A 72,089-nucleotide genomic window follows, 5' to 3' on the forward strand; every position below is an offset into this window, starting at 1 on the left:
AGCACTATGAAATGATACCTGCTGAGGTCAAACCTAGAAGTTAATTAAGAAATGAAAGATCTGGGTAGCCTTGCCTAAAGGTTCAAGGGATTTGTTCAGTCAACGTTGCTAATGGCCCCAAATACACAAGAGCTGATAGCTGTTAATTGAAAATGCTCTCAGAGGCCAAGCCAGGGGAATGACAGTCTTGCCTTCAACAATTCTTTCCCCCATGCCAAGTTCAGTGAGAAGTGGGTCTGAGCTGCAGGGTTTGGCTTGGGGCCTGGATCTAATATGACACATAACAAGCAGGTAGGCCAAAAGATTTGTTAGGCAGCACAAACAGAGGCGTGTGCCGTGCACAGCTCTCAGGCATCTCACTTTCACTGGAGGTGCTCTAGCACTCAGGCCATTGCCACCCACCAGCTCCCCGGTGCAAGCAGTGTTGGTAGAAGTACAAGAGAAAAGACAAAGTCATCCCCTCAAACCTCAGGAGGACCCCTCAAAAGCAGGAGACAGTGTTCTGGATTGTCACTGCATGTCACAAAATCATAGCGTGGGAGGGGTTGAAAGTGACCTGTGGAGATCACTGAGTCCAATCCCCCTGCCAAAGCAGGATCATCTAGGGCAGGCTACACAGGAACACATCCAGATGGGTTTTGAAAGTCTCCAGAGGATACTCCACTACCTCTTTGGGCAGCCTGATCCAGTGTTCTGGCACCCTCACAGGAAAGAAGTTTTTCCTCATGTTGAGGTGGAACTCATGCCTCAAGGGAATAGGCATAAGTCGTTTATCCAGCCCCAGGGGATTTCGAACCTTCTTGCAACAACTACATTCTAATCAGGAACTACTGCTTTTGTTGGTGAAGACTTGTTTCAGGAGTAATTTTCATTACTTTGAAATGAGGTGATAAACCCTGTTGTGTGGAGCCCACAGGAGATCCTTCCTTACTAGGAAGTTTGGCCTTAAAACTCAGGCTCTGAAGACTGTGGTGATAAGCCAGCTTGTCACCAGCTGGAAGGCATGTCTCTGATTTTGCTTTCTGTTAATGACACTGGACATAGGATCAGACAACTGAAAAACAACTAAAATATAGAAGAGAGTATCTTCCCATATGGCTTTTGTTCCATATAATTTAAAAGACAACAACTAATCAGTAAAAGCAGGCACTACTCATAATGTTGCAAAATTCTGCACAACTTTTGGGTAGAAGACAACTGCAGGATGTTGAATTACTTAGTAAGTGACACTTTTAAAAGATCTAAAGGGACTGCCACTAATGGCAGATGCAAAGAAAACACTACAAGGGTTTGCAGAATTTACCATGCTAACCACCATGCCCTGCCACAAACCCATTGTCTGCTCTGGTGCAGAAACACTGTTCCTGGTGGTGCTGCACAGAATTGTTTACTGTCTGTATTGAAACACAGAATCACAGAAGCATTCAGGTTGGAAAAGACCCTAAGGATCACCAAGTCCAAACGAGAACCCTAATCTAAGGTTCAGCTCTAAACCATATGCCCAAGCACCACATCCAAACCACTTCTAAACACTGGCTCCACCACCTCCCTGGGCAGCACATTCCAATGCCTGACCACTCTTGCTGGGAAAAAAATTTTCCTAATGTCCAGTCTAAACCTACTCAGTTATAGCTTGAGGCCATTCCCTCTTGTTCTATCACTAATTACCTGTGAGAAGAGACCAGCACCAGCCTGTCCACAAGGTCCTTTCAGGTAGTTGTAGGGAGCAATGAGGTCTCCCCTCAGCCTCCTCTTTTTCAAACTAACCAGCCCCAGCTCCTTCAGTTGCTCTTCCTAAGATTTATTCTCCAGGCCCTTCACAGCTTCCTTGCCCTCCTCTGCACTCCTTTACACTTGTGTTGTGTTGAGGAAGTGTGCTTGATCCCACTCAGACCTATCTTGCAGTACCCCTGTTTAGAAGCAGTGCCATTCTTGGTCTAAGATCTTTGGTACAAGCACCATGACCTAATGGTTCAGAGGAGGAGCATATATCTCAGACTTGAGGTTGAGTTTCTCAGGAGCCACCAAGACACCTCTTCACACCTAGATACACGTACTGATTAAAATAAGGTAACTTGCATAGCTGATGGGGAAGGTGAATAATTTTAAAAGAAAATAAAGATTGATTTAGGCAATAATTAGAGTTTCTTAAAATACACGTGAAACTTTCTGTGCTAATAGAATCACAGAACACACTGGGTTGGAAGGGACCTCTAGAGGTCATCTAGTCCAACCACCCTGCTGTAAGCAAGGAGATCTCCAACTAGATCAGGTTTCTCAGAGCCCCATCGAGCCTGACCTTGCATACCTCCAGGGATGGGGCCTCCACCACTTCTCACAGTATGGCAAGGACTGGTAAGACCTGAGGTTACTTGCAATCTTGGCACCATCCTGACGTGCAGTTTGTGAACATATCCTTGGGGACTGATAAATATCTGGAGAAGAGCATGTTCAGTAGAGTTGCTTTCTTAGCTTACCCTTTAATGCTTTCCGAGATAATCATCAGGGAAAGAAGAGCAGAAAAGCCTTTTTCCCACCCAATACAATATCCCAAGCCTTGTAAAGCACCTCTGTTCTCCCAAACTTGGCCTCTGGCCAAGACAGGGAGGGTTGGAGGAGAGTATCCAGCTGATGATGAGACATACCCAGCAGAGCCCTATCCCTTCCTCACCTGAGCCTGACAGAACAGCCACCTGGGTCTCCATCACCCATATCCTTGCTCAGGAGCCTCCATACAGTAAAAAAACACATCAAAGTTACTGGTTTCCTGCTTTGACAGAAGTGGCACCTGGTGAAGCGTTTCGTGGCTGTTTTGTGCACACTCCCAATAGAAATTTTTGGGCAGTCGATGTCCGAGAAGAAGAGGGACAGCTGGAAAGCTGGCAGTGGCCTGACCAGCATTTTGTGGTGGGGGCCATGGCCTCAAGCCTGAGCTGTGGCCCTGGGTGGACATGGCCTGCAGAGCCAGAATTCAAACATTAAAGTTGCCATCTAGTGGTAGGCTTTTGGGAGCAGCCATTGAATCACAGAACTGTTTGAACTGGAATAGATCTTTAAGATCAGCAAGTCCAACCATTTTCTAGAATTCTACCAGGTCTGGTGTTAAACCACGGTCCTGAGCACCACCTCCTGAGCTCTCACAGTCTTTAGGTGAAGCAGTTGTGACTTCTGAAGCAGATATATATCTTTAAGTGCATCCTACCAATTCCTGGGAACTGAAGGAGACCCATCCAACCTCCTGGCTCAGCTGTAGCTGGCAAAGAAACTGGGATTGCTTGTCCATGCTGACCAGTCTGTCAGCACATTGCAGACTTGGTGCATTGCATGGTCTGCAGAACAAAGCGTTTCTGGAAAGGAGGCAAAGGAACTTTCTATGTATTTGCCTACCCACAACGGTGCCAAGTCTGCTGCAAAAAAATCCTTAGGTAGAGCAACTAAAAGAGGTAGAAAGTGAGGCAATGCATCATGCCAGGCACTTTCAAAAGCTTAACTGTGGCAGGAAATGACACGTTAATGTGTTTTCTTACCAAAATATTGTGCTACCTCTGCATTTTTAATGCTGATACTTTATTTACCAATTTATTATTTTCCTTACTTAAGAAAATGAGAATAAGTGATGCAGCTATTAGCACTGTCCTGAGCAGCCAAACTGAAGGCAAACATCAGCTCAGTGTAGGATCCCTAAGTAAAATTTGTAACTAAGGAGTAAAACATGAGAGGAGAGAGGAGTTTTTAAGTTACTGTTATTTGGATACATGAATGCTTTCAGCAGGAGCTGCAAAATTAAAATATAAGGGACATATTATACCCCCCATCCCTGGAGGTGTTTATATCCTGTACCTTTATATATACATATATATCCAATATATAAAAAATACATATATATGAAAAAGTATTTTTACTTTTCTATCTGATATCTCCATCCCCAGAGAGAGTGAAAAGCCACATAGATGTGGTGCTGAAGGACATGGTTTAGTGATGACTTGGAAGTGCTGGGTTAATGGTTGGACCTGATGATCTGGAGTACTGTGTCCAGTCCTGGAGCCCCTATTACAAGACAGGGACATGCTGGAACGTGTCCAGAGAAGGACCACAGGGGTGATCAGAGGGTCGGAGCATCTCCCATGAGGACAGGCTGAGAGAGTTAGGATTGTTCAGTTTGGAGAAGAGAAGGCTCCAAGAAAGACCTTATTGTGGCCTTCCAGTGTCTGAAGGGGGCCTACAAGAAAGCTGATGAGGGACTTTTTAGGGTGTCAGGTAGTGATAGAACTAGGGGGAATGGATCCAAGCTAGAGGAGGGGAGATTTAGATTAGATGTTAGGAAGAAGTTCTTCCCCATGAGGGTTGTGAGACACTGGAACAGGTTGCCCAGGGAAGTGGTAGAAGCCCCATCCCTGGAAGATTTTTAGGCCAGGCTGGAAGGGGCTCTGGACAACCCCATCTAGTGGAGGATGCCCCTGCCCATGGCAGGGGTGTTGAAACTAGATGATCCTTGGGGTCCCTTCCAATCCTGACAATTCCATGATTCTATGAACTTTCCAATCCTGACAATTCTATGTTTTGATGAACTTTCCAACCCTGATAATTCTATGATCCTATTAACTTTCCCAGCATATTTGTGCATAGAAACTCCTTCCTTGACAATTCTGTGATTCTGTAATCTTAAAGGTCTTTTTCCACCACAACAATTCTGTGATTTGAGTTTTCTTTAGGGATAGCTGACTCTTCCTGCCCATGTATCTGCAGAAGTGGCAAAAGGAGGACTTCTAATCTCAGTGTGTTGCCTGCTGCTGATGGGTCAGTGGTTAAAGCTCTGGGCTGGCTCCCTTGGTCATCACAATGTAATAGAGATGGTTCTGTGTAGTACTAAGTTCTGGTTGGCTTAATGCACTCCCCCACCCCAACAACAACCACCAAACAACAACAACAACAAAAACAACCACAAGAAAAAAACATCCAAAATGTCACTGTGATTAAAGAATGAGGCAACAAAATACTATTGTCTCTCTCTATGTTCTTCTCTTCTGCCTCACACAGTGATAATTCTTAGGGGATTTTCTCCTTTCATTAAGTATTTATTTCCCCTTTGACTGACACACTTGCATTGAGTTTGTGTGGTACTACCTTGGTTCAGACCAAAGCTTCCAGGAGCCAGTACATCTGCAGAAGTACATATTCTCCTCAATAGTCCCTACCAGCTTCCTCTACGTAGTGCATGTTGCTTCTATGGGACTCTGTGTGCCTATAGGATCTATGTGGAGACTTCCACTGGCTTCAGCAGTCATTTATTTCCATGAGAAGGAATGAGGCAAGGCAGCAGGAGTATGGGTAGTCACAGAAGAATGGTAGGGGTTGGAAGGGACCTGTGGAGATCATCAGTCCAACCCCCTGCCAAAGCAGGGTCACCTAGGGATCCACACAGGAACACGTCCAGGCAGGTTTTGAAAGTCTCCAGAAGAGACACCAGAACCTCTCTGGACAGCCTGCTCCAGTGCTCCAGTACCCTCACAGGAAAGTTTTTCCTCGTGGACAGGAACTTCCCGTGTTCAAGTTTGTGTCTGTTGCCCCTCATCCTGTCACAAGGCACCACTGAAAAGAAATTGAATCCTTCCTGACACTCACCCTTAAGGTCTTTGTAAACCCTGATCAGATGCCCTCTCAGCCCCAGGTTTCTCAGCCTTTCCTCATAAGAGAGATGATCATCCTTGTAGCCTTTCACTAGGCTCTCACCAGCAGTTCCCTGTCTTTTGAAATGGGAATGTTTTCTGAACAGAAGAGGTTGAAGAACCATCATGAAGAAGCCAGGAAAAAAAAAAACAACATGGCTATGGCTGGGGAAGGGACTGGACAGGGGGGAAAGGGAAGGCTGAGAAGGCTGTGGGCAGAATGATCTACTTGGGTGCTCAGATTGTAACTGAGGAGCTGCAGGCGTTCAGTTCTTCCACACATAACACTTCTATTAACAGAACCCCAGGTGGGATTAGCAATTTTTGCAGCATAATCACATTGTTGACTCATATTTAATTTAGGAACCACTAAACACAGAGATTATTTTCTTGTATTGAGGCTGAGCTGATTATTTCCCATTTGTTTTTATGCATTTGATACCTCCTTCTGCAGGGCAGCTCTTCATTAGTGAACTTCATCTTGCTGATCTGCACCTATGCCTCCAATCCATCATTTTGCATTCTGATCCTGCCTGCCAGGCTGAGCAAATTTTCTAAGTGTGCTCTATATTTATCCTCTCAATCACTAATAAAAATATTGACTTGCAATCACTTCTGAAGAACTCTGCACATTTGCTCAGAACACCCTCTTGAAATTTACTTCCTGTTTGACACTGAGTCATTGGCAGTGACACTCTGAGGGGCTTTTCATTTATTTGTAAACACACTGATAATCACCATTTTGCATAAATCTCTGCATTTTGCTAGCTTCTATGTACAAATTCTGGTTCCTAGTGTCAAAAGTCTTTGTAAATATAACTGTCTGCTGTTGCTTCCTGTCATCATTATTTATAATGCAGATATTTTTGTCTTGCTACAAGACTCTGTTGGTGTGGCTTTGTCAGAAATGAGCACTTTTCACTTTCTCCTTCAAATGTATTAATTCCATTAAACAAGAATTATGTCTTCTTCTTTCATGAAGGAACAGATGAGGAACAAGCCACTCAATTTATGTTGAGAGGCCAGTGGAAAACAAAAAACAAACCCAAAACAGCTCCATACCTTTACATGTGACTTTGTGTGCAGTATCAGCACAACAAAAATATTTGCTGATGATGGAGATGCTCCTTATTATATCACATAGGACAGAAACGATGCAAGCATTTATTAAGCCTCAAATAGATTTCCTGGTGAAAAGTGGGGGGGAGAAAAAGAAAAGGACTTAATAACCACAACTGTCAGTTTTACTGCTAGCATATAATTGGATTATAAGAAGATGATTTCAAAATGTCTAAAGCATAACTGCTTCCTGACCTGTTTCTAATTCAGAAGCTACGATTCATCTGATATTTTTAAGTGTAAAAACCTTTTCTGGGGCCTGTGTTCTCCAGAGTTGTTGTGAGAGGATATTCCTTCCTGGCCTCTGGATTTTGCAGTTTGCAAAGGAAAAGGACTCCAACCAACCAACCAACCAAAACCCACATGGTTAAAAAAGGTTCATTTTTTTCTCCCTTCATGTAACCTCACATGTAGCCTCATGTAACTCTTACATGTAGTCTCATCCTACATGTAGTCTCATCCAGACTGTTTATGGCATAGGTTGGAGGATTTTAGCGATGCTACTGATCTGGAATGTAGCATCCGCATGCCAGCCCTCTCAGACATCTGCTTGGGAAAAGGCTAGGGAAAAAGTTGTCCATAGCTCCACAATGGAACCAAAGAAATTAGACAACAATCTCTTTCCATAAAAACCTGTGTTAAAGGAATGCAATCAAGGTGTCAGTCTGGAAAACAGCTTGAGGGCCAGGGCCAGCAACATGTGCTATGAGCAGGATGGATTTGGGTCTGACTTTGACACTAAACAGCCCTGCTGGTTTTGGGAGGTAGGGATTGTGGGGAGGATGGGGGTGTGGGGGGGTGTGGATGGTCACATGGCTCTTTCTCTTCTTTTTAAGCTTCCTGCTGCTTTTTCTGACAAAGGCATCCCACTAAGAGCAGGAGTAAATGTCATTTTGTAGGTGTCTGTAAGACAATAAAAGTGGCCCCAATGCAATACCCAACGAAATGCGTAACTGCAGACAGAGATGAATCATGCCAGCACCGAGTCATCTCTCACATATAGCCAGTGTAGGTGTTACTATGACTAGAGCAGGCTTCAAAAGAATAAATCACACAAAAGCTGGGCTAGCAACATCTTCCCTTAGCAGTCATTTAAGCAATCCTGCTCAGACCATCTCACTGTTCCATGAAGGAGATTTGGCTGCAAGCTCCTCCCAACTCCATGTTAATTCCCAAGGATAACATGAGCATCGATTAGGCAGAAGCAGGACTCAGAAGATGAAATATTGCCCTTGATGGGAAGTCAAGAGAGCATGTTTTTTTCCCTTGTTTTTTCCTGCCTTCGCCAGCACACATTGCCCTACCCACTAGGTGTCCCTGCCAGCCAGGGAAACAGCAAGTTGCAGCCAGGGCTGCATTTGCTTCCTAAGCTGTAAACATCAAAACCAACCGAAGAAACATGTCTGAAATAACAACTTTTGTTTTGTTTTGTTTTTTAAAGCTTCCTTTTTTTTTTTTTTTTTAAGTAGCTCCACATTTTTGCACGTTGTGCAAAATGGAAAAGGCAGTTTTCTGTTGTGAGGTGTACAGAGAAGGTTTTGAACCAAAAGGGAATTATTCCCCTTCTGGACAGTGGGCTGTTCTGCCAGCTCCATCCCTCCAGCCACATCTGAATTCTGTAGGAGCCAGACAAATTGCCTTGTAATCCTGTACCTCGACTTGATCATCTTTAAAAAAAAAGATGCTATTCTAATTTGCCTGCTCCACCACAGAGTGGTGAGGTTAAATAATGAGTGACCATGTTCCTTTTGCTTCCCAATTAAAAACAAACAAACAAATCAGATTACTAACAATGTGTGGATGTTCAAGACTCACCAGAAAATGCCTGGTTTGTGGGTAAATAGGTTGAAGTGCATCCAGGTTTTTATAACCTCAACATGGACTGAGCATAACACACATGTCCAGTGGTTGTCTCTGCAAGAAAGGGACCTTTTTGGCCTGGTAAGATTTGCTACAGTAATCCCTGGAGAGTTTTCAGAGGTCAGCAGAGACTCATGGAGGAAAGTGAAGACATCAAAGGGAAGTATACACTTGCAGATGTGGCAGCTTCTGCCAGCCCAAGAATGAGGGAAAGGAAACAAGAGGTAAAAACCTGAAGATATGTTGGGAATTTGTTGTTTTAAAAAATGTTTTGTCCCTTTGTATTACTGACTTGGGGGAGAGGGGAAAAAAAAACCCAAACCACAAAAACATAAAAGAAAGAAGTCTATTTGCCATGTATACTGAAAAAAATACATCACACATTTTTGTATTTCTCTTTCTTGATCTGTTTAAGAAAAGCAACAGCATTTTCCTGTCCCTAGCTGATGCTTCATTCTGAACAGCCTGAGATGCTCAGAAAAGAGAAGGGAAAACACACAGCGAACCTGAATTTTCTGAGGTCATCACACATGATGATTCCTGTACCCAAAGTCTGATCTGAAGACTCTGTATTTGGGAGCCATCAATGGAGATCGTGTCCTATTGTGTTGTGTGCTGTACAAACACACAGTGAGAGACAATCTCTGTCACAAAGGACTTACTCTCAGGGTGGAAAACTGGGGAGGGGTTAGAAATTATTTGACTTGCTCAGGGTTGCACAGCTTGGTGGTGACAGCAGAAGACAGGTATTCTGATTTCCAGGCTGTCAATCTGATTTTTCTCACAGATGACCACCTTTTGCTGTTCCAGTGCTGATAAGGTAAAATTTTGAAGATTTAAGACTAAGTATATTTATCTCAGGTTAATCACCTAGACAACTCAGAAAGCAGAAGCAAGCTTCATTTTCTAGTGGGTTTTATAATCTGCTAGTTCATTCATAGAATCATAGAATTGTCAGGGTTGGAAGGGATCTCAAGGATCATCCAGTTCCAACCCCCCTGCCATGGGCAGGGACACCTCACACTAGATCAGGTTGCTCACAGCCACATCCAGCCTGGCCTTAAGAAGCCCCAGGGATGAGGCTTCTACCACCTCCCTGGGCAACCTGTTCCAGTGTCTCACCACCCTCATGGTTAAGAGCTTCTTCCTAACATCCAATCTGAATATACCTACTTCTAGTTTTGCTCCATTCCCCCTAGTCCTATCATTACCCAACATCCTAAAAAGTCTCTCCCCAGCTTTCTTGTAGCCCCTTTCAGATACTGGAAGGCCACAATAAGGTCTCCTCAGAGCCTTCTCTCCTCCAGACTGAACAGCCCCAACTCAGCCCGTTCTCACAGGAGAGGTGCTCCAGTCCTCTGATCATCCTCATGGCCCTTCAAATGCCTTTTTCTAGCACATAAAAAATACATTCAATTTGGTCTTGTAGCTTTTCCTTTAACTCAGGCATTGTGTGCCCACAGGCCCAGGTAGTTATGGGGAGGATCTGCAGGAAAAGTAGAGTCTCTCTACTAATTTTAATTTCTCCTCCCTGGGATCCTGCCATTATGGAAGCAAGGATTTGATAAGAGACCATAACCAAGGAATAGGCTGGGAACTGTTTTTTCCCTTCCCAAGCAAGAGCTAATAGCCTCCTGCTCAAGACTGAAAGGTGTTGTAAAGGATATATCCTGAAAATTAAATAACACTCTGCATCCACAGCCCTGAAGCTTGTGTTATAACCCTACAACACAGCTGTCAGCAAGCAAAAACCAATCCAGTCTGCTTATAGGGGCTTGCAGGATTCAAGTTTCAACTTGTACCTTTATCATGGGTATGGGTCAGGAAAGAGTTTGGTTAGTCCAGCAAGGTTGTATTTTTCCAAGTTGGTTCATTTGTATCTAGGGTTATTTTTTGTGAATAAATGTTAGTGTTTTGTGGAAGCATGTAAAAAGCATAGGTTGAAAATGCTGTTGAAATTGATCTTCAGTCAGAAAAAGAGACCTCTAAAAGACAAAACAATTCACAGACAGCTCCTACAATCCTAAAAAAGCCCTCAAAACAAAAGCCCTGAAAATACTTAATTTTCATTTTATTGTTTCTATTCTTGCCTAGATTGCTTTGCTTCTGATAGATTTTGATAGCTTTTTCACAGGCTTCTTGATTTCCTACATGGAAAAATCCTCTTCCTCCTAGATAGTCCTTTCCTAGAAGAAAAACATGGTTTTGGTAATGTCTTTATTTGCATTGTTTCAAAACCTATTTTCCTTGAAAGGAAATGTTTATGAGGTTTGGCTTTTCTCCCTGCATTTCCTGGGCAGAGTTGCTGGAGCTTTGCTCTGCCTGCCTAAGCCCAACATGAACTTCATCTCATTAGTGTTATTTTATTGAGCTCAACAGATTTTCTGGGGTTTTGAGCTCATTTACAGCTCTGCAGAGAGGGTGTGGAACCCTTTATATTCCATTTGGGCAATAGTTAACAAAAACTTCTGCCTGACTTTGCGAAGTTATAAATAATTACACAAAAGGCACAAAGCTTGGGAGAAAGAAGCCAAGTTTTTAAGGCCTAGAAACTGAGGGAATTAGGAATTTTTCCATTTGCTTGGAGAAGTTTTTGTTCAAACATTTGAAAGTTCAGATTCATCTGAACATACTGAATGAATGGAAAAGTTACAAAGTTATGAACAACGTGATACACTTCACAAGGGCTACTGAGGAAGGCAGAAAGAAGAAAAAGTACTGGGATCAGTGCTGTTTAACATCTTTGTTGGCAGTATGGAGAGTGGGATTGAGGCAGCCTCAGCAAGTTTGCTGACAACACCAAGCTGTGTGGTGCAGTTGACACAGTGCAGGGAAGGGACCTCATCCAGAGGGACCTAGACAGGCTGGAGAGGCAGACCCATGACAAAAAGTTCAACAAGACCAAGTGCAAGGTTGGGCACCAGCGTAGGGGCAATCCCAAGCAAAAATATAGGCTGGGTGACAGCAGCCCTTCAGAGAAATCTTCAGGGGTGCTGGTTGATGAGATGCTTGATGTGAGCCAGCAATGTGTGCTGGCAGCCCAAAAAGCCAGCTGTATCCTGGGCTGCATCAAAAGATGTGTGGCCAGGAGCCCCCTCTGCTCTGTTCTTGTGAGACCTCATCCAGAGTATTGTGTCCAGCTCTGGAGCCTCCAACACAAGAAGGACATGCAGCTGTTGGAGAGCATCCAGAGGAGGGCCACGAACATGCTCCAAGGGCTGCAGCACCTCTCCTCTGAGGACAGGCTGAGACGGTTGGGTCTGTTCAGCCTGGAGAAGAGAAGGCTCCAAGGAGATCTTATAGCAGCCTTCCAGTACCTGAGGGATCCTACAGGAAAGCTGGTGAGGAACTTTTTATATGAGCATGTAGCAACAGGACGAGGGGCAATGGTTTTAAACTAGAGCAGGGCAGATTTAGACTGGACATTAGGGAGAAGTTCTTTATTATGAGGGTGGTGAGACACTGGAGACCTGGAACAGGTGGTCCAGAGAAGTTGTGAACACCCCATGCAGGCTTGATGTGGCTCTGAGCAATCTGATCTACATGGGAATTTGAACTAGATGATCTTTAAGGTCCCTTACAACTCAGGCCATTCTATGGTTCTACATGATTCTGTGACCAGATTCACTACCAATCCATTTTGCAGAAAAGTGTAAACCAAGGAAGGCCAAGAAGGAACAGAGCAACCTTGTAAACCCCTTTAGAGGAGACAAATTCATGGTGAGGGTGAAGGGGAAGTAGTGTCTGTGGACACAGCTCCCAAGGCAGAACTGAGCAGAGAGCACAACCAGATGAACACAGAATCTGCCTCAATGCACACAGACAAAGAAGAAACCCTCATAGATCCTGCAGGCTGCAAGGGTTTTTTTTCCAAAGTGATGCAGTGGTCAAGGGGAAAGAATTGAAGGCCTAGAAAACTCTGAAAGTGCAAGGCAGCAGTTTTGATGTCTTAAATCTGCAGTTAATAGAAGGTTGAGATACGCTGCTTATACTCTAAGATGGAATTAAAAATGAAACATTAGAAATAGAGGAAATGGTCTCGAATTGTGCCAGAGGAGGTCTGAGTTGTATATTAGGACACATTTCTTTACTGAAAGAGTGGTCAGGCATTGGAACAGGCTGCCCAGAGAGGTGGTGGAGTCCCCATCCCTTGAGGTGTTCAAAAACGTGTGGACATGGCACTTCAGGACATGGTTTAGTGGCCAGGGAGGTGGATCTTAGAGGTGTTTTCCAACAAAACAATTCTATGATTCTATGATTAAAGGCTGACTCTTGGTTATTTTCAATAAATAAAAGTATGGAATTCTTAGTTATGGAGCATCTGCCTTTAAATTGCAACAAGGATCGTGACACAGGATAAAGCTATGTCATTGTTCAGTCCATGACAGCTCTAGGAAGTACTGGAATCTAATTGTTTCCTGTGGAGTAATTTATTAACATTTAAACCAGGTAAATAAGAATGCCATTTTGTCATTAATAAGGACAAACTCTCAGAAACCCAATACAAAAGGAAGTTGTGTGTGCAGAGCAACTACTGACTGCAAATGGACTTATTGAACCTGGGCCCAGATCTTGTGAACGATTGGGCAATCTCAAATGCAGAGCAAGACTGTGATAACAGCTGACAGAAAGTGTTAAGGTGGTAGAATAAAGGAAAGGGACATTGGAATAAAAGGGAGGGATTTGGCAAGGAGAAAGGTTCTGTGGCATTTGGCAGCTGCACCAAGGGATCTCTTGGGCTTTCTAGGAAAAAAAGCTAAATCTGCAGGTTATGAATGGCACTATGAAGCCATATGTTCTCATTTCTACTCCCCTTGCAAAAGACATCCTCCCTAAAGTCTTGATCAAGGAATGGGTTGTAAATCACAGAAGAGGCAGGATGTGAAATGCATTTTCATTAGCTTACACTAGGCTAAACCCATAACTGGTTAAAAAGTGGTTTGAGATGGTCTGTTAGTTTCTGCTTTACTGTTCATCACTCTCACAGGTTACTAACAGAGCAGAAGACAGTAGGATGTCCAGTTGTCTATTAATAATTGATTTAATATAACACATGAAATTTGTGTAATCTGCTTCCTTGCTCCTGTGTTTAATACAACCCATGAATCATTGGTGACCAGTAAGGAGGCAGATTAACCACATTATATTAACTCCTTTTCTAACTCCAGCTGCTGACTTGCATTTAAGAAAGCTAAATGACTGCAAAATACTTTGTGGTTATTAGAGGCATGCTGTGGAAAAGGGAGATAGTTAGTGAGTGGAGTAAGACAATATTAGCTTTCAGCTAAGAGCTTTTAACTCTGCCTTCTTCTGCTATTTCCAGTAAAATCATAGAATGGTCTGGGTTGGAAGGGACCACCAAAGGTCATCTAGTCCAACCCCCCCCTGCAGTAAGCAGAGGCATCCTCAAATAGATCAGGTTGCCCAAAGCCCTGTTGAGTCTCACTTTGAATATCTCCAGGGATGGTGCCCCAACCACCTCTGAGGGCAACCTGTTCCAGTAGTCCCAAGCCTGCCCAGCATTACATACTAAGATGATGGTTGCCAAAGACAGACCTCTCTCTTTTTGGTCCAGTGTATTTTCTCTCCCAGACCTCTCTCTTTTTGGCCCAGTGTATTTTTTCTCCCAGACCTAAGGAAATGTTTAACTTGCGAGCAGAAGCTGCTTTTATTCTCCACATATTGCTAATACCATGATACTACTAGTATTACTAGTACCATGATACCCACCCCACAATCACCAAAGATTTCCTATTTTCAGTACTTTTTTCAAGGTGAGAGGCTGCTACTCTTCTTCTTTTACTAATAAGGAAATAAAACACAAGAGTCTGTTGAGAATGTGGCTTGGCTAGGGCTTTTAATTGTCCTATTTCAGGCACTATCTGCTTTTGAACATATGTGTGTTTTTCACCAGTGCCAAGGTTTTCACTCAGTGAGTGTCACTTTCTTTGTTAGCTCCAAATGTGCAGAGGTTGAAAGGGCATCTTTACTAGTGAAAAATCTTTCAAGGACTTTTATAAATCATTCAGACTTCTGGTTGAAAATGTTTCCTTTCACACGCTTCTTAGTGCCAAATCCAGGCCCATCTGGAATCATTATTAATTCTGTTGAATTGTTTAATTCCAAGTGGTGTTTTTTTTTCCTCTAAAGAAAGACTTGATTCAGTATTTTATAACCATAATTGGAATAGCACACTCAGACTCAACAGCTCATTTTTTTCATCCTGGGAAACGGCAAGTAACATACCTTGTACTCAATTGGTTACATTAATAGAGCAATGCTGACAAATCTCTTACCATATAGCTACTACCAAGTTTAATTCCTCTAATACATTTATTTTACATACTCAAAGAAATTAGAATACCCTTGGGAAGCTTAAGAAAGGTTCTTAAGCAGTTTGGAGGACTTTTCTACGCATGCTTCGCTGAGCACATCAGCCCTCAGAGAATCAGAAGAAAGCCACTGTCACTGTCACACAGGAACACATCCAGGCAGGTTTTGAATATCTGGCAAGAGGAACACTCCACAACCCTCCTGGGCAGCCTGTTCCAGTGTTCTGTCACCCTCACAGTGGAAAAATCGTTTCTCCTGTTTCCATGCAACTTCCTGTGCCTCATCTTCCACCCATTGCCCCTTGTCCTGTCATTGGGCATCAGCAAGCAGAGCCTGGCTCCATCCTCTTGGCACTCACCCTTTACGTATTTATAAACACGAATGAGGTCACCTCTCAGTCTCCTCTCATAAGGAGCCCCAGCTCCCTCAGTCTCTCCTCATAAGGCAGATGTTCCACCCCCTTCATCATTTTTGTGGCTCTGTGCTGGCCTCTTTCAAAGCAGTTTCCTGAGGTCCTTCTTGAAGTGAGAGGCCCAGAACTGGAAACAATATCCCAGATGCACTCTCACCAGGGCAGAGTAGAGGGGAAGGAGAACCTCTCTCAACCTCCTCACCAAAGCCCTTCTAATCCACCCCAGAATGGCATTGGCCTTCTTGGCCACAAGAGCACATTGCTGGCTCATGGTCAACCTTCTATCCACTAGGACCCCCAGGTCCTTTTCCCCTTCACTGTTCTCCAGCAGGTCAGTCCCCAACCTATCCTGGTCCATGGGGTTGTTCTTTCCTAGGTGCAAGACTCCACACTTGCCCCTGTTGAATTTCATTCAATTTCTCACTGCCCAACTCTCCAGCAAAGCATACTCTTCCATACACAAACTCCCATCAAAACAGTTGTTTCTGGTTCATCATCAGGAAGAAACTATTAAATTGTTTGCAAGCAACCTCCCATTCACATTGCAAAAAAAGAAAAAAGTAGAAGCTTGTGAACAATTTGCATTTTTTTGTGTAAATCTGCTTACTTAGCTTATTCTTGCATCAAACATCACCTTCGAATTTGTGAATCACCTTTTGGATTTGTATGCACATGTTTAAGGGAGGGGAACCACGAACTCTTGCTCTCATTGATAACAATGGCACAATCCCCACTGACTCAGACTCAGGTCAGCTTGGAAGTTTCTCTGCATCCTTCTCCATAGGCAAGTGATATGGGAGGCACCAAGGCTGTTATGTTTGGTTCTTCAACAGTTGCCTTGAAAAGCAGTCACATGTCCTCATACATAGTCTTCATTTAAGCAGCGGAGGAAGACAGACTATAAAACTACTTTCAAAGTAGTTAAAGAAGACTCCACACATGGATTGGATAGAAATACAGAATATATTGGAATGGAGGTTGCAGCCGGGTAGGGATTGGTCTCTTCTCCCAGGCAACCAGCAACAGAACAAGAGGACACAGTCTCAAGTTGTGCAGGGGGAAGTTTAGGCTGGACGTTAGAAAGAAGTTCTTCACAGAAAGAGAGATTGGCCATTGGAATGGGCTGCCCAGGGAGTGGTGGGGTTGATATTCCCCTGAATGAGGCACTTAGTGCCATGGTCCAGTTGATTAGATAGGGTTAGGTGATCAGTTGGACTTGATGAGGTCTCTTCCAACCTGATTGATTCTGTGATTAAATGAAAGTGCCATTCATAACTACACTGCTACAGCACAAAGCATCTAAAATACGCAAAAGCCATAGCCTGGGCTTAATACAGAAGCCCATTAAGCCAAAACTGTCCCCAGCCTCCACCAACCAGGCCAAAATCCCAGGCCTGAATTCCCCCCAGAGTATGCACTTCCCCCCATTACTGAACCCTCTGTGATGCAGCAAAAATTCAGCTTGCCAGCTCCAGGCCTCTGCCAAGGCGGCTCTTGGCCTCACTCCCCTGCAAAGATGAGGGATCAGCATCAGGAGGGGGAGAGAAGGGAAAGAGGAAGAAGGAAAATGGAAAAAAGAGGAAAGAGAGCCACCTGAGACTGACTCTGCAGCCAGTTTTATATTGGAGACATAGGGCATTTTGGCAATGAAATACCATAATTTCCTGTGTCCACCCATTTGGCTGGACTCTCTGGACCTCCTGGAGGTCTCAAATATGTATTTTTTTATAAAGCCACCCTGTCTCAAACCAGGACATACCTACATGAGGCTCCACCAGCCTACTTGGTGCAATAAGGCAGGCTGGAAACACAGAGCCAGCATGTGTGGCTGGCCGGTGAAGGATACAGGTCACATCCACCACAACTTATAGAAGGCTTTTGTCCCCAGAAACAGGTCTTTGATGTTCAGCTACAGAGATCTGTAGGTATGGAACCTGAGAGTTTTTGCAGCGATGCAATTATAAATTCATAGCCAGACTGTCAGGATACAAAATTAGTCTCAGCACTCATTTCTTTGGCAAAACTCCCATTCTTTGGATGGCTTTCTAGTGGAATTTGCTGTGACATGAAAGATACCCAAAATATAGATAAAAAGGGTACTCTTCCAAGTGCAAAATTCATTGTGAGTGTTCACCATAAACTCAGAATAAGCTGGAAGGGAGCTTTCATGTCTCTGGTCCATACACCCACTCAAAACAGGGGGAGCTTTGAAGTGAGAAGAGGTTACTCAGGGCCTTATCCAGGTAGGTTTTGAATATATTCAAGCATGGAGAGTCTACAGCCTCTCTGAGCACCTCTTCTAGTGCTTGACCATCTTCACTGTGAAGCTCTTCTCCTTATATCTAATTGGGATAGATCTTGCTGCAGCTGGTATTCACTGACCCTTACCTTTTTGATCTGTATCCCAAAAAAAAAATGGCTCCATTGCCTCTACAACCACTTATTAAGTAGTTAACCCCTTAGCTACTTCTTCTCCAGGAAGGGCTAGCTTTCTGTCCTTATACATCATATGGTTCAGTTCCCTGAGCCTCCTGGTGACTGTTGCTTAACTTGCTCCAGTATAGAATCATAGAATCATAGCAAAGCTTGAGTTGGAAGGAACCTTAAAGACCATCTAATCCAACCCTGCTGCAACGGGCAGGGTCAGCCTTTACTAGATCAAGTTGCTCAAAGCCTCATCCAGCCTAGCCTTGAACACTTCAAAAGAGGAGGCATCTACTTCTCTAGGCAACCTGTTCCAGTGTCTCACTACCTTCACAGTGAAAATGTCCATGTCTTGTAGCGGAGAAGCCCAAACTAGCTACAGCCCTGCAGACACGGTTTTAGCAGATCTGTGCTGAGTCGTGGAGGAGTAATCACCTCCCTTGAGCTTCTGGCTGCGCTCTTGCTAATGAAGCCAGTAGGTTGTTGGCCTTCTTGGCCATGAGGCTACACTGTGGACTCCCATTCAACTTATTGTCTGCCAGGATCCCTGCGACTTCCCTTCAAAATTGCTTTCTAGCCAGCAGGACACAGCCTGTGCTGTTACAGGGCCTTATTCCTAGTTCACAAGATGGGAAAGTGCAATTCTCAGCTGAAGAGAAACAGACATGAGAACAGATTTGGCATTAGCAAATATGCTGCATCTTAAATTGATTCTAGCTTGCTGGACACAATTACTGCTATCATAGAGTGCACTGGGTTGGAAAGGACCTTTAAAGGTTGTATAGCCCAACCTTGCTGCTGTAAGCAGGGGAATCCCCAACTAGATCAGGTTGCTCAGAGCCCTGTCAAGACTGAACTCCCAAGGATGGGGCCTCCACCATCTTCCTGGGCAACACATTCCAGTGTCTCACCACCCTCATAGTAAAGAACTTCTCCCTAATGTCCAGTCTAAATCTGCTCTAGTTTAAAACCATTGCCCCTCGTCCTGTTGCTACATGCCCTTACAAAGTGTCCCTCCCCAGCTTTCTTGTAGGTCCTTCAGGTACTGGAAGGCTGCTATAAAGTCTCCTTGGAGCCTTCTCTTCTCCAGGCTGGACAGACCCAACTGTCTCAGCCTGTCCTCATAGGAGAGGTGGTGCAGCCCTCTGATCATCTTTGAGGCTCTCCTCTGGACATTCTGCAACAGATGCACGTCCCTCTTGTGTTGGGGGCTCCAGAGCTGGACACAACATTCCAGGTGAGGTCTCACCGGAGCAGAGCGGCAAAATCACCTCGCTCAATCATAAGCAATCCCTTTCACACCTCCTGCACCCCAGCTAGCAAAGCTAAAGGAGGACACATATCCTTGAAGGAATCAGTATGCATATGTGCACACACACACCCCCTGCCCTGTAGACACATGGCCATTTTATTCCTCATCTCCATAACATGATTTGCTCATAGCAAGCTGAATGCAGTCGTTCCACTTTATCCTTCCAACGCACTGAATAGAACTAGCCTCCATGTTTTATTACCATGGGTGCAGAAAAACTAGGCTGCAAGTCACATTGATCGGCAGGTCAACAAGGCCAAGAATGCTGCATGCATTATGGAACTTGCAGAAGCACTGCCAAACAGTGATCACAGCGCTGCCAAGTGTCACAGCAGAGAGGTCCAAGAAAGACTCAAGAGGGCATTAAATAAAGGACAGGGCATGCTGCATTTCACAATGCAGCTAAAAAGAAGATTTTACACTTTAGCACCTCTTTGCCAAAGATTTGCTTTGCACAAATGAACAACGTCCAGGTCCCAAGCACCTGTATGTGGTACTTTTCCATGTGGCAGAGGAGCTTTTTCATCCCTAATAGTGTACTGCGCTGGTTATTATGGAGTAGATTTTTTTTTTTTTGTTTCACAGAATTACAGAAAAGTCTGGGCTGGAAGGGACCTCCAAAGGTCATCCAGTCCAACCCCGCTCTGCAGTAAGCAGGGGATTTTGTTTCTGTACACCGGGGCTGCATTCTTACAAGGAAGTGATTATACTGGCCTAACTGGGGATGCTGGTGACAAGATAATTTACAACGCTCTGTTGCATAATCATTGAGCCAAGGTCAGCATAGGCAGGGCAGCTGTAAATAAAACACCCATCACAAAAGAGTTCACTCTCAGTGAGAACAGACAGACAATGAGGAAGACAGACTACATATGAGGAAGAAATTCTTTACTGGGGGTGATGAGGCACTAGAACATGATGCCCAAACAAATTGTGGATTCCCTATCAACGGCAGTGTTCAGGGCTTTGAACAACCTGGTCTAGGGGAAGGTGACCCTGCCCATTGCAGGAGGGTTGGAACTGGATGATCTTTAAGGTCCCTCCAGCTGAAATCATTCTATGATTCTGTTGTTATTTATGTTAAACATTAGCTTACCCTGTGAACCACCAGAAATCAATAGAGATTGCACTATGTAAGACTGACAGAATCTGATACCAAGTATAAACTCAGATTGGCACTCAGCTGGATATTTCTGTCTGCTCTTTTGGGTTTTATTTTGTTTTTCCACATTCCTCCTTCCCAATGTCTGCAGCCAAGAAAATACAGAACCTTCCCTCTTATAGAAGGCATTTCAATGGCTGCTCTTCCTCTTTTTCTTTAATCCAAGAAGTATGAATATTTCTCATTAAAGGAAAGGAATATTTGACAAAACTTGGCAGATTTTGAGTGCATTTCTAAACCTGGAGCCCATCCTTTGTGATGAAATGGAAGCAACAATTTGTGGCTTTTAAATGTGAAGTGATTTATTTCCTCTTGAACAAATAAAAGTGTAGCCGAAATCACTGGAGAAAGCATTAAGGGAAGCAATTTGGGCTTAAAGAAAAGGAGATACAAGATCTGCACTTCTGGGGGAAGAAGTGGATAGAAACAACAAAACATATTTTCCAATTTGTAGTTCCTTTCCTTAAATTTTCCCAGAAGCAGAACAGGCTGTAGTTGGGTAGAGGAACTGAGAGTATCAAGATACTGGGAATGAGAAGAATGTCAGTATGATGTAAAAGGGACATGCTTCATCCTTTTCCCAGAATAACAGAATCAAGTCCAGCCTATGACCTAACACCACCACATCAGCTAAACCATGCCACCAAAGTGCCACATCCAATCTTTTCTTAAAGACCTCCAAGGATGGCAACTCCACCACCTCCCTGGGCAGTCCATCCTAGCGCCTAATCAGCCTTTCTGTGAGGAACTGCTTCCTAATATCTAACCTAAACCTCCCCTGGCACAGCTTCACTCTATGCCCTCTTGTCCTGTCACAAGTTGCCTGGGAGAAGAGCCTGACTGCCACCTGACTACAACTTCCTTTTATGTAGTTGTTGAGAGTGATAAGGTCCCCTCTAAGTCTCCTCTTCTCCAGGCTAAGCAACCCCAGCTTGCTCAGCCTCTCCTCATCAGACTTTCCCTCCTGCCCCCTCACCAGTCTGGTTGCTCTCCTCTGGACCTTCTGTGCCACCTGGGCACACTGCTGGCTCATGTTCAACCTGTACTGCCAGGTCCCTCTCAGCTGGGCTGCTCTCCAGCCACTCATCCCCCAGTGTGTAGTGCTGCATGAGACAGCTCAGAGTTAAATTATATCTCACTGTGCATGAAAACTGTGTCCTCAGAGCTGCTGGGTTTGTGTCTCTTTGCTGGTTTAGTCTCCTGCGTTGGACTCCTTCTTCTAAAATGCCACTGCCACGTGTTCCCCACAGCACAGCAATCTCCTTCCCCCAGCCCATCCAGAAAAGCACATTTTTCTGTTGGACCTTTGTTAGGACAGGGACGCTGGAGGACAGTGGGAGCAGCTCCCTGCTGACCTTGCAGGGAAGCAACTCAATCTTCAAACTTTTGAGTTAGCTCAATGCACTGAAGGATAGTAAACTTCAGTTAGGCAAACCTAAAAGCACGTATTTTTTTTTTTACGTAGAATCACAGAATGGTCTGGGTTGGAAGGGACCTCCAAAGGTCATCTAGTCCAACCCCTTCTGCAGTAAGCAGGGCATCCTCAACTAGATCAGGTTGCCCAGAGCCCTAGCATCCAATCTAAATCTACTCTTCTCTAGTTTGAAAACATTGCCCCTCATTCTATGACTACAGGCCTTTATAAACAGCCTCTCTTCATCTTGTAGGCTCTCTTCAGGTACTGGAACGTTGTTACTAGGACTCTCCAGAGCCTTCTGTTCCCCAGACTGAACAACTCCAGCTCAGCCTGTCCTCGTAGCAGAGGTGTTCCAACCCCCTGATCATTTTTGTGGTCCTCCTCTGGACCTGCTCCAGCAGGTCCATGTCCTTCCCATATTGAGGGCTCCAAAGCTGAACACAGTACTCCAGGTGAGGTCTCACCAGAGCAGAGCAAAGTGGCAGAATCACCTCTCAACCTGCTGGCCATGCTTCTTTTGATGCAGCCCAGGATGTGACTGGCCTTCTGAGCTGCAAGTGCACACTGTCTGCTTATGTCCAGCTGTCCCTCTCCCGCTTGTTACTGTGTTAGAATCATCCATGTGCCAAAAACTGCATTTTTGATCAAAAACATTGTTTTAATGGGAAATTCTGAAGCAGGCCTAATGAAAAGGAATAGCCCCCAAACATCCTGCTGGGATCTCAGTGTAAAATTCACCCTTCCCATACTGCCACAATACACACCAATGTTTTCCGCCAGTGAATGACTATTGTTCACTCTGCCTTTTTCAGAGCAGAGTGACAGATTGTGCTGGAATTAGATGGGAGGCATTGATACTTTGAAGCTCTGTAACTGTCTGTAACTTTGCAACACCAACCAGCTTTAACTCTCTGCTTCCCTCCAGTTTAGTAGGTACTTTTCTGTATGAATTAGGTGCTCCCAGATTTACTTTTTTTAACTTTTCACATCAGACACTGTCTGGCTGCTTGAAACTATGGGATACAGAGCAAGCTAACAAATTTTTTAAAAGGGAAAAAAAGGAGAAAAAAAGGGAGGGAGAGGGGGAAAAGGGAGGGAGAGGGGGAAAAGGGAGGGAGAGGGGGAAAAGGGAGGGAGAGGGGGAAAAGGGAGGGAGAGGGGGAAAAGGGAGGGAGGGGGGAAAAGGGAGGGAGGGGGGAAAAGGGAGGGAGAGGGGAAAAAGGGAGGGGGGGAAAGGGAGGGAGGGGGGGAAAAGGGAGGGGAGGGAAAAGGGAGGGAGGGGAAAAGGGAGGGAGGGGGAAAAAAGGGAGGGAGGGGGGAAAAGAGAGGGAGGGGGGAAAAAGGAGGGAGGGGGGAAAAAGGGACGGAGGGGGGAAAAAGGGACGGAGGGGGGAAAGGGGAGGGAAAGGGGGAAAAGGGAGGGAAAGGGGGAAAAGGGAGGGAAAGGGGGAAAAATTAAAAAATAAAAGAAAAAGATAAAAAAACCCAACCCCAAACCAACCAAACAAAAAAAGAGCTGTGTCGGGCTCTGCTGGTGTTTTCTGCTCATGCCCTAAAGCCATGGCAGGTTGAAAGTAAGGTACACAGCATCTCCCCCATCCTCCTTTGACAATGTCCTGGTTTCCATGGAAAAGGAAACCTGGAGCATACACTGAAAGCTAGGTCCCTGATAGAGATGAGGGGGGCAGCAGATCTGCAGACACGCGCTCAGCTGTAGAGACAGAGCTAGCAAGTCAGGAGCATTGCCTTCTTTCTGTAGATAAAGACAAGAAGATTTATTGTTTGGTGTAGTATTGCCTCTGGGGCTGGAATTGGGTTTCTCCCCAGACTGTTACTTCATTTCATGTTCCTTTCAAGCTTCTCTTCAGTGCAGAAAATTTTAGAAGGAAATGCCACTGGATTATACAGCTGCTGTCCGCCTGGGCTTTAAATGTGCCAATTTACATCAGTCTGTAGGCAGTGCTGAGAACAGGCTGGAAGTGACTGCAGCTTTCCTATGTTAGTAGTGGCATCTTACTTGCAAATCTGAAACAGTTGAAAGGAAAAGGTGCAGCAGAACTAGAGACAGCTAGGGCTGAGCTCCTCAGAAAAAAAAACCAGCATAAATTCTTTTCTTCTGAGAAAAGCATCAGTGAAACACAGTACTCTTGAGGTGGACAAGATAACCTTTGAGGGTTCTTTCCAACCCAATGCAGTCTGTGAATCTGTGATATCCTACAAGGCATCAGAACAAAGCTGCAGTAATTGACAGAAGAAAAATGAGGTTCCCAAAGTAAAAATGTCCCCATTTGTGTAACTGAGCAGGCTGAGAAGGAGAATAAGCCTGTCAACTAAACACAGTATCGGTTTACTATGAGAAAACAGATTCCTTTCCTTGTTTTACAGACACAAATAATTTGGACAAGAACCTGTGCAGAAATGCTGGTCAGAAGTGAAGCTCTGAAGATTTGCGGTTGCCTTTTCTGTAACTAGCATCACCACATAGCATCACTACAAAACCTTCTAATGGTACCTTTACAGTGCACAAGCAGGATTTCATCTTGTAGAGAGACTGCTGTCTTGCTGTTCAGTATTTGGGTTATGTAAGGACTTTGTACCTTGGCAAACTCAGAAGAAGAGGAGGCAATGTGAACAGCCTGAAAATTGGCTGTCTGCCTTGCCTCTTGTTAAATCAGTTCTGGTGTTAAGAGCTGTCTCTTGGGAACCAGACAGAGATGTTGGGCTAGGATTCCTAGCAAGGAGCTTGCCTTGCATTTTGGCTGCACATCCTCATTTTGGGACTGGTATATATGTGTGTGAATAAAGCAATTCAGATTTAGACTCAGACTTCTTTTATGCCCAAGAGGAAGACATAAGCATTTGTTAGTGACGTAGAGTACACAGATGTTAGAAAACAAGTCAACACCTCTTCAATTTACTCTAATTTACCTTTCTTTGTATGAGAGACTTTTAAAGGATAGGGTACAAGTAAAACACATTTTGTGCACGTAATTACCTTGGAGGAAGGTAACAAACCCTTAAGACACATACTCTGTTGGACCAAGTTCTATGATTCTAAGTTAGTAAAGCATAAACTAGTTTAATAACCACCATTCTAGAGGTGCCAGCCATTGCTGAATGGTAACTAACGTTATTTCAAGACATCTCTAAATGTTTCATTCACCAACATCATGACTGCAATATTGGCTACTCAGGAGAGCCTTGCTCCTTGAGGTTACTTGCATCATTTCTGTTGGCACATTTGGAGAGCTCAGTATTCACTGACACAGCCTGCACTTAAAAGGCCTTAACTAGTAAATTAACATCCCTCTTTTCAAATGGGTGCATGACAGGAAGGATAAGGCAGACTCTTGTGTTAGCACTTCAAAACTTAAGTAAGGATCATACAGAATTATTTAGAGAAACTAACTTGGGCAGCTGTTGTGATGTTTTCTTGTGGGATTCATTAATGCCCTTGTTGACATTCAGGTAAATTCTTGTTTCTGGCAGCACAAAAGAAAAGAAGCTGTGTACTTTAAAGAAATTACAGAATTCAGAAATGAAGATGAGAGATTCAAAACTATCTTGTAGCGTCCTGGTTTTAACTCAGCCAGCAGCTCAGCCCTGGCAGTCCTCTCACGACTGACAGGTTTCTTCTACCCCCTGGCCCCAGATGGGCAAGGGGAAAAAGGGACCAAGGAGGCAGAGATTTAGAACTTCAGATAAGGACGACTTACTGTTCTATTGCAGGGATATCAGATTACATGAAGTAAAACAAAAACACTGATGCACGCAGCAGCAGGGGGACAGGGAAAATGCAAACCTTCTGCACCCAGGGACTGAAGCGGGGAAAAGGGAAGCACCCCTGCTCAGAAGCCAGGGAAAAACCACAAAACCCCAGACCAAGAAACTTTACAACCACAGAATATGCTTCAAGTCCTATAAGCCCCAGCCAACCCCTTCTTATCATGGGGTGCATGGTGCAGCATGATGTTAGCATGGTGTAGAATAATAGTCCATCTTGCAGTGTCACTGCAGGAGGGGTAATCCCCTGGCCCTTCTAATGGGGCCAGCCACCTAAATTCAATACATTATCCACACTTCATCTTGCTCAGCAGCAATTAACATCATGCAACATACATCATTCACTGTCTATTCTCACCCCAAATCAGATCACCTTATGGTTCACCATGGACTTCTCCATCCTCCCGCATCACCCACCAGGTACACCCAGGTCCCTGGGCAAAAGCAATCCCATGGATCGGTTTCACTTTACCTGAAGCAGGACTACTTCAGACCTTTTTCCGCAGGATATTCTTCATGTGTACCACAGGAACTCTAGCTCCTCCAGCATATCAAGGTTTGGACTGGGCAGGGCCAGCTCCATTAGTGGATCCTCTGGCATTAACCAGCCAAGTGGTTTGCACTAGACGTGCAGCCCAGTTTTTGAAGGTCCCTCCTCCCATTGCTTTCAGGATGTTTCTTAGTAGACTGTTGTAATATTTGACCTTCCCAGCTGCTGGTATGATAGGGCATGTGATGCACCCACTCAATGCCATGTTCCTTGGCCCAGGTGTCTGTAAGGCTGTTTTAAAAATGAATCCCATTATCTGACTCAGTTCTTTCTGGGCTGCATGTCACCACAGGACTTGCTTTTCAAGGCCCAGGATGGTGTTCCAAGTGGTGGCATGTGGCACTGAATATGTTTCTGGCCACCCAGTGGTTGCTTTCACCATTGTAAGCACACAGTGTTCACCTTGGCAGGTTTGTGGCAGTGTGATGGAATCAATCCGCCAGACTTCCCCATGGCGTGCCATCAGTTGCGTGATAGGTAGAGGAGAGTTTTCCTTTGAAGATCCAGCCCAGCAGCAGCAGTCGGGGTGCTCTAGCAAGGCTTTATACTCTTGTGGTTTTGAAATACCAGGCCATCCGCACAGTTCAGTAGGCCAGATTGTCCCTCTCTTCCACTTGGTGAGAGGCAGAGCCCCTCTGTTCCTGATTGGAATCACTTGCATATTGTAAGAGTGCTTTTGAGGTCCCTTCAAGAGGGTCAGAAGCAGTATCGATTAACCTACTCTTTTTAGATTTTCCACTGAAAACTGGGGCAGCATTCTTCTGGAAAGGGTTTCCTTGCAATTCACAGACTTCCACAGCTAGCACTGCAGTGGCCTTTCTGTCCCACTTTCTCATGTCCTCCCCATGGTCACGTAAGTAAAACCAGAGGATGCACTGTGGTGTGTGTTTCCCAGATTCTCTCTCTTGGATAGGGGGATGCCTGCTTCCAATAGCTGAAATATTAGCTTGTACAGGTAGGGAGTAGGACATGCTCTCTTGGGTTTGCTTGACCTTCTGGGACAATTCCTCTATGGCTGAAACACAGGCCTGTATGTGAGAAGAAAGACTTCCCTCATATTGCTGGAGCAGGCTAACCATTTCACCTGCTGTTTGCCCTGTAGGCTGAGGATTGTCATTCATGTTATTAGACCATTTCCAGCATGGCTAATTCTCTCAAATATTGGATGCCTTTCTTCGTGATACACCCATCCTATCTTCCTTGAAGGAGGACCTGTCCTTCACACCTAATAGACGTTGTCTCCAGAGGCTGAAGGTCTGTGCTGTTTTTCTGTAACGTTGTTTGTCCATGCCCCATTTCCTAGACAGAGACACTAACTTGCTTGGCTTCCCTACTTTCTAATTCCAAACTACTGGCTCCACAACCCAGCATCAGAGCTGCCAGGTGATAATGGGCTGGATGGCAGCTGAAGTCCTTTTGTGTATCTCCCAGCTCACCCAGAGATAAAGATCAAGTGATTACCTCTGGCTCTTCCTCTTGTTCCCATGATGACTCTGATTCATCCTCCCCTTTGCAGGACAAGCTGTTTTCCTTGTGTGCTTCTTTTTCTGTACAGGGGCAACTGATCCTGGCACAGGTTGGCTCTCTGGTGCAGCTGCCATGCCTGTTGGCCTGTCTGTAGGCCCCGAGTCTCCCTCTTTCCCTGGAGTATGATGAGCAGCACTGAGAAGAGCTCAAAAGGCATGGGCCAGGCCCCAACACATCACAGTGATTTTTATCTCTCAGGAACTTCTGGGCTGACAACATACTTTCCACCAACATTTTACCTGTTTGTGAGGGCTTTGCACTTGCTCAGGGGTGAAATTCCAAACCACTGGGGGTGACCACTGTCCTAGGCACTTTCCCATAACTCTCCTGAACACCCTGCCACTCAGAATCAACTAGGCCCGGGGCAGATCTCCGAGAGGTGTTCTTTGGAAAGATTTGTATTACTCTGGGCAAGATCAGACACACATTTAGGAGACATGACAACAGAGCAGGCTGATGGTGGTGCCTCAATAACATTTGAGACTCTCAAAAGGTGAAAAGTATTCTCCTGTGTTCCATTTATCAGCTGTTGTCCTAGTTTTGAGCAGGGCAAAAGGACTGAAAAGATCTTTTACCCCTTCCCAGGAGTAAAATAAAAATGCTCCACACTGGATTGGAAGTTCAAATGGAAATTCTGTTTACATATATACAAAAGGCATTCATGCGAAAGGAACACATTCACAGGTTAGGCTAAGTCCTTCACCTGGACCCACCAGGCCCAAACCTTCCAGAGCCTTCCACAGAGCTCCACCCCCCTCAGCCTCAGCAGCCCCAAATGCAGCCCAACTGCCCCACACTAGAGCCAGGCCTGCCGCAGGCTGCAACAGGCCCTGGGGTGTAGATGGAAACTCACGGCCAGACGAGGCCAGGAGAAAGTCTCTCCCCCACAAACCATAAAGATGACAGTGCCTGTGTCCTGATGTCGAGAGAAGAGAGCCAGCTTTGGCTGTACACTCCCTTAAATAGAGAGATACAAGAAAACTGAATAGAATAACAGATTATAATATCCTGGGATGAACTGCCCTGGGACTCTCTAGCCTCTGGACAACTTTTCTTTATGGTTATACCAATTAACTCTTGATTTCCCTTAACACAGAATCACACATTATCAACCAGGTTGGAAGAAACCTCCAAGATCATCAAGTCCAGCTGATCACCCAGCCCTAAGTAATCACCTGGACCATGGCACTAAGTGCCTCATTCAGGATTTTCTTAAACACCTCCAGGGATGTTGACTCCACCACCTCCCTGGGCAGCCCATTCCAGTGGCCAATCTTTTTTTCTATGAAGAACTTCTTTCTAAGATCAAGCCTAAACTTCCCCCTGCTCATCTTGAGACTGTGTCCTCTTGTTCTGTTGCTGGTTTCCTGGGAGAAGAGACCAACCTCCACCTAGCTACAACCTCCCTTCAGACAGTAATAAGGTCTCCCCTGAGCCTCCTCTTCTCCAGGCTAAACAACCCCAGCTCCCCCAGCCTCTCCTCACAGGGCTTGTGCTCCAGACCTACAACAGTTATTTGAGATTACTGATAAATGATGACACAAATACCAGCTCAACTGAGTAACCAGTGGGATAATCAAATCATAACACATGCCAGCCCCACAGAGGACGCCACGCATAAAATGCATAAGATCTTATGCATTGTAACCAGAAAAGCAAACAATGGAATACCATAACATGAAGGGAAACATACTGAAGCAAATATAGGATGAGCAAATGTAGTTTACCCATCTTAGAAACTAGAAATATAATGACAAGAGGTACAGTGGCTTCTGATGACAGGAAGAAATGAGAAAGTCAACAGGGGAAGCACCAAGTCAGACACCTGAAAGCAGAGGATAAAAAGATGTATAAGAAAACTATATCACTTTTCAGCATGGCATTATAAAGCCCAACTTCATCTTTTTTTTTTTTTTTTTCTTTTTGGAGATTTTGTTAAGCAAATAACTGCACAGGGGTGCTTCTTTTCACCTGTGCAGACAATTAAAAGGGCAGGATACATTTACTTCATAAATTTTGCATATTAACAGCATGCAAGGCCTAAAAAATTATTCCACAAACAATGGAATTTCCTCTGGATTTGTATTTTACATCTCTCCCTGTCTCATCCTAACTAGAGAGAACCTGTCCACGTAACCCATTCTATCAGTGGGAGCGAGCACAGTCCCATCCCTGCTGCTGACGATCCTGCTTCACAGGCATTTCTACAGCTAAGGCTTACTTCATTAAATGGGTAAGTAAATGGGGTTTGTGTCATATAATCTGTCCTTCCTTCTTGCCCTCCCCTGACCTATCCCATGATAATATGCAAGATCACCTAAGAATTTTCCACTATAGCTTTAAAGGAACTGGAAGTGTGTGCATTTTGCTTCTCTTTTATCACTCAGCAACACTCAGGCTTAAGGTGTGGATCTTAAGACTGCAAGGCCAGATCTTGATGCATGCTGAACAAAGGCTTGCAAGTGTTAAACATGTCATTAGCCACTCAGGCTTTTTCCTCTTGGACTGCCATTTGTTCCTGAATTTCTACCAGACACATACAATAGTATTTTTTCCATATCATAGAATCATAGAATCAAGAAGGCTGGAAGAGACCTCAAAGATCATCAAGTCCAACCTGTGGCCCTAAACCTCATGACTATCTAAACCATGGCACCAAGTGCCACGTCCAATCCCCTCTTGAACACCTCCAGGGATGGTGACTCCACCTCCCTGGGCAGCACATTCCAATGGCCAACCACTCTCTCCATGAAGAACTTTCTCCTCACCTCCAGCCTAAACCTCCCCTGGTGCAGCTTGAGACTGTGTCCTCTTGTTCTGCTGCTGGTTGCCTGGGAGAAGAGACCAACCCCCTCCTGGCTACAACCTCCCTTCAGGTAGTTGTAGACAGCAATGAGGTCACCCCTGAGCCTCCTCTTCTCCAGGCTAAACAGTCCTCTCCTCATAGGGCTTGTGCTCAAGGCCTCTCCCCAGCCTCGTTGCCCTTCTCTGGACATGCTCCAGCAATTCAACATCTTTCCTAAACTGAGGAGCCCAGAACTGGACACAGTACTCAAGGTGTGGCCTAACCAGTGCTGTGTACAGGGGTACAATGACCTCCCTGCTCCTGCTGGCCACACTGTTCCTGATGCAGGCCAGGATGCCATTGGCTCTCTTGGCCACCTGGGCACACTGCTGGCTCATGTTCAGCCTACTCTAAATCAGTACCCCCAGGTCCCTTTCCACCTGGCTGCTCTCCAGCCACTCTGACCCCAGCCTGTAGCTCTGCATGGGGTTGTTGTGGCCAAAGTGCAGCCCCTGGCACTTGGATTTGTTGAATGCCATCCTGTTGGACTCTGCCCATCTGTCCAGCCTGTCAAGGTCCCTCTGCAGAGCCCTTCTACCTTCTAACAGATCAACACCTGCTCCCAGCTTGGTGTCATCTGCAAATTTACTGATGATGGACTCAATCCCCTCATCCAGATCATCAATAAAGATACTGAACAGGATGGGGCCCAGCACTGATCCCTGGGGGACACCACTAGTGACAGGCTGCCAGCTGGATGTGGCACCATTCTCCACCACTCTCTGGGCTCTGCCCTCCAGCCAGTTCCTAACCCAGCACAGAGTGCTGCTGTCCAAGCCACAGGCTGCCAGCTTGGCCAGGAGTTTGCTGTGGGGGACAGTGTCAAAGGCCTTGCTGAAGTCCAGGTAGACTACATCCACAGCCTGCCCCACGTCCACCAGGCTGGTCACCTGAGCATAGAAGGAGATCAGGTTGGTGAGGCAGGACCTGCCCTTCCTAACTCCATGTTGGCTGGGCCTGATTCCTTGGCCATCCTTCAGGTGTGCAGTGATTGCCCTCAAGACAATCTGCTCCATGATTTTCCCTGGCACTGAGGTCAGGCTGACAGGCCTGTAGTTCCCAGGTTCTTCTGTCCGTCCCTTCTTGTGGACGGGTGTCACATTGGCCAGTTTCCAGTCTTCTGGGACCTCTCCAGTGAGCCAGGACTGAATGTGGATTATAAGAGCATCTACACTTAGCCCATATCTGGGGCTACACTCTAGCAGTTGCTCTATCACCTAATAACCCCTCCCCAGCAGGGGAGTCAGGAATAGGATGGGAGACCCACAGGTTGTAGCAAAAATAGATTTCATTAAATAGACAAATTAATACCAATGCCAACAGAAGAGACATAAAGTTGTACTCAGCTAGGCTAAAGTGCAGCAGCCACAACATCCAGGAATGTAGTCCCCAAGGGGAAGAGGAGCAGTGTAAGGAGAAACCTCAAGAGTAAGCTCCCCTCTCCTCAGCGAACTCCCTCCTTTATACCGGTTGTGATGTTCATGATCTGGGACACACCTGCAGCCAGCTCCAGTCAGCTGTCATAGCTGACTCGGAGCTACTAATGGCCTGCAGCCCATAACTGTCCTAGGAGTCTGTCCTAGCAAAACCAGGACAAAGAAGTAATGCTCAAATACTATGATGATGAAGATAATCTAAAAATATATTGAGTAGATTAGACAAAAACAAACACCATCCAGGAAGTGTTGAGAGATGACCATTTTACTTGAAACTTTCACTTTAGTGTGCAAGGACTTAGATTTTTTGCTCTCTTGGTACATTTTAAATCCTCTGTTTTTCCCTAGGCAAAAAAGATGTATTGAGAACAGCATAAGGTGAAAAACATAAAAACTGACAGACTGAAGAGTCATGGAAGATGTTCTGCTTTTTATTAGCTTGTTATGTGAATTTTATATTTGGTTTTCTGCTAGTTGTTTGCCTGGGAAAGACGTATTTTATAAATTAAAAAAGTAGCATACTGCAATATATCTTCACTTGTTATATTTAGGCAAACTCTTCTGAGGAATGGGTTCTCACATTCTGAGTGTTTTTTAAGAAGTCAGGTTTGACCATTTAAACCAATTTGAGTTGTATAGAAGTTTTGAAGCTACAGACAGTAAAGACTGGGATGCTCAGATATTGTAGTAACTGGATTGACTGGTACAACGTATAGCTATCAGAAACCAGTATAATTTCCCTTTTTTCTATTCAGTTCACACAGGCTTGTATTGACTGGCATCTTGCTTTAAAATTTAGCTGGAGATAAAGCTCAATCTAAAATCATTCTTATCAGAGTGAATTCCAAATGGTTTGGAAGACGGTTTTGTATGTTCAAGTGTTTCATTCCCTCAAGCATTTCTTTCTCTAAATAAGAGATTGGGGTTTAAGTTAATTAAAAATATTAGACAAGATTTCAACTGGTCTGATTTTTTTTCACCAGATTTGGTCTGCATTTCACAGTTTCTGGTGCATCCTCTTAAGTAAGCAACATGTCATATGCCTGTTACTATGCTGCATCTGTGGGACTAAAAAAGGAAAGTCTTCCAGTTACAAAGGGATGTTCAGCCTGTGTCATTAATTTCTAGTTCTACCTATACAATCCTATTTGATCCCTTAGACACCTGCTCAGCCTGTCTGAATTGGCTCATTGGAAACATAGTTCTTGGAAGATGAGTTATAACTGAAAGGAAGAAGCAGGAGAGTGGAAGGAAAATAAATTAAGAAAAGGCAGAATAACTGTTCTCTACTAGTTAATCTCTGAAAGCTTTCTTTTATCTCTCATTTTGTCACTGTGCACCTCAGAAATACCTATGTATCCCCCTCTTTTTAAAAATGTTGTTATTTTTACAAGGATCTCTATTGTGGATGCCATTAAGTAAGTATTATCTGCTCACTCTGACAGCTGATCTGTGAACCCTCTTGGGTTCAGAAGGAAACATCGAAATATGCTCATGGTACACTTCAGAATTTTTCTTTACACCTGACATTACCTCACACAATCTGGGCCTCTGAAAAAAAAAATCCCAGGGATGTTTTTAACATCCCCTTTCACACAGCCTATGCTACAATCAAGACTACATTTTATGTCTTCAAACTTTTATCCCTGAATGCATATTTGCAACAGGAGAGTGCAGTTATAGAGTTGCTCCAGCAAGGAGGGTAAATGCTCACTGACATGTCATGTCATGAACATTGATTTAGTTTGGTTAAGGCATCTGACACTTCCTCTTTATGTGGGGATATTCCTAAAGGTGTATCAAGTACTTTGGGAACACCCTTACCTGCTGTGTCATCTGAATTAATCCACTCTTATACCACATCCTTTAATTTGCCTTTCCACACTTTTTAATTTTTTCTGCTGAAAGAGCTTCCTTGTGAACCACAGTAAGTCTTGTTTCTTTACTGCTTATCAAGGCCACTGTCTCTCTTGGAATCAAAATACCAGAGTGGAAATCTCCATCCCTTTCTCTTTTAGGCCCAAGATCTAAGTGGGCATAATTTTCCAGAGATTAAATCCCCTTTCCCCGTGACAGCATGTTTCTTATTACCTGCAATGACACTGGGAAACTACATGCTGCCCAGTACAGCCACCTGGCTACGTTTTACAATTATAGGAGCTCCAAAGCACCACACTTCCATGCAGAATCACACTCCTTCCCATCTTTTATCTTGTGGAACAAGCCCACTCCATAGGGTCCTCATCCACTACAGAGCCACATCCCTCCCAGGAAATTTTGATACCTCAATCTTCATCTTTATCTATCAGAGAAGACTTCAAAGTGGTGGTAGGGTCAGGGTTCAGATCCTTCTCTGGAAAAACAAAAGCAGATTCTAACTGCCTTATGAGGAGTGATGCAAAGCAACTGACAGCATTTTATCAAGGAGAATGAGATGCACACAGGCTATCCAATAAACAAATCACTTTAAACAATTTGCAAGCCATATTGACTCCATATTCTTTTAGGAGGCACCCTGAGGGATTTTTAGAGAGATGTTTAGAGCAGTTTTACCTCCCGGGAAACAAAGCACTGACTGATACACTAAAAGACAGTGAGCAAATCTAAGCAGTTCCATATTGGAGGGCATTTTCTTCCTTTTCTTGAAAGGCAGAAATTTCCAGTGCAAAGGGATTTCTAAAGCACAAGAAAAGACAATAACAGAAGATTGCCGAAATCACTACTTCAGGATTTTCAGACACAATTTCTCATGGAAGTAGGTACTCTCATACAAAACATCAGGAAGAGGAATGCATAAAATGAAATGCTGGTCATATACAGTAGTTACTGAGTTGTGATAATTTAACCCACAGCAACACCAGAGATTGTTATTGATCTATATCCCCTCTTGAGAATATGAGGAGAGCTGACCAAGTTCACAGATAACAACCAGACCACATGATTATCCCTTGTGCCTGGATGAGAGAGAGCAAGAATACAAAACATCATGAAGGATGTCAAGATGTTTGAAGGCTGTTTGCCACTTAGTAGAAGGGAAAGCAGCAGAGATAAAAGGGATGGTGATAAAGCTGGACCTGAAATAGCTGGGAAGAAAGACTGGTATGGGTAAGTTTCATTCTGATACCATGACCTTACAAAAATAAGTAAAGACAACCTTAATTTCTTGGACAAAATCCCTTGACTTCATGCCAATTTGCTCCAATGACATCAAATTTTGTTGTGAAACAATGAGGTTATACAGGGTAAGGGCAGCAACCTGATCCCTAGTCAGGGAGATGCTTATGGTTCTCCAGAGGATGACAGCTAATAACACAAATGGAGCTTTTGCTCTTTAAACTTGACATTAATAATGCCAAATTATTCCCCTTCCCACACTCTATGATGACTGGTTGTTTTGGTTATAAATAGTAACAATCACTGGTAGGCTAGCAGTGCCTAGAGATCTTAGCCAAGATCAGCCCTGTTGAGCTATGTACTTTGCAAAAACCTAATAAGACAGAGCCTGCAGCCTCACCCTGCCCAGGGAGCTCAACTCTAGAAAGACAAAGCAGTGGAATCATAGGAGCAGACCAGAGTGTGGAGAGATGGGAAGGGAATCAGCCAAAGGTCATATCTCAATGTCAGAAGGAAAAGCAAAACAAGGTGCTAGGCTGGACGGTTGCCAGTGCCAGCCTGTGCTCAAAGCAGCCTCTCCATCCCCTTTTGATTTGTGCTAGTACCTCAGTGATACTTTTCACAGAATCACAGAAACATTCAGGTTGGAAAAGACCCTCAGGATCACCAAGTCCAAATGAGAACCCTACTCAACAAGGTTGACCCCTAAACCATGTCCCCAAACACCACATCCAAACAACCTCTAAACATATCCTGGGTTGGTGACTCCACCACCTCCCTGGGCAGCACATTCCAATGTCTGACCACTCTTGCTGTGAAAAGATTTTTCATAATGTCCAGTCTAAATCTATCCAGTTGCAGCTTGAGGCCATTCCCTCTTGTTCTATCACTAATTACCTGTGAGAAGAGACCAGCACCAGCCTCTCCACAATGTCCTTTCAAGTAGCTGTAGAGAGCAATGAGGTCTCCCCTCAGCCTCCTTTTTTTCAAACCAATCAGCCCCAGCTGAGGTGCCCCAAACTAGACACAATACTCATAAAGTGTGGCCTCACCAGAGCTGAATACAACGGAATAATCACCTCCCTACTCCTGCTGGACACAGCATTTCTGATACAGGCCAGGATGCCATTGGCTTTCTTGGCCAGCTGGGCACACTGCTGGCTCCTATTCAGCTGCTTGTCGATTAGATCCCCCAGGTCCCTTTCTGCCAGACAGCTTTCCAGCCACACTTCCCCAAGCCTGTAACATTGCTTGGGGTTGTGCAGGACCTGGCATTTGGCCTTGTTGAAGCTCACCCCATTAACGTTGGCCTATCCAAGTCCCTCTGCAGAGCCTCCCTACCCTGGTGCACATCAACACTCCCACCTAACTTGGTGTCATCTGTGAACTTACTGATGACACACTCTATGTCTTCATCAAGATCATCCAGACACCTGACTCTGACCAGGCTTGATGTTTCAAAAAAAGTTTGCACAAAATGCCCAGATTTCTTGCCCAAGCTTTCCTTCTGTGATGCAGATGTTTACTGGCCTCCAACAGATAGCCCAGATTATCTAAACAACCTGTTACCGATACCGGGTAAAACATTACTGAGCAATTTGAGCCCATGGTACAGTAAACCAGAATAGCTTTGTCTCTTTTTTGATCTGTACATCTCTCTCCTGTACATGTTCTCTCCTGTTATAGCTAGTTATTTGCCCCAGGCAAACAACTCTTGGTCTCAGCTCTGGCTGAAGGCACCAAGTGTCCAGTAAGAAATACAAAAGCACGTTTGATAAGAGGAACTTCAGTCTCATCATCAGCCTCTCATCTGAAGGGATCACAAAGCCCTTTCCAAGACCAATTACAAGCTCCACTCAACTGCAGGAGACTGGGGCACTGCAGCCGGGCTGACAACTAGCACATCTGTACTGCAGAAGGATGGGGAGGTGGAAATTTTGATCAAAGATATGGACACAACTCCTTGTTGCTATCAAGAGTCACAAAATTTGTAATAAGTGAAACAGGAGGGAACAAACTGTGTTTGTGCCTTTTTTTTTTTAATCCCTTGAGAGAATTTCAGCCATTTCTTGCCTACAGAAATAAACTCAAATACCCTAGAACAAGTTAAAATAGAGAAGCTAAATGCTACAATATTGTTAATACCTCCTCCTCCCCCCCCCCCAAAAAAAAAAAAAAGAAAAGAAAAAGAATTATGATCATGACATTTTAAGAGTCAATTATTTTTCTTTGGGGTTTTTTTTGGCACATTGCAGTCATGTTTTCTAGCTTCTCAACTGCAGATACCAGAACTTAATTTTTTTTCTTCTACCCTCCCCCCCACCCTGAAAGTGGTATTATTCCTGAAGTGAGAATCTTAGTAAAAACACCAATACAACGTTTAATAAAAACACCAACACTGAGACAAATGCCAATGGTGGTGATGCAAAAAAACCCCACTAAGCCATTTCATTTGACTAAATTGCCATGAGAAACAAAGGCCTTTGAATTGCTAACAAGTTAAATCACAAATTGCAGGTTTGCTCTTAAGTATGATACACCACAAGAAACTTTATCACAAATTATTAGAGCTGCATTAATTTGTGCTTGGCTTCTACTGCGTAAAGCCCAAAGTGCACCCCAAGAAGGGAAATCCTTATGCTTGTGGAAAATAATGGTGAACTTTGCCCTATGGTGAATTTGCAAGGGGCTGACACAGGAAAAAAGAAGTGAGGGGAAAGGATCTGACTGGAAACACAATAGCAGACTTAAAAGGCTCTGATAAATGAAAAGTCATTCCAAGATTAGGGTCTCATTCAGAAAAATAACAAAGACATCTTCTGGTATGTGGCTGAAAATAGATTCCATATGAAAATGCTTAGTAGAGTTTATCAATATTTTTCATTTTCAGCCTCACTTCAAACAGATGCAGTGTTTTGAAAATCCACAACAGCATTTTTTTAAACCTGTTGAAATTTAGCTGCAGAAGCCACACAATTAATGTTTTCATTTTTCAAATCAATCTGAAAGATTTAAATATTGCAATCCTTTCATGCTTTCCCCCCACCCCCTTCCATCTGCTTGATCTTGTCCTCACTTCTCATAAAAATACTACAAGTGAGGAAAAAGAAAACATTTTTTCCTTGCCTGAAAACTGAAGTCAAGAGCCAATTAACCGAAATGTTCCAGAAGCTTTGTGGAAAACTTAGAAAAAGCACTGAGAAGTGTTTAGCATTTTCAGACCATCTCTAGTAGTCTTTAAATGAAGTCTCTTACCAGGACATATCCAGGCTTCTAAACTCTGTAAAGGATTTTTGTGGCCAGAATTTGTTTTCCTTTTCTAGGAAAAAACCCAACCAAACAAAACCCAAACCAAACCAACCAACCAACAAACAAACAAACCCCAGCTCAAACCCAAACCAAACAACAACAACAAAACAACCAAACAAAATACAAAGAAAACCCCAAAATAGTAGAATGAACCTGAAATGTAATTTTTAAAAAGGCAAAGCAAATGAAAGAAAAGTGTTAAGTTTTTCTCAGGTTGCCTAACACCTGGTTCACGACACAGTATATCCAAATTAATATAATAATTCAATTGTTTAACAGTAAAGGGCATATGGAGGGGGGGAAAATGCTATTGTTCTGTCGATACATTAGGTATTAAAGCCTTGCAGTACAGAATTAAACTGCTTGTAAGTATAGGCTTAAAGCTACCACGTTTCTTACAGAGTGTAATAACCTGGGAGCAGAGGAGAACACATGCACTCAGAATTCTCAGCTCAGGAATGTCAGCAAAAAAACCCACCAAAACCCAAAAAAAACAACACCCAGTCTCCCTAGAGCCATTTTACTCTAAAAATGCAATCCAGTCCAGAAGGATGAGAGATGTTGCTGTCTAGTTTTATAACTCCCATCTTTTCTTTTCCAAAAGAAACTCTTGGCTGAAAACTTCCAGCCCAGCCCAAAGCCACTCACTCACACCCCGGAAACAGTCATGTAGAAGACCACGTAGGAGAGCACCACCTAGTGACTAACACCACAACAGTAGCACTGCTCAAAGCCACAAGGGGAGGAAAACCCAAACAAAAGTTTTTAAAAGCAGTCTGCCAAGTCCGGTTTAGTTAGGTAGGTAGCTTCTTTGTCCTGGAATATGTCTCGGGTTTTGAGCAGATATTGTTGTAAGTCAAAAAGCAGTTTACAGAATCACAGAACGTTAGGGGCTGGAAGGGACCTCAAAAGATCATCCAGTCTGACCCCTCTGACAGAGCAGGATCACCTAGAGGAGGTCACACAGGAATACATCCAGGCAGGCTTTGAAAGTCTCTGGAGAAGGAGGCTTCACAACCTCTCTCGGCAGCCTGTTCCAGTGTTTTGTCAGCCTCACCATGAAAGTGTTTTTCCTTATGTTCATGTGGAATCTCCTGCATCCCACCTTGTCCTGTCATTGCACATCACTGAGCAGAGCCGGGCTCCATCCTCCTGACACTCAACTTTACATCTTTATAAACATGAATGAGGTCACCTCTCAGTCTCCTCCAGGCTAAAGACCCCCAGCTCCCTCAGCCTTTCTTCAGCAGGGAGATGTTCCATTCCCTTTAGCATCTTTGTAGCTCTGCACTGGACTCTTTCAAGCAGTTCCCTGAGATCCTTCTTTAACTGAGGGGCCCAGAACAGGACACAAATATCCAAAAGTGGCCTCACCAGGGCAGAGTAGAAGGGGAGGAGAATTTCCCTCAACCTGCTAACCACACCCTTTCTAATACACCCCAGGATACCACTGGCCTCCTTGGGCCAATGGTGTCAATTTATTTTAAATTCAATACACTAGGTTTTGGTAAAACATATCCTCTATGTTATGAAAAAGGCAGGTCTTCTATTAGAATTTGCACTTTAAACACCAGAAATTTACACTGTAGGAATCTGGGAATCCAAAGCACTAAACCCTCAATTTTGCATCCATTACTCAAGTGAATCATCATGAGGCATCTGTGGGACTACTTCCAGGAGTAGGAAAAGAGGCATATGTCTGTGAAAGAGCTCAGAAGAGTACAATTCTGCCAATTTTATCACGAATCTCCTATCTGCGGACTGAAGCCACAGCTTCTGGAGTCAAGTGCTTCTACATGAAATCTGAATTCTAACCTAAATCTGAATCTCTAACTCTGAAGTTCAAATAAAAAGCTTGGGCAAGTGTGAGACACATGAACCCCCAAGAACTAGAAATCAACATGAGTAATAATATTTTAAAATCTGTTTGAATGTCACTGAGAGAACGTGGGCATGGGTGTCTGCAGATGCCAACACCAAGCAAACTCTGAACCTCACTCTTGGGTGCAGCATCATAGGAAATCAGCCATTCAGGAGAGACTTCTGCGCTCAAATTCTGCAGGCTTGCTCTTCTGCTATTTCTGAACAACCCCATGCAAGAGGTTGGAAAACAGTTCTGCTTTGCTTTGGGGAGGAAGGTGGGGGTTGAGGGGATACTGACAAATCCTATTTATTTTCACAGATTGAATGTGGCAACTGTGGGTAATCAAAGTTGTATTAACTCGTATGACTTGTAACTACAATGCATCTTCAGCAGAGAAGAATGTGTGTATAGTTGCAGGATCCCCATGTACTGTACTACTCCTCTTTGTGCTTTTATTAAAAATATTCTATGGCTTGTTTCTTCCCATTTCCACAGTGAGTCCAGGTTTTCTGGACTAATAGAATCACAGAAAACATCTGGTTGGAAGAGACCTCAAAGCTCATCCAGTCCAACCCTTGACCCAGTTTAGGGTCAATCCTAAACCATGTCCCTAAGTGCCAGGTCCACATACTGCTTGAACACTTCCAGGGATGGTGACTCCACCACTGCCTTGGGCAGACCATTCCAATGGTTGAGAACCCTTTCTGTGAAGAAATATTTCCTGGCATCCAGCCGGAACCTCCCCTGGCACAGCTTGAAACCATTTCCTGTGGTCCTGTAACTTGCCACCAAGGAGAAGAGGCTGCCCCCTCCTCACTCCAACCTCCCTTCCTGTATTTAAAGTTGTAGAGAGCAATGAGATCTCCCCTCAGCCTCCTCTTCTCCAGACTGAACAACCCCAGATCCTTCAAATGCTCCTCATAGACCATGTGCTCCAGGCCCTTTATGAACCTCATTGTCCTCCTATGGACATGCTCCAGAATCTCAATATCCTTCTTGTAGTGAGGAGCCAACCTGAAGTAGTTCAGTATTTTTTTCATGGACTGAAGTCCAGCAGACCATGTGATTGTAACATACTATAGGAACCTTCTTTTGCTGTGTTTCTATTAGTGTTTTCACCATTATTTGATTTCTTTGTTGTTGTTGTTGCTGTTTACCTGCTTGTATCCCTCAGTCAGTGTAGCATCTAGACTACATCTTCAACCAAAGGACTTTTGCAAGCTGATGCCCAGGATGGCCCTATTTAGAGGCTTACTCTTGCAGCAGAGTGGGAAGGTCTTCCTCTTGGTTGCTTTTGAAAGCATCTTTTTTGCCACTGCATTTTCCATCTGCATTCTTTTGTTTACCGTTAAGGTCTGTGTGTTTTTCCTACTCTGCCTGTGGCAGGAGTGTCCCTCTGAAAGTAAGACTTTCTCTGGATGGGAAGTGTTTGGTGAATTTTAAATACCCTTATTGATTTCACATTAATTTTCTTTATGAACCAGGAAAAGCTCCTATGTGAGGCTGTAACTGCCAAGAAATATTACACAAGTTGTTTAAAACCTACTGCCTGGAAGCAGCCTGACAGTTTGACTAATTTATTTTTCTTATTTTTAAGTATATTCTTTAAACATACCTTATCTTCATTGATTAGTATTATCTATGCTGAAGCCTGCAGCACAAAAATGATCACAGCAGACGTGACTGCCTCTTGGAATTCTGCTGCAAGAGGTATTTTGCAGAAAGCTGGGGTTATTTCCCCCCCTCTTCTTCGATGGCACATAAGAACATAATGATTTTGCCTCTGTACCAGCCAACACCACTTCTGTGGCTTCTGTTTTAGGGCACTGGACCTGTAAAAGGGGCAGATTCTCTCAGTATAGGCAATTCCCCCCACCCCCATCCCCGTTACATCAGTTTATTCCACATTCCACAAGTCTACTTTAGGATACACATTATTGACTGCTCTCTAGTGAATAATTTTTTTAGTCATTCTTTGGCCTCAGAAAATTGCCTTTGAAATGTTTTATGCAAGAGTATTCATTATGAACAATTAATGTACTGAAAAAGTCAGCACCTCGAGAAGGCGTTGCATAGAGGATAAGTAAATTTATGTCCATGCAGCATTCAAACTTCCTGCACTTTTCATTCTTCTAAAATGTGTATCTTACATTGCAGTACAATAGCTTATATGAATCTGGTGACCTGAAGGGAATCATGTCAAAGCTGTATTACTTTGTGTTTTAGAAAGTGAAAGCAATTGACTAAGACTTTTCTTTTCTCTTCCACTATTTTTAGGTATGACAACTGGCAGTTTGATAGTAATTCAAAGTATTTACTCAGAACATCTCTGCATGTTTTTTCTTTTTTTTTTTTTTGTCAGAAGCCCTCCAAAAATGGTTTGGAGGAAGCTACAACCCACATAAAGACAGTCATGTAAAGTGAGAAATGTCTTTTGCATCAAATGGGGGGGTGAAAGGGCTACTTGTATTCACTTATCCTGATATTAAGTTTAAAATGTAGAGAAATCCAAATTTAAACCTCCAAAGCTTCTCCCCTTGACATGTGTAAGGAACTCATATTGTTTCACTTCATTTACAAAATACATCTGGTTGGAAGAAACCTCAGAGATCATCCAGTCCAACCGTTGACCCAGCACTGAAGGGTCAACACTAAACCTGGGCCCTAAGCCAGCCACACACTGGTTGAACACCTCCAGGGATGGTGACTCCACCAATGCCCTGGGCAGACCATTCCAAAAGAGGAAATATTTCTTAGCATCCAGCTGGAACCTGCCCTGGTGTAGCTTGAAACCATTTCCTCTGGTCCTGTTGCTTGCCACCAGGGAGAAGAGGCTGCCCTCTCCTCACTCCAACCTCCCTTCAGGTAGTTGTAGAGAGCAATGAGGTCTCCCCTCAGCCTCCTCCAGACTGAACAATCCCAGCTTCCTCAGATGCTCCTCGTAGTTCATGTGCTCCAGGCCCTTCTCAAGCCTCATTGCCCTTCTCTGGACATGCTCCAGCACCTCAATGTCTCTCTTGTAGTGAGGAGCCCAGAACTGAATGCAACTCTCAAGGTGTGGCCTCACCACCTCTTTAATAAGGCTTAAGCCTTAAAAATGATGCATGTTTCATATCACAGTCAAAATGATCTAAGAAGTCTTTTAAAGATACTGCCTGCTAATGAAGCAAATCCAGGAGCAGCAGATTCTAATCTGATTTACAGTAACATGTGAAGCAAGAACACTGGTCACTTCAGTTGGTTTGCAGTGATGGAAGGGACATTACAGCATAGGTCACCCTAAATGACTAACTACAGTCACGAGTAGCACATACCTCTCTTGTCATGTCACAGCACCACACCTAGGAGAAGATGAGCAGAGAAGTTCAATGGCTGCTTCCTCCTTGGCAAGTACAAAGTTCCCCAAAACCCAGAAGAACCTTCACTTCCCAAGCTCTCTCAAAGTTATTGATCAAATTCCTTTGGTTTGCAACAGTCGCTCTTCCAGGCCACAGTATCAGTGCTGTCTTTTGACCTTTTTAATGGGAAAGGCAGAAAGCAGCTTGTGTTCATGGAAAAAAAGGTTTATTGATTGGGCTTGATTACCTTTTTTAGACTAACAGAGATCATTTAATTAGTTTAATACTGAATTTGTAGTAGTATAAATTTTAGACAAAAGTCATTAGATTGCAGACAGATTAGGGATCCATATGAAATCAATTGTCTCTCTCATACATTACAATAAGGGAAATACTGTTGGAATAAGGTCCGTATTGCAATTCAATTATATTTGGCAGGTCAATTAGAATTGCTCACTAACTATATACAAGTATTTCCTCTTTGAGTGTGCTATAGTAATGGATATTTTTACCCATTTACCTCACATTATGAGTGATGAACAGGATGATTCCAATTAAAACCAATACCAAACATTCCATTCCCCGATCTTCATCTTTTTTATCTTCCTTCAGTGACTACTCTTCCACACCCCTAAAAAAAATCTGATTCATAAAGCAGACTGCTACCTTCTTTCTCCCACACCTCTCAGGTTTGAGTATGGAAATATTATGTATACACAGCCCAACAAAGTGTCTTGCAACAGAATGTACTTCACTATTAAGACACTCATGCTGGCTGTGGAAACTCTATGACTGTGACAGACGGATCTCCCTTACCCACCCAAACATGTTCAGAGCTGTGCAAAATCCCAGCACTGGGCTGCCACAGCCCAGCACTGCCCAACACTAACTACTGCAACTTATATCGTGTTGGAGCAGAGTTTATATAAAGAATATTTGATTGCATGCTTTTCCTTCTTCAGTCTTCTGCATTACATATCACTAAAGAAGAGGAAAAAGAAGAAAAAAGGTAAAATGCCCGACTCCAGTTTTTGTTGTGAACAAGTATTTTGCTAGTCCATACTGAAAGTGGTTCATAGAAGTCATGACAAAAGTCATCCATTTCATTATGCACAGGAATAAGATCACCAGAGTTTGATAAAAATATAAAGATGAACAGATGTAAATCTTAAACCAAAACGCCGCAACCAAATTGCATCAAAATGTACCTGGTTTCACAAAGCAATGTGACAAAAGCCATTCCCTTCATCATGCACAGGAATAAGATCTCCAGTTTGATAAAAATATAAAGATGAAGCTCAATTGTTGAGAAATGAAGATTACAAACAAGCAATAAAGGTTAAACATTTATGAATTTCTAGAGTCATAGCTAGCCTACATATCTTGAACATTCATTTGCAGTGACTGTCAATAACCTGTATACGCAAACCAGCAAATCACTTCCCTTTACCCCATTCCTAGTGAGAAAATTCTCTAAAATATTAGACCAATCTGGTCTTTACTCAGGTTCTGCTTTCCATCATGGCTGGGATCTAAAAATACATTTCAATCTTGATGCTCCACTTTCCTCTTTTGCTTTGCTGTGAAGGAAACCATAAAAAGCTGAGGAACAAGATGTAAGAAGACTTCCAGTGACTCAATAAATCTGAGTTTATAGTACTGGACACAGGGCAAGTGCAGGAAACCCAGATTGTGTTTAACAAATTCAAGCCAGTTGTTTTGTTAGCTGTCCTTACAGTAAATCTGCACTTACACTATACACATTTCTTCAAGGCCTGGATCACACTGATGCTCACTTCCAATAGTCAGTGGAGAGGATTTTACAGCGGTATTGATCTCATTTACACACACATTCTTCTGAATGGATGATTTTTTTTTCCTCCATCTCTACTTGTCAGCATAAAACTGATGAGGTTCTGAGACATTAGTTATAGGCAGCTGAGAGGAGAGCATTTTCCAATATACAGCACGGTTATTCTTTTTCAGTTAATTTGGGTGAATTGCTGGGTTTCTATCCTTTGAGTAATGAAGAAGTCGTATACCTTTTGATATTTATGTTCACATGCTGGGTGACATATAGGCAGAACTAGGGAATACACACCTACAGGGCATATACCTCACACTCTGAAAAGGAAGCAATGCAAGCACTTGGTTCCCTTCAACTGCCAAATCCTTCAATCTTCTGTGGAAGTAATCTCCACCACTCACCTTGGCAAGCATAAACACCCATCATTTCCAGATTAGCTAGTTAGGGACAAATAAAAATTCAAGACTTCACAGAATCACAGAATTAAGCAGGTTGGAAAAGGTCTCTGAGATGAAGTCCAAGCTATCACCTAACACCATCTAATCATGGCACTAAGTGCCTTCTCTAGTCTGTTTTTAAACACTCCCAGGGACGGTGACTCCACCACCTCCCTGGTTGTTCAAATCTTTGTTACAAAGATTGTTACCCTGAAAGTTAAACCAACCAATATTCTACACAAATCAGTCTTTACTAGAAAACCTGAAGTCTCAAGATGGACAGAGATTAAAAGACCAGGATTCAACCAGCAAGGCATAGCAAAAGGCAAGAGGTAAGAGCTTAGAAGAGGACAGAATTCAGATCTCAACAGAGATACAGGGTCATGGGGGATATAAAAGATCACAACCAAGTCTTTAACTGATGTGACACACATGGGATAGCAAAACCTTCTAGATCTAGAATAACCTAGGATGACAACCAAGCAAAGATTCAGAGGGGAATACCTGCAGGATTCTACTCTGAAAACCTATTCTATTTTCTCAGGTATCCTTAGCAAAATGCTTTCTGTTGTTCATTAGCTGACCCTGCTAAGGTGTAGGACCATGTGCATGTAAAATGGAGTACAAAAAGGAGCAAAACTGTCCCCATTTCATGGATAACTGGGAAAGCATGCAGAAAGTAAACCTGTAAGACATTCCTTGCCAACTGATCTGCCACTTGCCCTCAGCAGTGGAAGTCCAAAAGCTCCTTAAAGGCAACAATCAACGTCACCACCACGTGGAAATGAAGAGAAACGAACTGCCTAAAGTCACTGCACAGCTTAAGGTCTATACTAGCTTTGTGATCCCAAGCTGGTCGCCTTTTAAGTACCTGCTGCCACCTGCTTAAATAGGTAGCTCCATCAAGAAACGTAATGTGGTGCTTTATCAGCAGCACAATCAGATCCTTCAGCAGAGCTATGTTTGAGAGCATTCCAGTAAAACATACTTTAAAGATTATTTTTGCCAAGGGAAATGCTAAAGGTGTGCTTCCAGGATCACACAAAACCAACCTGTATGTGAATCTTCTCCACCACCGAGGCCATCACTTCTCACCTCCTCTATGTGCTAACACACACACACCTGAAAACTAGCTGTGCTTTCAGATGGATTAGTTTTCAGTCAGATTACCTCCTTGATCTGCCTTCCTGTGCTGCTGCATAAATGCCAGTTGACAGAACAGGGGACAGAGTAAAGGCAGCAAAAAGATGCCTGTGAAAAACAGAATTGCTTCTTAACAGCAATGACAGGAGGTCAAGGAGTTATCCATTGGACAGCAATGTGCCCTTGTGGCCAAGATGGCCAATGGTATCCTAGGGTGCAGTAAGAAGTGTCCAGCAGGTTGAGGGAAGCTCTCTTCCCCCTCTACTCCACCCTGGTGGGACCACATCTGGAATACTGTGTGCAGATCTGGGCTCCCCACTTCAAGAGGGCTCAGGAACTACTAGAGAGAGTCCAACAGAGGGCTATGATGATTAAGGGAATAGAGTATGTGCCTTAAGAAGAAAGGCTGAGAGACCTGGGGCTGTTTAGTCTAGAGAAGAAAAGGCTGAGAGAGGATCTGATCAATGTTTACAAAGACCTTAAGGGTGGGTGCTAAGAAGGGGCCAATTCCTTTCCACTGATGTCCAGTGATAGGTTGAGGGGCAATGGACACAAACTGGAACATAGGAAGTTCCACCTCAACATGCGGAAAAAACTTCTTTCCTGTGAGGGTACTGAAGCACTGGACCAAGCTGCCCAGAGAGGTTGTGGAGTCTCCTTCACTGAAGACTTTCAAAACCCACCTGGATGCGTTCCTATGTGGCTTGCCCTAGGTGATCCTGCTTTTGGCAGGGGAATTGGACTAGATGATCTCCAGAAGTCCCTTCCAACCCCTACCATTCTATGATTCTATATGACACTACACATCTTTTTCCCCATGTGGGTTCATGGGAATTAATTTTGCAGTCTTCCTGTATTTAAAGAATTTTGTAGAAAAGGGTATGGTTTTGGAGCAGGACATTAGAAATGGACACAATCAGGAAAGTCAAAAACTCTAATATTCCTCATATTCCTCCTTTCTGGCATGAAGAACTCACTCCCACCAGTAAACAAAACCAGCTGTTTATAGGGTCAGATTACACCAGTAGCAACCCACCTGCTCTCAATATTTGAAGGTATCACATGGATTCAGCTGCTGGTGAGACTACAAATCCTTTTAGTTTCACTTTTAGGCACTTTTCAGTCTCTAGGAATGAAAAGAAGTATCGCTGACCCTCCTCTGGAAAGAGACACTAAATTGCATTTAAGAACGACCACTTGGATGCTCCACAACATCACCATCAGTTTGACACATTGAAAACGAAGTCTAGGTTTTCTGGGGCTTATTTCAGATTTGGCTGCTCATAATGAAGATGAAGCAAAGCATCCTTAACTGCTCCTGTCATCCTAGGATTCCCTCGGATAAGCATCAAGAGTGCTTTGTGAAAATGGGAAGTTCAGACTCCCATTGAGAGATATTTGTGGAAGAATTATTCCCCCAAACCAGCAAAAAATTCCCTAATGGAATTATCTTTTTTTCCTTGGGCAGGTTTACACCTGGAAGCAGGCCCTCACATAACTCCAGCCTCCTGCTATCAAATGACTGATTTTTCCAATGGGTGGTATTGGATGTACTTCCTGTGAACCTTTCTCATTTGGGGACTGATTCAATCCATTATGTTGAAAGACTTGCTCAAGCTGTATCCTCTCCCAGGCAATTTAAACAACAGTTACAACAAACATTTTGGGGTCAGGAAACCCCAGCTCTAAAGACAAAACATCATAGAGACATATTGCTGATGCAACGTACAAAAGCAGACACCTAAGAAACAGAAAGGGAGTCGAAGACAAATTTGAAACTATAAACTTAGTGCAAGCCCTGGGGAAAATTTTTAAATAAGAGGCAAAGACTTGAGAGGAGCTCCAAATGTGAATTTTTTTTAATCATATGTTTGGGAGACTCATGCTATTTTAACAGGTCACCTGTAAAATTATGTGATTTATACCCAATGTATGTTTATTAACTTCAGCAATGAAGCTTTGTATTAGTTCAGACCATCTGAAACATCTGCATTCAGTACAACGCACAGGACTAAGCTTGGGTACTTCAGTGGAAGGCAAAAGGTGTCACTGGGAAAATAAGGCTGAACATAATATGGGCTGGGTGCAGACAGTTCCACTTTCACATACAACAGATGTCATCCACTCCTCAACATAAACTCATGTAATTGACTGTAGGCTGGTCTGCAGAGCCATCTCTGCTCCAATGCTACCTTAGAATTGTCATTTAGGCCAGAACCTGTTGCTCCTTCCAATCTGAGCTCCATGCTTTTTGTGTTAGATAGCTGGGACTGAACATTCCCATCCTCTCAAAATTTCATTGACACAAGGGTAGCTGTTGACCCCATTTCCTACATGCTCCCATCAAGCTGCACAAGCAAGCACAGTACTGAACCCTGCTGCAAGCCTGCTTCTGACACTCAAGGACCAACAGACTAGGGGCTAGTCCTGTCAGAGCTACTGTGGTAGCGGCTCATAGGACACCTGTCCCGTGTCTCCCTCCTTGCTAGGGATGAAACAATATAAAACTGGATGCTTTTCTCATCAGCTGACACCCCTCAGATGGAAAGAGATTCATATTCCTTTTCCCTCCCCTGAAAATACTCCCCCCCCCAAAATAAATCCAAAGGCAGGCCTTGTGTACATACGTGTTTGGTTATCAAATTCCTACCAGGGCAGCTGATAATGCTTTAAAACTCAGACACCATCCTTCCAGTATTTTTTTCAGCACTTATTTTTATTAACAAAAAAAAAAAAAATGAGAGTTCAAGCTTCCAGAGAGTTTGTTAGGGCAGAATAAAAATTAACATTAGATAAACATATTGCAATAGTCATATGAGGTTACAGAAAACAACACACATTTCCCCACCCCCAGGTCTTTATTCTTTCTGCAAAAAACAACCTGGTTTCTGCAGCAAGAGAAGACCATTCCAGCTACATACATACACCCAGCAGGTAACCCACTAAGGTCAGCTAACATCAACCTGGATTTCAGGAGACATGGATTCCAGGTAAATGGAAGGGAGATTTAAGAGGTTTGTTTTTTATTTAAGACAGCACTGGATGGTATGTGAAACACAACCAAGAAGAACTGACGGTCAGAGAAATCACAACAAAATAGCATTAATATTGCAGCTGCAGAGCAAGTTCCATCACTTCTAGGCATCACCACCAAGGCTAACTTCTCCCAAGCAATATGAGGAACAGCCCTCTAGGTTTAAAGAATTTAAAAAGTCAGCAGTCCCCACAGGGTCAGTCCCAAATCTTTACTGCAGTATTTTTTAGTCCAGGGGTATATTAACAGTTTGTGAAATGGGTAGAAATAATAGCTAAAATCTTAGGCTCCTCAAAGCAGTAATGTGACACTGTGGAAAAAGCCTTGGATAGGGACTCCTGTACCCTGAGTTCTATTCCTGGCCCTGTTAATATAGCTGCTCTTGGGCAAGTCATTTCAGTCCTTTCTTTTTTCACTTTCACCTGTAGGGAGAGTGACAGACCTGTGGCTCCTTTGCAAAGCCACCTGAACAGATTAAAAAGCACAATAAAAACTGACATCTTGTATCACCTGTTCAAACCCATGAGCTGTAGCTAAATGCCCTGCAGTGGGCTTTGTGTGACAAACCACAACAGTGCTCTCAAAATATTTCTCTCAAATTAGGAACCAAAAGCTGGCAAGTACACTGTGCAGCTTCCACTTAATTGCAAGTGAGCGGTTCAGTGATTTTTTTTTTTCCAATTTGCAGTTCCCAAACAATTGGAATTGAGCTTTAGGCTGTCACACAAGTCTGTTCTTACTTACCTTTTGTGAACCCTTTAGAAGCAATCCACAGATTACAATTCATTGAAATCTATTATCCTAGACTTGTTTTGATCAGCTGTTAAAGCAATACTCACATCCTCAGGGCAAGCAAGGATCATAACAACTGACATGAATCTATCCCACATTCAAAGCATTTCCAAATCTCTGAAGCTAGGCTTTTCAGGTTCTAATGGATGTGTATGTTTAAAGGGAATGAAACTTTGGAGATTCCTACAGATCTCTCTGGCCTGAATCAGCCTTGCCGACTTAACAGCTGACACTGTCCCACATCCATTTCCCAAGCCTTACTTATTCTGTAGTCTCTCATCTATTCCATATTGATATTTTAGAGAAGAAACACTTAACTGTTCCACTACCTTGATCAGATCTTCCAGTTGATTTAACTGTCTTCACTTTAAAGCAAATCAGCTGCTAGTCACCCTCCTGTCCCTATACATCACCATCAAACAAATAAGCAGCCCTGTTATCAGTATTTCCTTCACTACAACTTGCACTACTTCCCTCTATGAAGGCGTGTCACTAGCTACCAAGCTCTAACTATTCTATGTTAACACATAATTAGCAAGCTTCTGTTATTATCACTAAGCACTTTGTGGCAGGTGATCCCTTCAAAGCAACAGCCATCTATTCACATACACAGAGATACCCAAATATCATTAACATTTAAATACATATACACTGGAAATTCACTGCAGCTAGCTCACCATATCCCTTGACAACTCTGCCCAAACTGTTTAACGCTGTAAATAGTCCAAGTCAACTTCTTCACCCTGCTTTTATGCCCTTCTGTTCACAATGTGAAGCTAGCTGTTCAAGGGTCACCAAAAGGTGATTTGTGGCCAACATAACCAGTCTAGCAAGTAGTCAAGTTGTAGGCAATTATGCAAAAAAATAATAAAAAAATCATAGTACAATTTAATTCCACTCCTTGTTCCCTCTCTTCCCAATTTAAATAAAGAAAAAGCTGTCTTGACAGTGGCAAAATTATTTTGCCATTATGAACTACAGCCACATTCAGCAATGTTTTATTAGCACATGATGCAGGACAGTTTAAAGCATGTCCACAGTGGTCAGTACAAGGAAGCCTTAGTAGTTTAGATTCTTAGTGTAATTTTCATTACAGAGCAGTGTTTTCCCTCTCAAGAGACTGTACAGCAGCAAATGCAACAGGATGGCTAAGTATACCATTTTAAATATTGACCTACAAATGATGATGATCAAATCCCAATCATCACAAATCAGATTGGATAGATTTAATTTTGTTATGAGAAGAGCCAGTTCGAGTCAAAACTGTTTTGATGAGTTCCTGGCCTTTCTAATGTCTGGCTTTCTAAAACACAGCCAAAATTATTAGATGAGAGCATTATAACTATTTCTGTAGTCCATACCTTGTGAACTACCAATGGATGCTTACAGGTATCACTTTTTGCATCAGCAATTTGTCCTACTCAGCAGATAACGTTCTCATAGCATCAGCTCAGAGCATTTTACAAATACCTACAGATTGCCCTCAACACATTTTGGCTAAGTTGGTGAGACTACATAATGGAACTGCTTACAGAGACCCACATTTTTCCTGTTTAATTTTCCCAGACTCTCACCATCATGTCCCTAACACAAGCTACCACCTTAAAAAAAAAAATTATAAAAAGTGGGGTTTTTTTAGGCCAAAAGATTATTTGGTTTCAATTTAGTTCAAGACTCTTTAAGGAAGTCTAAAGCCTATTTTGACTGAAGTTTTCCATAAAGTTTTATTCCAGTATCAGAAGCTTTTGAGTTTTATATGCATTAGGTGAAATCTTATTTGTCATTCAACTTGCACAGGTTTTCAAAGATGTAGAGTACTGGAAGTTTGGAATATACCAATATTGGCAATTACAGGTAACCTTGTGACACTGAGAATTCTTTTGCTAGATCTTGGTGAAGCAAGCACAACTTTAACAGTTAAAGACAAATGCAATTAAAGTATTAAAATACTGTATTTTAAAGATCATAGTGTTTTTAAACTACATGAAAAATCCTTAACCATGTAATTGTAAGGTCAGCACAGTTCTCGGGTGTGGTTATTCTTCCCATTCAAAAGTTAAAGCAGTTTCACAACACTGCTAGGAGAAGATAAATGTTTTTATGATATGTACATGTAAATTGGGTAGCTTTCCTGAATGTTTAGTACATTAGCCTGGTAACTGTTATGACAGAAACTGCCCCCAGAGTGACATTTCTTTTCCTTTCCTATAACCTTAAACTATTTCTGCCCCCTGCTATTGAAGAAGGTGGCAAGAATTACTTTTCTCAGGCATAGAAAATAATTTCTCAAGGCAACAAAATTCAAAGTCTAAGAAATATTTCTTAGCAGCTGCTTTAAGATTTCCCATACATTTATTTCTGATATTAAAAGTACAATTTCACTGCAATTAACTGTAGGGTAAATGGTTTAAATGCCTTTTTAAAAAAAAAAAAGAAGTGATATTTTACTTTCCTTTGTCAGCTTTGAACAAACTCCTGCCTACGATGCTTTTAATTGCAAGCATTTGTTTACTGACTCCTGTTTGTTTGCTGACTCCTAAGTGCATAGTTTAAGCAGAACTACACAAAACCCCACCTTTGCAGCATTAGAAGCAGACTCCTGAGCAACCTTGCAAGAGAAGGTATCTTCCTTAGCGCCTGGATTTTGCCATCCATTTTAACTGCTTTCTGAAAAGAGGGGGGGGGGGAAAGGCAAAAGAAAAAAAAAAACACAACTAACTTCAACCTTTTTTTTCCCATGGTTTCAGACCACCGGCTGACATACAATAAAGCAATAAGACAAATACAATAAAGCCGGAGAAGCCTCATATACTGTCTAAACCACCATCCCAAGACAAATAATGCTGCATTAGCAAAAGACAAGGCAAACACAAGCTCGCACGCTGAAACCCAGCCGCATTTCCCTGTGTTAAAAAAGGAGTTAACAACGAGCCAGGTTATAAGCAGCGGATACGTGGAAACCGAAATGAAGTCGGCAGCCCTGGCCCAAGCGACTAAGCCCACCCCCAAAGCGGGGTTACCAAGGCACACGGTACACACAACGCGTCCTTCCCGCCCCTCACGCACAGACTCAGCGGTGAGCTGCGGCTCTCGGGCCTCCCCACGTTTCCCCACTCCCCCTAGCTTGCGCCAGCTGGTGACAGGCACCCGAGCTGCCCTCGCAAAAATCCGCTCCCACCGCCAGCCAGTCCGCTGCTTTGCTGGCCCACCGGCTTCAGGAGGGGTCGGAGGCACGGGCGAAGCGCAGCGCGGCCCTACCAGGCCTATGTCCGGCTCTTGCACCCTCTCCCTGCGGCCTCGATAGCGCCCGCCACTGCCGTTCGTACCGCCCCACGCAACCCGGCCCCCGCAGAACCGCCATCCTCCCTTCTCTGCCCGCCGCCCCGATCCTTATACTCTGCTCCACCACCCCACCCCACCCCGTGCCTCTCTCCCGCCCCTCCCGCCCATAGAACGGGCGCGGGGATTGGTCCCACAGTCACCGGTCGGCTGTGTGGGAGGCGATGATTGGCGGAACGCGGCCGCCAGCGGGCTGCCTCCTTGCGAGTGTGTGTCTCTAGCAGTGTCAATGGCTCCTCCTGCCACGGAGCAGCGACGGGCTTGAGACGGGCAGGAACGCGGGGCTCCTTTAAGAGAGGGATTTTCGGGGGGGGCTGGGAAGGGGGGCCGCGGAGCGAACGTCCCCCATAGCCAGCGCTCGGGAGAGCCAGCGGCCGGTGGCTCCTCTGCCTCTCGAGCGAACCGGCAAGGAGACGGCAGCAGCAGCAGCAGCGGCGGGACCCCCGCCTGGAAAGCCCCCCCTCCTTCCCTGCTGCCCGCTGCTGCGAGGCGGCCGCCCCGGGGCTCCCTCCTTTCCCTCCCCTCCCTGACGAGGCACCGGTTGCCGGAGGATTCCCCCCCTCCACTCCCGCCACCCACACGAGTCGGCAAATGAACTCGGTCCGAGCCGCAAACAGGAGACCCAGGCGAGTGTCCAGGCCGCGCCCGGTGCAGCAGCAGCAGGAGAGGAACAACGCCGCCGCCGCCGCCGGGGATCGGGGTAAGTCAGGCACTGTGGCGCCGAGCTGGGGCCTGCGCGGGGTTCGACGACGGCACTGGGCCTCGCCGCGCCCGGCCGGGCACCGGCAGGAAAAGCCCAGGCTGCTTCACCCTTGGCTCCAGCTCAGGCCGCGCTTTGTTTGGCTTGGGCTCTGCCCCGAGTCGGGGCCGCTGGGCCCTGCCGTCGAGCGGGAGGGAGGCGGGGGCTCGGCCCCTTCCCCAGCCGCGCTCCCACGCCCGGTGGGGAGGGGAGAGGAGGGGGAGAAGCCGATTGCCGCCGGCCCTCCGGGACAGAGCGCGTCGAACGCCCTCCCCCGTTCCGCTCCGAACCCCTCGCCCCGTCCCTGGGGGCTGCGGGAAGACGAGTCACCTTCGCCCAGGGGTGCCGGTGCCTCCCCGAGGGGTGCGGCGGGCTGGGTCCCCAGGCCCACGGAGGGGAGAGGTGACGAGGGGAGGAGCGGGGGGAGCGGTGCTCCGGGGTCTGTGGGGGGAGGGGGGCGCCGGTGCCGGGCAACTTGCGCCGACACCTTCCCCGCCGCGGTTCGCGAAATGGTGTCCGGGGGCGGCGGCCCGCGACTCGCCGAACCTCCACGGCCCTCCGCGCCGCGCAATGTTTGCTGCGCAGTTCAGCGCCCTGGCTTCAGTTACAGCGCCAGGCGGGGGGCGCGGGCCGCGGCCCATCGGCCATTTATTTACCTCAGCCACACCGCCCCCCGCCCGCCCCGCCGCGGCACCCGGCAACCCCGAGCCGTCCAGAAAGGAACGGGGGCTTTGGCCCCCCAGCGCTTCCAACCATGCCCGGCGGGTCCGCCCGCGCCGGTGGGGCCGGGGCCTAGCGTAAAAATGTTGACAATTTGGAGCTAATGGGGGAAAGCACCATTGTCTGAGGGGATGAGGAAGCGGCGAGGTGGGATTGCTCCCCTAATGGAACCCGGAGCGTGTTCGCTAGTGCTGGGGGACGGGGTGGGGGCGAGGGGGTGGCAGTTCCTCAGCCCTGGCATTGTCGCCCTAAATGATGGCTCCTGGGGGTGCGAGTGTGCGTGTGCTCCCTATGTGCAGGGCTGGTGTGGTTTTTTTCTTTCCTTTTTTTTTTTTTTTTTTTTTTTGAAGGCGAAATGGGGGTGGGATCGGAGGAGACATTTTGCATGTCTTATCTGGTGGATTGGATTTTAATTTTTTATGCATTGGCTGTCACAACTCAGGCATGATAAAGAAGACAGATCCGTGGTGCAGTTTTAGATGTAAAAATGTCTTTTTAAAATTAAAAAAAAAAGAAAAAAGCGCCTTCATTGTCATCTGAATGTCTTTTGTTTGAGTATCTAGGATATCACATCGAGAGCAAGGTATTTTAACTGCGGGATACGCTGTGATAAATATTTGAGTGCGTTCTAGGCAATCAAAACATTTTAAGCAAATGAAGGGAAGAAAATTTAATTTGAGGAAGTATTTTTAATTCTCCTTTACACCCCCCTCTCCTCCCTCTTCTTCCTTCCCCCGCCCCTCCTCGCACACATTGGTCAGAGCAAAGAATGTTACCCAGACCAGATTGCTGTGTATATAACCAGAGGATGTGATGTCTTATGCCCAATTATGGGGCTTGTGTAAACCTTCCAAAATTTTTAGTAATTATATAATTAAAATGTCTTCTCTGGTGTACTGACATTAAAAAAAGAAATAAAAAAATTAAAAAAACAACGAAAAGAACTTCTTCAATGGCGTGCACTAAGGAATTTCATCATTGATGTTCTATATGCAGAATACTGTATTTTTTTCAGCCCCACAGTTTATTTTTTTTCTTTTAAACAGAAGAAAATATAACCCCTGAAATGCATCTGGAAAGGTGTGCTTACAGATTAATTGCCGTGATTATTCAGTTTTACATTGGGCTGTCTGGCTCAAACTGTGCATGTGTTATTATTTTTTTTTAAGATAGAGGCAGAAACTTTTTTTCCTCAAATATGATGCTGCGGTTTATTTGTATTACTCTGATGTTTTGTGGAACTCTACGTTCACTTTCCTTTTTTTTTCCTTATATATTGTTCATTGTGGCAATAAAATTGTAACAAAATCATGTTCTACAGTTTGCTGAAATTAGTGGTCCGTATGGATCACAGGTAGCTTTTTCCTTGCATTTTTGAAGGTCAGTTGTGCTGGGTCTGACTTGCACCAAAATGTACTGACAGCATTAAGGTCTTTTGTTATTAGTTAAATATCTACGTTTATTGGGTATCACTAGTGCAGTTCCTGTTGTTATTTCAAAACTTGTAAGGTCTGATCCACTATCTCAGGAAGCTAATACCAGTTGTTACCTGTGACTTTGATGACTTTGTGCAGGGCTGTTGCTGTAAAGAACAAATAGTGCTACTAAATTATAAGACAATATACTGGGGTTAGACTAGTACCACACAAGCCAGTAGTGACTTTTTTCACCTTTATTCCCAAGCAATGTAGGTCATCTTAAAAAAGGCTGTACAAAAGAAGCTGTGCAAGTTATTTGGAAAGGATTTCTGTTCAACTCAGATTTAAATTTCTTTAAAAAAATGTTTCTAGATAATGTGAGTGCAGCTGTGATTAAATGAAAATTATTCTTTGTTATTATTAATTTCTTTCCTTCTTCATATTACAGCATGGTACTTATAAGAACAAATATCACGGAACAGAGTTGATAATGTGGCACATAGTTAATCTTTGGAATGTCTTATTTTACACCATTAAAGTAGATTGCTTAGTAAAATGTGTACTACATCTTGAGCTTTATTTATTATTTAATGCTGCGTAAGTAGACAGCGTTTTGCAACTGTGCAGCAGCTGTTAAATTTTCACCACTGGGTAAAAAAAAAAAACAAGTTATGACTTCTGTTATTAATAAATAGTGATAAAAATAAAAGAAACCAATTAATAAATAGATTTTTATAAAAATATGTCATCAAGGATTCCTTGTAAGGATTTAAAAATAATACAAAGCTGTATATCAAAGTGAGACTTGTTTTAATGCATTTGATATATGCAGTATGAATATATCTAATGAATGTGTAATTGTGCCATCTATATTATACAGTGATAAACAATGATGCTGTACCTGTATTGGTGGAGAAAGGAGATCAGAAATTATTTCAGATTAAAAAAAAAAAATCTTCTCCCCCAAACTCACTGTGTTGTACAAGCCAAGATATCATCAGGATATACTTCCCAAGGTGTTTTGCCTTATATTCTGCTGTTCACAATTTCCTCCATCTAAATTAGCCACTCTGGCTAAACTATGCTAATTCTGTTTTACCTTCTCCCTCCTCATGTCTCCCCAGCCTCCGGTGGGGTTGCCAGTGGTTTATTCTGTTTTTTTGGAATTCTGCATGAAGGATACAGAATAGATGCGTCCTTTGATTTTTCTTTAGGACAATGGTCTGCCCAAAGGGAAATCTGGACTGGGTGATGTCTGTGTTTAAATGTTCCTGTGTTTGCTTATAGGGCTATTTTTTGTTTCCCTTGAGGCTATGGGTTTGGCTACATTTTTAGGAAGAAGACAAGGTTAGACACTGGTTTTTATTACGATTTAAAAAAAGAATGAAGCTAAAACTGTCAATCTCAGAGCTATCACATATGATTATTATTTTGTCTTGTTTCTGTTCTTCTCCAAACAACTACACAAGTGCCTCTGTGCTTCTTTAACATCAGCACATTACTGGATATAGTCCTAGTGAGGTTCTGATCTTCACATCCAGTATTAAGTGCTTTTAGGATTGGATCCTGTATGCTGTTAAGTACCAAGTGTGTAGCACCATGGCAGCTGGGTCTGCCACAATCCTGTGTGTTCCTTTTACGTGGTAGTGATGTCCATGTGACAAGGCAGTGAGCTGGCTCCTGAGCTGCCTACGCCAAATGCTAACTGCTTTATTTATTTTAATTTTTTTTTTTTTCCCTCACGGGTTGATTTTTGGCACAGGTGCCTGGTACATGGGAAGGCATAACACTGAATGCTTCTGGGTGTGGTGGGACTGTGGCAGCTCCTGTTTAGATTCGGCTAAATTGGGTTAATACTTTTGGTGTTGGAGCATATTTAATACATACAGTCTGAGACCTACCTTGCAAGTTTGCTTTCCCCACCTCCCCACAATCTATTTTTCCCAAGAGAATGAGACTTAGACACCCATACAGTCTGTTTGCCTGTCACTCTGCAACTTCTGAACTGGTTAGCTCATTTCAACCAGATCTGACAAAGAAGTGTGAAGTTCTTAAGTTTTGTGGAAATTATTGGCTGGGCAAAGGAAGAAGACAATGAAGGAAACATACTTACAACTTACCCTTTCTACCCATGCCAAGAAGCAGAAACCAGCTGGACTGTCAGCACCCAATGTGATTGAATTAGTCTTTTTTCTGTGTAGGGGACACCAGGGCTTAAGAGTACTGGGAGGAAGAGTAGGTTAGGCTGTGTCAGACATGAACATGTAGAAACTAAGCTCCAGTAGACTTCTTGCTCACAAAGCTTGAATTTCGTAATGTTGCGATATGTATCTTAGGAAAGTTAAACAGTCTTCATTTGGCTCTATTTCAAGTGCATGTGTGTAACCATGTACATTTTTTTTTTTTATAATATATGCACCAGAAAGATTATATTGATGTGTGCTGACCTGTAATAACTGAATTAAGTAACTCTTCATGGAAGCAAGTGACTAGACTTGTATCAAAATAAATTGTTTCAGTTTTCGTAGGATCATCCCTTAGGGCAAGAAGTTGAGAAGTCAGGCATCAGTTGCTCCAGGTAGAAAGGCATCTCATTCAGGCCTTTCCATATTCTTTAAGAGAGAGTCCTAGGCTTGGAAAAGGGATATTTACACACATATGTATATATGTAACATTATACAGACATACAATATGTCGTAATGTATGTGTATATATAGGTATATAAATATATATATTAAAAATACACATACATACACGTATATATTTACATATCCACATATATATTTACATATGCAATGGAAAGTTTTCAAAGTCTACCTTACAGATAAATTATAGAATCCACAAACTTGGTAATTCAAGTACAAGCAGTGTTTCCCAAAGTCTGATTCTGGATCACCAGTACAAAGGAGTGTCTGGGTAACTGTTGTCCTTCGTGTAGGACAAATGCCTAAATTTATGCTAAAGCTTTATTTGATTGGGGGAGATTAAAATCAAATGTATTTGTTCTTGATATACACAGTGATGTTTACTGTCCATAGTTTGTTGTATTTTGGCCATTCATAAGGCTATTAACATCTCTTATTCTTTGCTAGAAGTATATCTTTTTATTTCGTTTCTCTCTTACAAAAACTTGGAACCTAGTGGTTTAAGAAGTAATGAAAGTCCCCATAGAATCCTTTCAGTTGGAAAAGATCTATAAAATCATTGAGTCCAACCATTATTTAACTCCATCAAGTCTGCTGCTAAACCATGTCCTTCAGCACCATATCTCTTATGTCTTGAATCACCTCCAAGGATGGGGATTCAAGCACCTCCCTGGGCAGCCTGTTCAAGGTTTGAGAACCCATTCAGGGAAGAAGCTTCTTCTAATATCCAGCCTAAACCTCCCCTGATGCAGCTTGAGGCCATTTCCTCTTTTCCTATTACTTGTTACGAGGGAGAAGAGACCAATACCAGCCTCACTCCAACCTCCTTTTAGGGAGTTGTAGAGAGCCAGGAGGTCTCCCCTCAGCCTCCTTTTCTCCAGCCCCGGTTTCCTCAGCTGCTCCTCACCAGACTATTTCTCCAGACATTTCGCCAGCTACATTGCCCTTTTCTAAACCCACTCCAGGGCCTTTTTTTTTTTTTTTTTTTTTTTTTTTGTGGTAGTGAGATATTTGGTATCTTTCTGCCTTGGGGGAAAGTAAGCTCTCTCCCCTATTCCTGCTCTGGTGATGCCTGGGAGAATCACAGTTAAGGAGTAGACCAAAGTTGTCCAACATGTGTCAGGCTTTTACTGTAGGTGTACAGGGCATTAAGGTTTATGAACACTGTGTGCACTGGATATGGGGCATTGAATGTGTATGCGCAGAACTGGAGCAATGTGAATGCTTTGTCAGCCCAGCAGCTGCCTGGGAATGTCAGGCTTGCAGCTTGCTTTACATGGGTGATTTCCTTGCCAGCATGGTAAATCTGGTGTGCCCAGCAAGTGCTGAATCTGCAGCGCCCATGCAGAATGGCTGCTGTGTGTGCTGTTTGTTCGTCATGTTAAATAATTCAGCACTTCCTCAATGCAGGGTGGTATCATTGGGGAGGCTAGGTGACAGGCAGAGGGGGCAGCGAGGGCAGCAAGGACAACTCACAGCTTCATACATTGCATGGGGTTGGAAGGGACCCTCAAAGGTCATCTCGTCCAACCCCCTTGCAGTCAGCAGGGACACCTCCAAGTAGGTCAGTCTGATCTTGAGTGCCTCCAGGGTTGGGGCCTCAACCACATCTCTGGGTAGCCCATTCCAGTATTTTACCACTCTTCTTGTAAAGAACTTCCTCCTTACATCTAACCTAAATCTATGCTGCTCCAATTTCAAACCGTTGCCCCTCATCCTGTTGCTATAAGCCCTTTTAAACAGTCCTTCCCCGGCCTTCCTGTAGGCCCATTTGAGGTGTTGAAATGTAGCTATAAGGTCTCCCTGGAGATTTCTCTTCTGTACAGCCCTAGTTCTTTCAGCCTGTCTTCACAGGAGAGGTGCTCTAGCCCTCTGATCATCTTGGTGGCCCTCCTCTGGACCCACTCCAGCAGGTCCATGTCTCTCTTGTGTTGGAGGCCCCACAGCTGGACACAGTACTCCAGGTGAGGTCTCACCAGAGCAGAGGGGCAGAATCACCTCTCTTGACCTGCTGACCATGCTTTTGATGCAGCCAGGATGCAATTTGCCTTCTGGGCTGCAAGTGCCTGTTGTTGGCTCATGTCTAGCTTCTTCTCCACTAGTACCCTGAGACATTTTCTTCAGGGCTTGTCACTGTAAAGGGAGTTAAGTTTGCACCAGGTGTCTTTCAATGTGGGTCATCTGTGGCAGTGCTTAAACTTCCTCTTAGAGCTTGTTGCTGTGAGCTGCTTCGTCTGTTAGGAAGAGGAGGTAGTGTGCTCTTAAGATTTTTGAATTGTACTGGTAAAATATATTTAGCCTTATATTTTAATGTGATGTGGGAAAAATAAAACATAGCTGAGCAATGCGTGGACAATAAAAGGAAAGATGAGAGAAAAACATGACTGAACTAACAGGAATTGAGAAAATGAAAGGTTTGTTAAGTTGACTTTGTTATTACCTAATCCTCTCATGTTTTCTGGTTGTTAAGTGCTTCTGTTTGTTTCTTGTTTATGTGATGTTTCTCTGTTCGGCACTTGAATAGGAGGGGAAGCAAACTTGGTGATTTTTGTTATTGTTTGTGGTAGTAAACTAGAATATGAATGTAGCCTAGGATTTTAGTCTGAGTCCCTCAGCTCTTGATGAAATGGGTGAGGGAAAGAAAGCAAACTAAGACATACAGCAAAATTACAGAACATCTATTAAAAAAATCTGCTTGTATAATATATTTATATAATTTTAAAAAGACTTCTAAAGTCTTGTAAAGGAGGAGAGCAAGATCTAGATGTAGATTCTAAAGATTCTAGAGAAATCTTGTCATTTAAATTGTACTACCTATTAGAAAGTTTTGTGAGCTTTTTTTGAGGTGATTTAAATCTCTGAACCTGGACTACTTTCTTAAAAGATAACTGGAATAGTGGTTATTGTGATTATTGGTTTAAGCAAGTTCTGCTGCTTATGCTGCTGCTTGTGCTTGAAATGTTCATCCATACATAGCTGGGAATTCACAGACAAGCAACAAATGAACACTAGTAATATACAGTGCTTTCAGTAGGCTTTTAGGGACTATTTTATATGCTCTTCTCTGAGATCCTTTAGTTGCGTTTTGGCGAGATAACTAAATTGTCAGCCAAATTGCTCTAAGGGGGGGGGGGGGGGGCGGGGGTGTCTTCCTATTGTTCCTCCTTCTAGCCCCATGTTAACTCCTATCTTGTGTCAGCATTTGTAGTTCCCTGAACCAGATCACCATGGAAGCTATGCCTCCAAAACACCCTAACTAGGGTGTTGGGCTGGTTTAGTTCTTTGAAGTAGCTAACTGCAGAGCTTGGTGTAAGATCAGTCACCAGGTGCACAGTTGGGAGTGGGAGAAAAGAAGTGGGGCTGCCCCTCTTCTTGCAGCTAACAGTCAGATCAGCTCAACTGTCATGTGAGACTGGAGCCTTGCAGAGTGACTGGCAATGGTCCTGTCCATTTGAGAGGAGCTGTCGAAATGCTGCTGTGGCTATTCTAGGATACGTGCTATGATACATACAATGAAACCTTCTGTTCGTTGTAACAGAAACCTGCAGTTTCCACTCCATTGCCAGGTTTGTCAGGTGCTTCCTGATGTCTTCAATATAGGAGTTCAGGCACTGCTTTGTTCTAGGAGCTCAAACTGCTGCATAGTTGTTTTCTGCCTTGAAAAATTTTGTTGCTGAGGCTTCCAGGTTTTCTTCTCATAATTTGCTATATTTTCTTGATTTTACTTAGTTTATTCAAAAATGCCATCCCAATACTCACTGAGTATTACTGACACTCCAGTAGTGAAATAATGGTATTGTTTCTCTTCTTGCACAACTGAATCTGTGTTCCAAAAAACTGATTCAACTGTCTGGCTCTACCATGTCAACACCAGTCTAGTGTTGATGAGTATATAAAGCTTTTCTTAATTTTTTTCCTTTTTTTGTCCTACTTGACTTCATTGAGCTTGGATTAGGCTTGTTTGATGTTTTTGTGTTTTTTAATGATTAGTGAAAACTGTTTTTAAAACTGAGCTAAACTTAGCAGACATTGCTCATGATCTGGAAAAATGTTGGGGGTGAATAGGAAGAGTACGTGTGGGTTACTGTAGCTGTAGAGCACTGGAAGAATAGTCCTTATATACTAGAGAACTCTCTAGATCCCATCCCTCTAACACAGCAGAAGGAAACAGGTGCTGCTAGGAATGAGGTTGGGTAACAAAAACTTGAGTTTTGTTCTACTGTGAATTGCCATTACAAGGCAAAATTAACAATCATACTTGGAGTTATTACGCTTGTTTTAAATAACATCTGTCCAGACCAGCACAAGAGCTGGATGTGCAGTCTCATGGTTATCATGCTGTGTGTGTGATTTTATACCAAAGGACTAGTTAGCATGAATAGGTCATGTTAAAATAACTATTTCCTTTTGGTAATCCCAGTTTGTATTTTTTGGAAACAGCCTGCTTGCTTTAGGGGCTCTTTCTGTTGTTTGTTTTCAGTTTATACATCTAGAAGCAAAGGTTTGAAGGTTTGGCCTCTCACTTTCTGAATAGAGGTGAGTTGTAGCTCTACAGCCAGTCTAAATTTCAAGCTATCTTTGTATTTGGACAGGTTATTGCAAGATGACAGGTTACCATATGTCAGCTGATCTGTGGTATCTGATTCACAGTAATTGTTCATGTGTGCGCTCTTAGCCTGTGGCAAATGGAAGGTAATTTGAGTTAGCTTGACCCTCTTTCATTACACCCTTTGAAGGCACTCCCTTCTCCACATGGATTGTTAAACCTGCTGGTGTGCCTTGGCTAAAACAATAATGCAGTTTCTGTCCCCAAGCTAGTTTGGGTGTATCTATACAGCAGTAAGATGAGGACTTGTGTCACTGTTTCCTGTGTTGTTAACTGTTTTTGAGACCATACCTCACTGAAGGAGTGAATACTATGAAGATGCTGAAAATCAGTCAGGTGGTGTAATTGCCAGAAGTGTTTTTCTTTAGAAAAAGTTATGAAAGCTTTTAGTGCATCTTTAAAACACCACAAGTAAGTTATTTCATAGTATCTTGCTATACTTCTAAAGAAGTAGGTTTGAGTTCTTTCAGAAGATGCATGGTGATTGAAATAATTCTCATATTCTACTAATGCTTTTGGATGTTCTGATTCAAAGCTCACGGCATGATTCCCATTGACCACAAATGGCACTTGAATTTGATCTGAGATGATGTGAAAGAAAAAACAATTGATTTTCTTTGTAGTTGCTTAGTTCTTATTTGAAATTTGATTTTTGCAACAGTAAATACATGGCTATCCAGTCCGGTTCTAACTACTAATCAGTAGTTATTAAAAATCTAAAATTCTATTTAAATGCATATGAAAAATAATTTTCAGTAGTCAGATTTTGCCACTGAATTTCTCAGGCTGCCAAAGAGAAACTCAGGTCTGCCTACGTCATGAATCTGCCTCATTTCCCCTTCTTGCACAGGTGAATTTGGTTGGTCAGTTACTGCATGACTGATCCTACGTGTATATGACAAATAATAAAGATTTCTTCCCATTTTTTGTTCTTATTTGGCCATTGGGATTTTTTTAGGAGGTATTGGGTAAAGCTGACAGTTCCCAAGCTTCTTGTGCTTGGGAAAGTGAGTGGAAAAGTGTGACCTTTTTTATTTACAGGGAATTCAACCTTCATAAGACATAGGCCTTGGTGCAGACTTGGTGCAGGGTGTAGTCCTTCTAGAAAGAAATAGTTGTGAAAAGAGAAAACTTTATGCTGCAGAAGCATAGGAAAACTTCCGATTTTAGTAATTTTCCTAAGAGCTGAGGACAAAATAGATTACTTTTATCTAAATAAACCTTTTCTGACTATTGGAAAAGCAAGAGACCAACCAGATAAATACAACCTAAATGTTATGTTATGAAGTTAGTCAATATACCTTTATGAGAAAACTTTATGCTGCAGAAGCAAGGGAAAACTTCCAATTTTAATATTTTTTCTTCAAAGAGCTTAGGACAAAATAGATGATTTTTAGCTAAATAAACCTTTTCTGATTATTGGGAAAGCAAGAGACTAACCAGATAGATAAGACTTAAAAGTTGTTGTGTAATCAGTTTAAATTGTGTGTAGTGGCTGTTTCAATTAATGCTTGCTTTTTCCTTAGGTTGTTGCTGCCCTGAAGGAGGAAGGACAGCAACTTTGTTTAGATGGTTGTTATATTAATCTTTGGCAAGATATGACACTTCACTTTTGTCTGAAGATGGTGAGATCTGTGACCATCTTTTCTGGCACAAAGGTTCTGCCCTTTTGCCTTCTTCAACAGTCTTTGAGGATCAGTTACTCAAAATAAACCAGGACTTGGTCTGAAATTTTGCTTGCTCCATTTTGACCTGTATTGGCTGTCCAAGTCAGGATTGTAGATAAGGATAGAAGGTAGCAGAGCTCCATATTTATGACTTTGGAAGTTGCAAGACTGAAGGTCTGTGGTGGTTGCAGTATGTGAAAACGAGTACTAGCAGGGTTTCTGTCACAGCAGAACCATTTTATTCAGATCCATTTGGAGCTTCCACTCTGGCTCCATTTTTAACTCTCTGCAAAGCTACATAGTAATTGAGCCTCTGAGGCATATGCTTTAGGTTGTTGTTGCGAGAACCTTCTTCAACACAAGTTGTGCAGTCGTTTAGCTAGCTAAGCATCAATGGGATGGCAGGAGAGAAATGCTTTGGGCTACTATTGCTGTCTGGATGATTAGAAGAAGAATGGGTGTGATTGTGTTGCAGGGTAATACCTGCATGACTTCAGGTGGCTTTTGATAATGAGTTTAGATGCTTTCATGTCTTGCCAAATTTCTTAGCAGTAGCTGCTCATTGATCAGCAGCTTGTGGTAATAATCTGCTGATGCACTTGACAGTATCAGTATGGATGCTTGACATCATCACATCTTATGTTAATTTAAAAGGTTTAAGTAACTGGAAAAGACATACCTGAGTAAATCCAGTGGGTGTCTTAGTGGAGGTCTTTTTTGAAGATGAAGTTGTCATAGTGCATATCGATGTGACACTGGATTTCCCGTTTTGTCAAAGTAACATTTGAACATTTCAGCTTGTTTAATGTTCAAAGCATTAACAAGAAATAATGTCTTGTGACAGCTTTGTCTCATCTAAATTTATTTTTTTGGGAATACCATAGAAGAATAAGAAGTGAAATCATTCTGATTTTCAGTTATAGACAAAATAACTGCAATATGTAGTTTTAAAGGAAAATATATTGGCCATGTCATTGTTGAAATAAGCACTTTATCTTTTATGGGCTTCTTACTTTATTATAGCTGCTAGCTATGATTCCCATAACTGGGCTGAAAATAAAAAGTGAGTATAAAGGAAATGTTAACTTACTTGAAAAAAGAAGAATGGAAAATAATTGAAATTTTCAATACTGATGTTATGTGGTAGTCCAATTTAAGATCTGCTATGGTTTGCTCTTAAGCTGATTAATACAGTAGAAGTTAAAAATAGTGTATGGAAGAATCATGGGATTTAACTTTTCTAGTTGAAAGGCCTACCAAGCAATACCTGCCATCCACCGATATCCTAAGAGTGGATTCATTAGCCTGTTCTTGGATAAATCCCAACAGACTGACTGCATAGTTTGTTTCATTTATTTCAGTTATCTTAAAGACTGAGATCACAAAGAGCACTGTGAGCTGCCAATATATTTTTTTTTTTTTTTTGGGTAAGATTTGGAAATGTTATACAATCACGTGAAATCAAGAACGGTAGCTGAAAGACTGAGCATGCTGAAATCCCAGTGAGCTGGGAACAGCAAATTTTTTTTTTTTTTTGGACTAAATATACTTTGGGTGCCACCCCAGTGTTTCTTCCTTAGCAACAAGGTTGACCTCCGGCATTCCTCTGGACTGCCACTATTAACAAACAGATAGAGTCTGTTGAAGTCATACTGTAATGGCTGGGGAAGGCAGAAATTTTCAGCTGTTTCTGTCATTTGAGGAATGGAAATAATTGCCACTTTCATAATGAGCAAGCTTTAAATAGTAAGAAAAACCGAAGAAGTGGTCTGTTTGGTATCTTTTGAATGCTTTGATGCAGATGTAGTCACTGACATTAATTGTATATACTGTGTGCTAAACATTCAGTATTGATTTTTCTTAATATTTGTGTGTAGGATCCTGTTGACAGATTATATTTTTCAGTAACAAAAATTCTACATGTGCATTATGGTAGCTGGGAGAACTGCTTGAGCCTGGCTAAGTTTTCTTTTGAAAGATTTCTGATATATATAGTCTTTTCCCCCTTCTTTAGTACTGCAGAAGTAGCTGAACATATGACACAAAATGAATTTTAATTCCTTTACCCTGTGAAATCAAAATATGTTTTGAGAAAAGGACACAGAGGGATAGATAAGAGTAGCAAGATTTGAAAAGTTGACATCCACAAATTCTGCTTATGCTAGTTTTGTAATCAGTTAAAAAAAAAATCAACCTGCTTGTTTTCTGTTAATACAGATGAATTATACATTTCCTCCCAAGGCATGCCTCTTCCTCCCCCTCCCGTCAGATATTTTTCATGTATATGGAGACATTATTTTCAAACCTAGCTGGCAAAGTCCTCCCACCTAGATGAAATTTTTGTTAGTCTTTGTTAAAGACTTAATGATCTTAAGGGCTTAAATTAAATAAGACATTGCTCTCTTAATGACTTCTTTTTTTTCTTTTAAGAATAGGCTTATATGTATGTGTGCATATTTAACTTTCTTTTCTTTGAAGCCAGAGGAGTAATTCAGTTGTTCTTTGTTCCCTCTTCTCAGTATGTCTAGTAACAGTAATGCAGTGGGTGGAGTGAGGCTAAAGAGCAGTTTCTAGTCCAGAAGGGGTCTGACTTACTGATACCTGCACAGAAATGCTAATTTTCATATATGATAAGAGTCTGCTTGGGAAAGGACTGTTCAAGCATTCAGTGATGTAAAAAGATACTCATCAATGCACTCAGCTTTATTCTGTCCCTTCTGCCTGAAAGTCTTGCATTGGACTTGTGGTATATTGGAGGAAATATCCCTTAACCACCATTTCTTGCAGTGATTCTAGTGAAGGCCCAGAGTAATTTCAAATACTGGTAAAGAATCCCCTTTGTTTTACTGATTTGGATATTTAACTTTTTGTCAGTGTGAGTACTCTTGTAGGCTTTTACTTGTCTATAGCTGTCCTTGTTGCACACCTGGGATGTAGTGAAGTACCATTGTTCTAACTTTAGCAGTGGGAAACAAGTTAAAGAAATTACGAAACTTGCCCAAAGTCACCAGGGAAGTCTAGGCACAGCTTCACTCCTGGTTGAAGCAGTGTGATTGGAGATGGCCACCAGAAGGGGTTTTCTCAGTGATGCTTTGCTGCTTTTTTCCCTTTGTTGGTTTCAGTGACAGTGCACCTGTACAGTCACTGGCCATCGTGTGAGTGAGCTGATAGAAAAGGTCTGTACTTTCCTTTCAGGCAGTGCTATGCTCTTAAATTGGTTTAACTTTATCATGGAACCGTGTCTGTGGCAAAGTACAGAACTGAACATGATGCTCTTGGGTTCCTGTGGTTAGTAGTCTAGTTTTGAACTGTATGTTCTCTCTTGGTACAATAGCGGTCTTCTTTCTGGACTTAATTTGGTGCTGTGCTTGTATCAGGGTAAAAACTGGATGGTTGAACTGGGAGTTGTTGCTCCCAGTTGTTACTTGTCCTGTACTTCCTTCCTGTTGAAGGCAAGGATCACCAAACAGCTCAAAATATGGTTGAGGTGGTGCTTTAATCTTTCAGGCTAGCATATTAAGGTAATTGTGCAAGGCTGAAACCTGGAGCCAGTCTTGAGCTGCCATGTGAGCTGTATGGCCATCTGTCATTGGGGCAACAACTTGTGTTCTGAGGGGCAGCTGGCAGGGTTGAGCCTTGCTTCATCTGGCAGACTTTTCTTCAATTTGCCACTGCGTGTCAGTCAGAGCCCTTATTTTTGGGTAAGGAAAAGAGTAGGAATTGCTTTAATTGTTTGTGCAATTAACTTTAAAAATCTCAAGAGGAGCAGTGGGTATTTCAGTGAGAATAAACTACATTTCTATAACTTGCATTTCTGTGTCTTTATAGACTCTTTCTTGTGGTTTTGGGATAAACCAGTCATGTGACAATTGTGAAGCCATAGGGTTGCCTGTGGGTGCAGTGAACCATACATGTGGCACACAGAAAGATCTATGTTCATACTAAAATGCAGTGTTAGATTGTGAAAGCTTAAATACTAAATAAAGTTTTGTATGTTGAGAAACAACCCAAAGAAAAGATCATGTGGAAGATTCAAATGTTTAGGTTTTCTGCTAGTTCTTTAGAAACTCTAATTTAGCAGGTTCCTGAGTAAGGACATTTGAACTCTTAATGGTTATTGATCATGTGGACACATTGCTGTGAGCAAAGAGAGAGGGGAAAAAGCCACAAATAACATAATTTTGTCTGAGGAAGACTATGTCAGCATCTGAAAGGTAATTCTGGGGAAGATAAGTAGTTGAAGAAAACGCTGCAGTTGGCAGTCAAACAATATATTGGTTTTAATTTGAAATGCTTTGAATAGTTTTATCAGTTCCTTCTCTTGTTTGGTTGTTTGGCTTCTTTGATGACCAGGAATGTCATAGTTTACTGATTTCAGGAAGCCTCAGAGAGCCCAGGATAGCCTTTTACATAAGTCTGACTTCTATTCCTTGTTCATCCCGTACAACCAGCTGGTTCACTAAGAGTTGAGTGTATGAAACAGCTTAACTTTAGTTAGTATGATTCTTTGTCTTCATGATCTGGACTGGCACAGATGATAACTCTGCTCTGACTTAAACCAGCTGCTGGCTGCTTTAAAAGGGCCTTTATAAAGATGATAGTTGGCATTCGTGTGCTGTGTCCTTTTCTCCCCAGTTTTCTACCACAGTGGACCAGAGACCATTAAAGGGAATATGTGCAACATGTTTTTGTTGACTTTGTGCTGGTAAGAGACACTTGGTTTGGTCTCAATCTGTCTCACTGTTGATTGTGCCTTTCCAGAGTTTAGAAATAATTCATAAGGCCTTCCAGGCTGTTAAGGTTGGAGTCTTATGAGCATGAGTAGAACATGTCTGAAGCATCTCCACCTTACTATGTGCAGCTCAGAGAACAGTCTGGAATTAAAATTTTCAATAGAGTTCTCCTGTTAAATTATGCCATTTGCTCGGTGAAAGCAAATCTTTGATGGGAAGTTGTTTTTTGTTGTTTTGTTTTTATTTGCTTTCTGATGTAGTGGAAGCACTTGTCTTTAATAATATCTTTAAATTTCCAGGAGGTTATATTTAGTTCTCTGTACTTTTCAATCTGAAAAATAAAGTTGATATAAAAAAATTATAATGACTTGGAATAAAATAAAAGGACAGTTTTAAGTACCAAAAAGGTCACTGACAAACTATTGTACTCATTTATTGGCAAAATGAAGGTCAGTGTCACTTTCAAAATTACTTCCAGTGTAATTATTTCTGATAAAGGATTTGGTTTATATTGTCTGTGTTTTGAGATGTTCATGTCTATTACTTGCCTTGATTTTGATCTTTACTCTGGTACCATGTTTCCTAATAGATTATTAAGAGACAGCTTTATCTTTGCAACCATGCCCTATTGTCTGAGGCTGTCCTGGTGTGGGAGGGAGAGAGAGGCTGTGAAGCCCTGGAATTACTATTTTTTAAAATGTTTTTTTAGCTATGTATTGATACACATAGGTCTCCTCTCTCCAATGTCATTTGTGGTGATGAGTGGAGAGAATGTGGTGGTAGTACAACTTTTTCTTCCTCTTCTTTTTATCTCAAGTCTCCTCTTTATTGGGAATCCAGAAGTCTTCTGTATTTACAGTAAGCAACCAGGTCACAGTAAAGTTTGGCTTTATAGCAGATGAAAATTAACATTGAGCTGTTCTTTACTCAAGATGTCTGCAGCTCTGTATTTGTCCACCAAGGGCACCAAACCAGATCTTGTTTGGCACTTATGTCGTTAGCAATTTTGTAGCTGCGTTGGTTCTAGAAGTTTTCTCTGTGTGATTATCTTCTATTCCCAATGCTGTTATAGCTTAAGGTTTGCAAATCTTCAGCCACAATCCATTAAGGATTATGTCCTTCATAACAAGCTGCTCTCCTTTCCCATTTGTTTTCTAAAGACTTCAAAAGGTATTTTAAAAAGGTTTTTTCTCTTGCCTAAAAATCTAAGCTGAGGTAGCCAAACTGCACCTGACTTGTTTTACTTTTTGAGGGTGGTAGCTCTCAAGTGTGAAGTATGATTAAGAAATTTTTCTGGATGTGTTGTCTCTTGACTTTGAGGCAATGCTGACATTTTCTAATAGATGACACCACGTATAGCGCCAGCGGTTCTCACCTTTGGAGTATAGAAGAGTTTGCCACAATGAAAGATGGTTTTACTCTTTTACCTAACTGCTGCTCTTAAAGTCTTGTTAGCATAATACAGTTTTGTGTATGCTTAATTATATGTATTCAGCAGTTTACTGCCTGGCAGTAAATCTAGTCTGAGCTCTAAACAT

Source organism: Indicator indicator, chromosome 2 (assembly GCF_027791375.1).
Source record: "Indicator indicator isolate 239-I01 chromosome 2, UM_Iind_1.1, whole genome shotgun sequence".
NCBI lineage: Eukaryota > Metazoa > Chordata > Aves > Piciformes > Indicatoridae > Indicator > Indicator indicator.